Source organism: Cinclus cinclus, chromosome 3 (assembly GCF_963662255.1).
Source record: "Cinclus cinclus chromosome 3, bCinCin1.1, whole genome shotgun sequence".
Lineage (NCBI taxonomy): Eukaryota > Metazoa > Chordata > Aves > Passeriformes > Cinclidae > Cinclus > Cinclus cinclus.
In genome coordinates this window covers 103,702,854-103,774,942 of record NC_085048.1, presented here as the reverse complement: position 1 = coordinate 103,774,942, position 72,089 = coordinate 103,702,854, and positions in this window count along the sequence as shown.

Genomic DNA, 72,089 nt, shown 5'->3' with positions numbered 1-72,089 from the left:
AAGCAGGCAGCTGATGAGCTGGGCAGGTAAAGAGCACTGTGGGGTGTATGTACATGTATCTGTACATGTGCATATCTATAAATACATATATATGTATACGTTTAAGGCCAGGACATCACTTGAGTCCTTTTGGAACACCAGGTAGGACATCAGAGGGATGGGCACACCCCTGGCTCAGTGACAGACAGGCTGGTTGTAGGGGTTTGTTGTCCTCCCTGGCTGCACACAAGTAATGATGACCTGGGGTGTTGTAACTCACACAGTGCTGGCAGGCAGCAAACACTGTGGAAGCCAAGCCAAGGCAAGGAAAGATTGTCCCTTTTGCTCTGATATTTCCAAGTACAGTCTTGCATTTCCTTATTTATCCCTAGTCAGGCAAGGAAGGGACAGAAGAGGTGAATTTACCAGGTACACCTTTAGCTCCCTCCTTCCCTTTTCCTATAAACATCTACAAACCTCCTTTAAAAAGGGGTCAGTCCCCAGTCCCAGAGGGGTCAGGAGCCTGTTGGGGAAGTTCTGAGGTAACTCCCAGCTCTGCAAGGCACCATTTGAGCTCTGAGGAAGTCCCCCCCAACCCCCCCCCCAAAAAAAAAAAAGTGCCAAACTGTACATGGATTCAGTGGCTAGTCAATGGGTGGTGGCCCTCAGTGGGCCCAGGAAGCACAGCAAAGGTGGAAAATTCTGCGGAAGATCTGAAGAGCTAAGGAGACACCCCACAGGTATCTTGAGTAGGTCTGCGCTTCAATACCCTCAATGCTACCCTGGGTGGAGATAAACAGTATAATTCCCATCATTCAAACACGAGAATAAGTGGAATTATTTCATCATGTAAGTCATAACTACAAAGAGTTATCCACCATACTGATTCCCCGTAAAAATATTTGAAGACTTGTGCACATCTGAAGGAAGGACTCAGAATAAAAGAGGGATCCTCCTTTCTATTTTAACAATGACTCCTGAAGAGCACTTACCATGTTTTACTTCACAAGTACATTTCTGCATGTGTAGCAGTGTAAGAAGTTTCATCAAGTTTGGAGAGAGAAAAGGTAAAAGCTTTTAACATTAGTCAAGGACACAGAGTGATTTAAAGTGGTATTTCCTTCCCCCTATTTTAACCAATTACTCCTGCATTCCTGTACATGACTTCAGACTACTCTGTTTCAGGAAAACCCTGGGAAGAACCCTTTGCTCAGAACAAATATATATTTTCAGCATTTATGAATCTATTTCCTTGTAGTTTATTAAATAAACTGTGCTCCTCATCTGGAGCCTAGTAAATACAATGAAAAAGAAGTAATTTCTGCTTCCACGCTGACAATCAGAGCCTACGTGGTCAGTGGTGCTGCCTCTGGGATGGGCATCAGTAACTACAGGAAGTTTTGCTTCCTTTAGGACACCTCATCCAACATCCTCTCACCAGGGAAAACTTTTAGCATTTTCCAGCACCTGAGAGTGCTGCTTGAAGGTTTGCATAGAACAAGCAAATAACCCTGTGGCTTTCATGGTGCCCAGCACACACCAGCTCCCAGCTGCTGCTCTGGCCTTAAACAGACAAGTGCAACAATCCTCTTCCCTTCTCCCACCTAATTAACATGAGGTTTTGGATGAAGTTTGAGTCCCTATGCAATGAACTATAAAGCTCCTTCAGCTGCTCCTGTTCCACTCCAATCCACTCCATACACACGCAGAGTCTCCTAGAGCATCCCACAGGCCCACCTAGGACATTTTGCTTGATGGCTGCACTCTGGCTCCACAGCCCTTGGGGAGATTTTCTTCCACGATGTCAGGGCACGACAAAGTGCTCTCTTCTCCTGGACTGACTTCACAGTGGTTTCCTTAACTAGCACCAGTTTTACAGGGAATTTAATGAACAGCTAACCCAGATAACAGAATGGGGGCAGAGGGTCATGGAGGAGAAAAAAGATGGTCAGGAAACAACAAACATGGGGAGAGGAAAGACAGGCAAAGAGCGAAGGGAAATACTCAGAAGCCTTAAGAAACAGAATGGCGACAGGGATTGCAGTCAGAGCTGGAAGTGCTCATGTGTTACCTCACCTGGGTCAAACAAGCCAGTATATCTCCCTCAACTGTCATATTTTTTCAAGATTAAGGCAATGAAGGTTTTGGTGTTTCTTTTTCATTTTGTGGTGCCTTTTTTCTCTTTATGAGCTTCAGTGGTTTAATTTTTGGGTTTATTTTTTTTTTAAACTACCTTGATCTTGCTTTCCCCATTCCCCATTTGGTCACTGTTTGAACAGGAACCAATTCCCAGTCTCAAAAGCCCATATGTGATTTCTATGGAGTGATCCCAAATTACTTAATCTCAGCTCATATGCCAATGCACATTCACAGTTTAACATCTTTTTCCTTGGAATTGGGCACAGGAACTGCTAGTTGGCTCAGATGTAAAAATAATACTCAAAACACTGAGGCCAAGCCCTGCACAATAAGTCTACATATGTGGTTGGGCACTAACAAGCAAGCAAGAAAATTATCTATTTAAAGACTCATTTCTGATTTAGACATTGCTTTGAAGCAGCGAGAGTAGCCAGCAGAGTCTGGTCTCCACCACAATTTTTCAAATATAAAAATTAAAAAATTATTATAATTATGCATTCTGAAAGCTGGATGGGGCCATGCTACACTGCAGCATATTTTCCAATGTAATTAAGGCTTTCAGCTGATTCCTTCTGACTGCAATTGTTATTTCAAATGTGAATTAATAAATCATGTCCATCTAGTTAAGAATTAAAATCAGTCTCAAGTATTCCTGCTTAGACCAGCAAACTCAAAGAGAGGGAGGGGTGAATGCTCCCAAGAAATTCTCAGTGGAGAAAAGAAGGAAAGAAAAAATAGGGAAAGTAGAAGAAAGGGCCTCATCTTATTTAGGGTTTTCCAGGCATCTAAGAAACACACAGGATGAAGTTACATGACTCACACATATGGAAGCATTTTCCTAGCTTTATACCAACACAATATGCAAATAGTCTACCCCTACTTTCACTCATGACTGGCTGCAAACACAAAATTCAAGCTGAATAATGTTAAATGCCCACATGCTCTGCTCTAAAGGATCCTCAAGGGCTTCTGGTCTCCTGTGTTATCCACAGAGCACTTTAGCTATCACAGTGAATTAGTGTAAGGCCTGGTAATGCACCTTTAAGTATGTGAGCCCTTTTAAGGCACTTAGAGGTCAAGTCTGTGGCTATATAAAGTACAACCTTTGGAACATTTATTTTCACTTGCCCATCCAGAGGCTCAGATGGCACGCAAAGGCAGTGGTTAATTTCATAAGAGCCCTTGAGATTCCAAATTGTCAGAGTCATCAACTGGCTCTGATAGCCAACCAAAGTTTACAGTAATGTAATAAAGCAAGGCAAATATTGGCAATCAGGCAGCGGCTGCTGAGCGTGGCTGCATGGGGCAGGAGGAATGGCCATTGTGAGAGAAAGCTGTCATTTTGCAAAGGGACCTCAAAAGAGCAAGGCACAAGGCAGAGCAAGTCCAGATGGGCCCCTGCCCTGGAACATAAACACAGACACTCTGCTCAGCCTCTTCCACATTTCTCAGCCATCCCAGACCATGAACAGTAGCTCCCAAGGTGCCATTGATCAAAAATTCCCTGTGAGTAAAGAATTCCCATACAAACACTGAGTGTTTCCACAGACATTATGACACTGAGATGCCCAAGCAGAAGTTACTGAAAATAAAAAGGGCCCATAAGAAAGGAACTGTAGATATCAAAGCTAAACATATTTTACATCATTCCCTAAATGAGATGGTGCAGCACATAAACAAAGCATTGTTTGACCACAGATTCACTTATAAGAGACCACACTTTTGCTCTGAATATTGAAGCAGGGCTTTTCTCTGAGAGTAAAAATGAAGTGCGAAAGGCACAGGATGTCACTGCTGTGAGTTAACAGGAGCTGCCGTGTGTCTGCTGGAGACACCTGAGCTTCCGGAGCTGGACAGCTCTGACCGCAGCCAAGCCAGCCGCGCTCCTGGCACGGGAGCTGTCTTTCCCTGTTCTGCTGGGAGGGGCCAGGGTCCTTCGGAGAACACTCCTGATTTGCTCCAAACAGCACCCAGCCACTCCCCGTGCACAGCCTTCCCCTCTAACACCGGCTTCTTGTGCAGGTTATTCCGTATCTGATTTTGGTGAGTCCTGCAAGGCCAGTGATTAAAATAAATATATATATATAAAGTAAATAAAAGAAGAGGACTCTCTGTACTTGTGACTGAGTGGTACGTTAGTGGAAACTCTCGGGCCCCTGTTGAACAGAGGTCAGTGCCCTGGGTCAGCTGTTTTGTTACCTTTTGAGGAGCAATTCACTGGGCAGTGAGAGTTTACAGAGCAGATGTGTGGGCGTGTGCCAGAGGTACCAGAGCAAAGCTGCCTTCTGGTGTATTTTTCAGAGCGTCTCAGTCTCTTAATTTAGTTCATGCTATTTATTTATATGAAACAGGACTTTATCTATTGATACTCAAAAGGAAGATGAAGAGTTAGAAATTTAGTCTTACTGATCTGGGTATCTGTAATGCAAATGAACAAATAACACCCAGAGAAAGTGTTTGTTGGTTAATGTCATGTACTCAGTTATTGTGTGCTGATACTAATCAATGTACTACAGAGTTTGTATAGACTCCTTAGCCTGCTTCATCACACAGGAGGTGCCTGGCTGGGAGATTGTGCCATTTTGAAGTTTTGTTCATTACTGACTGCTTGTCCTTGCCCTGAAAGCTCCCTGTGTCAGGCAAGATTTCTGTGACTTGCTGATTTGCTGGATGAGGCTTGCTGTGAAAGCCACACACTGTTCTCTCAGCACTTCAGAAGAGAAGCTTGGAAGCTTTTCTACCTACTTGCAAACAAAACCATTCTCCCAAAGTTACTCCAAAGGCTGATGTGAGGATGCTCAGTACCCTTGCACAAACTGTTATTCAGTTTGCTGAGTGCTACTGCTGTCAAGGACAAGAAATACATTCATGACTCCATTCACTCGCTTTAACAGTATGAAATGACATGAAACAGTTTGTTTCATGTCAAGAAGCCCTAAAAAAAATAAAAAGGTTGAAAGGAAAGGAAGGACAGTGGAAGAAATGCATTTAAATCAAGAGGGGAGAAAAACTGCTGCACCCTCACCCTTCTTGTTCAAGATAATGCCCAGTGGAAATTGGAAATTGTCACACCACCACATGGAATAACAGTGGCCAAATCAGTCCCTGGTTAACACAGAGCCCAGGAACCACTGCAAGACAGTGCTGCAAACACACAAAAGCTCACACTACTACACATGTGCAAAATTCATGAAGGCAAATACCCCATCAGCTGTGGGCAGTGCCTGTGCCTGCCTTGCAGCAGTGAGCCAGGATATTCACTTCCCGCTGAGGCTCCCTCTCCCAGGCAGGGAAGCAGCCGTGCCAAGCCTCGAGCAACAGCGTAATGACATTAATTTTCCAGGCACGCTGATGACAGCTCTGTGAAGGCTGGAATCTGAGTAATGCAGGTCGCACTGCCATTGTCCTGTCTCAGTGCAGAGGGGTCAGACTCTGGAAGCTGCTTTATGTGCAAGGAGCACAGCTCAGCCCAAAGCACTCCCTGGAAAGGCCTGGTGGAAAAGGAACAAGACACTGCAGAAAACATGGCGATTTTGTGGAACTGATGAAAGGTGTCATAGCTGACTAGTAGTGACATGTCCCTAACAGAGAGACAGGACAGTCCTTGTCCCCACTGCAGCTCACAGTTGATAGTTGTGAGATTGCCTGGCTTACACAGGAATGAATGTTTCGGTTCAGCCCAGGCATGTTTTGCAGCATTGCTCACTGAGCTCCTGACCTTTTCAGGCACCCCCTGAAACAAACTGACCAATAGTTATCTGGCTGATGGACAAAAATAGTCACGTATTCTTGCCTATCTCCACTTTTCCCTTATCCCATTCCAAGCTCAATGCAAGATTTCTCCCTAATATAGCCTTCCGGTAACTCGCTGTAGTCTGTCATCGCTTACAAAAAGCACATGAGACACTTTGTTGATCTTTCCCACTCCGAGTTCAAACCCCTCTGGTAACAGCAACACTGTCCAGAGCAATTGCTAATCCTCCCTGTTAAACCTGCAATGCTCAAGGATGACCAGTTAAACTGCCTGCCCAACAGGAATGAGATATTCAGGTCAAAACTCACTCATGATGCAGAACCAGTGAGCCAGGACAACTCTAAAAAACTGCAACTTCATTCCTCTTTTTGCTTTAAGGACACACAACTGCACAATATTAGCAACACCTTCAGCTTCCTCCCACAGCCTTAAGTATCAGAGGGGTTAAACCCTACAGCATCTCCCCTAAACAACACTGAAGCAGCACAGGTTCAGCTGGCAGAGCAGAGCATGGATTCCCTCAGCTCAGGACTACTTGTAATGACCTGGAAATCCAGGTTGCAGCAGGACAGAGCTGCCTTGGCCATGACAACATGGAATTTGCTTGGTCATTACAGCTCCTATGGATTCTGGCAGCACAGAGCTACAGCCCAGGAGAGAGATGTGCAAGGGTTTGCTGACTGCCATCTGCCAGAGAGGGAGACACTGAAGACTGCTCAGCTACTGCTTCAAATCCTGAGCAGATGCTTGACAAGAGAAAATGTCTCCAGCTTGCAGAGAAGTGTGCCTGCCTCTCTCTCCAAACCTGGCCCACAGCAGTTACTGACCACATGGGACTGGAAGGTTTGAAGTTTAGCCAAATGAAGACACTCTTTGCTTTACTGTGAGCATTTAAGAGCTACCAGGTGAATCTCCCTGGGCAAGGTAAGGAGTGACTTCAGGAGCTGTACAGACAGCAGGCCAAAGCAAGTGCCACAGGAAGGATTTTCACCGTTCTCAGTGCGTGTTACAAATCATCCTGCATTGCTGGTAGCTTACATTTGTTACATTTGATCATTCAGCTGGTTCTTCCTTGCCTATCTCTTCCATTGCTGTATGAGCCACTACAAAGTGGTTCCCTGTTCTGTCATCTAGGTGAGACATACCACAGTGTCCCTTTCAAAGTGACAATTACCTCCAATTAACATAAAAGCTATGAAACAAGCTTCAAGAGAAGCAGTACACCAGTTGTCTCCATAGTTCTTCCACAGTGATCAGAATCAAAGATTAAACAGTTTCTTAGGGTCTGTCTGGTGATGTTTTAAGGAGGTGATAATGAATATGGGACTTCAGATCCATCCAGGAAGCAGCTGTGGAACACAAGCAATGTGAGGCTGGAGACTAACACGGAGATGAAAGACCATCTTTGTGAAAAAGAAATATATCTCATGAAACCCAGCATTTTTTGGATGAAGCCAAATCTATTTTCTCCTTTCCATGCTCCCATTCACCACACCCCCCCGTACATCTTCCTGCCTTATCTCGGGAAGGTTAACTCAGGGAAAATGCAAGTGAGCAAATACATATGAAGCTCCTATCCCCACATCACAGAAACCCCTTTAAACAAAACAATGAGGTTTGGGTGGTTTCCAGCCCCTGCAAATCAAGAAACATGGATTAGTTTGCAAACCTTGTCATAATGGAACGCTACAGGGCTCACACAGCTCTAATTTTAACCTACACCCCCATACTCTGCACAAACACACATACCCATGAAACAGAACATCATCCATATCCCACACTGCCTGTTTGTTCATTGCCAATGAGTAGAGTTAAATTCATTCTCATTAATGGATTGGCCTGATCTCTGAGCCAATCCTGATTTTTGCCCAACACCACTCAATCACTGTTGATCCTGACTTTTGTGTGGGCATAAAAACACTCTCCTCCTGTTCTCAGTGCTCTCTGGGATGGGAACACCCACAGCACTCAGCTGACGGGCATGGACATATCCTTTATGGCATGGACCCACAGGAAAAGAGATCCATCCAAAGGGGACTGGGAACACAGCAAGCACTCTTGTTATCTGGGGAGAAATGAACCTGCTGTGTGAAGGTGCTCCCTGCACCCACTGCCCAGCCCAGCAATCCCCACAGCTGATCTTGCTGGAGCAACTGGCTCTTCCTACCCTTCCTGCCTCCACACAGGCTCCAACACTCGCAGCACCCAAGAGTAACTCAAAGAAAATAAAGCTGTCATAGCCATACCCTGTCTGCTTCCACACCAAAACAAGACAGTCCTTCTCTGCCATCCATAGAAGAGGAAAGGATGTTAACCTGTGAGCTCCTTTCACTCACAGTGCCAACCAAAATGCCAGAGGTAATTTTAAAATATCTCCTCGGTGTGTGCAACAGGAGCAGGCTGTGCCTGAGCCACTGTGTTTTTCTCCTCTCTGCAGTGGCCACCTGGGATGCAATCCAGCATGCACTTCCTAAGCTCCAGGGGTGGCATTTGCAGCCTGCCACAAAGATGCCTGGGACAGCTTACATCTGAGGCAGCTCCCTCCTGCGTTTGTTCAATGGGACAGGCAGGACACATCCCCAGCCCTCTCCTGGTGCCCACACACACTGCGTGGGCAGGGAGTGGAGGTGAAACAAATTCAACAGGATGGGAGAAAATGGCAGCTCAGGATCGACAGAAAGGCCTTTTCTTGGAGCTGTGTGAAATCCTGAACCCCCAAGGAGAGCAGAAAATGGGAAACTCAGGCTCAGTTTCCAGAAATTCATATCCACAAAAATAAACCACAAAGTGACTCACTCAGAAGAGCACGTTTTCATACACAGAAATATTGTGCATTACCCTGCTGCCAGTAATGGCAGTGACAGAAGGGCACAAACACCAGGTCTGTATTCCATGGACAATTGTGCAATGTGGAATTGTGTAAACCTGCCTGCCACAGCCCTGGCCATGTCACTCCTGCCCTGAAGGAGCAGATGCCCCCTTGAAAGTGCATTAAACTCCATGTTTTTTGTCAGTAATCACCCTTATTCCATACTCCCATATTGCTATTTTATGCACTTGTTCTTTTGTCTTTGTTCATATAATTATATTTTGCTTTCCTTTTTGCCCACTAACTCTTAATCCCCCTCACATGTCCCCCCAAGGAAAAAGGTGTTAACATGATGTGGCCAAGCATGGTCTTAATCAGAGCAGCTGGATTTCAAAGGGGTGCTACATCTCCCTCTCTCTACAGATCCAGAAGCCAGCTGAGAACACCACAGCTTTTTCTTTGAACAGACCCACTGATACTTTTTGCCATGTATAAAAATCACTCAATGCGGGACAGATGTTTAAGTCTAGAGATGATACAGGCATGTACACCTGTGCACAGGCCACATATGGGAAAAAAACCCCAAAAAACGATTTCAGCATGGCAAGCACTGCATCCGATAGCCTCTATAGCAGCTTTCTAAAGCCATATCCTTCCTCAACTAATGTTTGTTCTAAGTCCAAGGAAGCAGGAAACAGCCTGTGAAGTTTGCCACAGATCCCTAACATTTATGTGCACTGTTGTTCTTTCTCCCTGCATATGCTGCTAGTTTTGGTGAGCAGAAATTGGGGGAGTGGTTGGTTAAATCTGTTTAGGGTTCCTTGTTGGACAGTATTAGCACAAAGAGTTTCTGGGAACGGTGGCAGAAGTAGGGAAGTTTCATCAAGGTGGGTAAAACAATCAGCCTGAAACAGTGCTACCCTCAAGCATTTTCAACAATGGGCTCGAAGGTCTGAGAGAGGGACGTTTCCAGAAGCTGTCATTTTGGCTTTTGTTCCTTTTCCCTGACCCTTTGAATCCTCTGCAATACCTGTTCTCACACAGCCACGTCCAGTGAGTGCTGCATTAGCACGTCTTTCTTGGAGAGGACAGAGAGGGTAGAGATGAAAAGGCTGTTTTGGACCCACTCGTTATAACTCTGTTTTCTAAGGCAGTACATGAAACCTGTCACTGTCTCTCCTGTCATTTCCCTCCCCCTTTGCTGGCCTTTTTTTTCCTTTTTTTTTTTTTTCTCTTTGTATATTATTACCAAGTGGCTGGATCCTGATGCACTAAGGAAATATTAATTCCTTTGCTGTTGCATCTAAAAGCTAAGATGACGAATTTTGGTGCCATGCTACATTATATGGGGATAAAGGAACAAAAGGGTGAAGGACGGTGGCTGCATGGTGTCTTAATCAGATGCAGATCAGCCTAAGAGCATCAGACCATCAAATCCCTGCTCTGCAGCAATCGTGCACCTTTAGTCAGGCTCTGAATGGGCTGAGATAGATTCGGGGCTTTATTGAAAGATCATACAGGATGACTGCAAAATCCCATTACTTGTTGATTAAGTATTGATTGCCTCGGTATTAACAAGCCAGCTAATATGAAGTGACCTCTGAGGCCACTGGTTGGAGGAAAAAAAAGACAATTTACTAAAACAGGCAGGCAGATGAATAAGAGGGCTAGATCTGCTCTTGGCTTTTAGCTTCGGTTAAAATGTCACACTCGATAGTGCAGATCAATGCCCACTTTATTTCCTTGCAGCCGTCTTATTACCATCATGAGGCTGACTCCTTTGATGCTTTTTAATGACCCTCTGAACCGCGTGCTCTGCTTACCCACTGCCTTTGACTAAAAGGAAAGGAAAAGCTTTTTTTTTTCCCCTTGCTGGTGATGGAGTGGCTGAGAACATGACATTGTGCCAGTATAAGTGGAGCAATGAGGTTTCTCGGGTCACCGGTGCTGCGACTCTGCTCTTTCACTCGGTTTCTAGCTTTTCTTTCTTTCTTTTCTAGATTTCAAAAAGTCTTGCTCCTTTTCATAACTTCAAAACTGGTGAGATATTAAGAGACCACCTACTGACAACTTCTGTCCGACACTCTTATTTGTGTTTTTAAGTGCAATAAGTTTAGCAGCTCTTGTTACATTAATTCTCCTGAAAAGCACCTCACCCAATTATTTTGAATCTAACTTTTTTTCTTGTTGCCACTTGCAAATCGAAGAATTACTTTTGATGGTGAATAAAAACCACCGAGGGGATACAGTTTGAGTCTCCTGAATCAAAATTGGACCACATTAAGAATTGTGGAAGATCCGAGACTTTCCTTTTCAGCACATGCGCAGTCTTTTAATCTAAGCTTATTAATTGAGTCAAATATAAACTACACATTAAAGAGAACACAACAATTGTATATTCAAGATGCTACAGCTCTGTAAAGCATTTACATAAGCATATTTAGTTCTCATTTAAGAGATTAACCTGCAAATAATTTGATGTTTTGAAGAAGCAGACAAATGCTATGGAGAACAGAGATGATTCAATACCTATTGAAAGGCATAAAGGCTGTCTGAAAATCCTGGATACTTTAAGGACATGAGGAAGAAAAGGCAAATTAGGAAAACGGCTATTCCAACAGCAAAGGTTTTCTTCTCCTTGTGGAAGCCTGTAAAGCTAATGAGCCAAAGTTGAATGGATGTTAATGGAGAAATCTCAAGCAGACATTTGTAAGCTGAAGACTTGGGGAAGGGGAGAACAGAAAAATGAAAAAAAAAAAGATGAAAATGATGACTGGGAATATCACCAGGGTGGGCCTCAGTTTTAAACCAACAGCAACAACAGGGGCAACTTCTGCTTTGGAAGTAGCCAGTGGGAAGCAACGTGGTCATGGCATTGCCTGATGACACCAGTCTGACCCAAAATCACTGAAGAGCTGCCCACCAGTTCCAGCAGAATGTGGTACTGAGAACATAAATAAAAACATCCCTTGTTTTTTTGCCGTAACAAAAGGACACAATTCACGTGCTTCATTGCTTTAATTTCTCTCTCTCCTCCCTGCTACTCTTCCTTTCCTGTGGTTTTGTGGTAGAAACATGTACAAGAAAAAAAAATAAGCACCATCAGGAGGCTCTTTGGGGAGCATGCAGAAGTTTTGGTACTCTGCAAGTTTTGGTACTCTATGCTCACCCTCAACTGCTGAATCAGCCACAAATACAGGATCTAGCTTCTTATTCCCTTCTTTTCCTCCTTTCCTCTTCAATGTGATGCTCTTAAAAATCAGAATAATGCAGGTAATCCTTGGAGTGTGAGACCTTGGTGGGATGACTTAGATTATTGCTGTATTACTATTATTTATATAGTGCCATAAACATGCACAATGCTTAGCAGAAGACAAGACATCCCTCCTGCACCAAACTGCGCAGAGCCCTGTGTAATGCAGATGGATCATTTCAAACACACACAGGCAGGCACAGCCCTCTCCTGGCTCCTGTGCAAAGGGCTCCGGAGCTTTGGGAGCTTGCTCTTTTTTATTTTTTTCAAATTACTCACAAAAAAGTTCCTCTTTAAACTGTAAGCCCAGCTTGAAGGCTGTTGGCCAAATGGAGCCGTGTAGGGGCTTAGATCTGGAGCAGAGCCTAACAGGCTTGTCCATAAACGTATGCATCTCCAGCATCCTGCCTGCTGCAGCTCTAATTATAAATTACCCCTGTAGACACACAGGGGTTCTAGTGAATTAAGCAAAAAATTTAGACTGGCTGATAGGAAAACAAGTTTTTGCACAGCATTCCCAATAAGAAATTATACACTTGTTATGCATTACAGTCTGTGCTCAAAATGCTATTTCAGCATTCTGGGTATTAAAAAAGGAAGCTTATGTGGTCTTGTGGTGAAAGACTGTGAAGGATTATTTAAAGTAAACTGTAGGGAAATATAAAACAAACCCAGTTAATTTATCACAACAGCAAAGATGCATAAATAAGATGTTTATGAACAACAAGGACAGTTTACCTATTATTCCAAAGAATTCATGTTTTCAGGAGCAAAATATTTTCTTTAAAGAAAAATGATGCCAGTTTTTCTCAGGTTCAACAATATAAAAGTCTGTATGGAAAGCAGCCTGAAAATCTTAGTCCAATATACTTTTCACTATTTACAATTATAATCAAGGTCTCTTGGGCCAAGTGAGAGGAGAGCTTTTGAAAACACCTGCGTTAGATCCAAAACAAAACTGGTGCCCAGAGAGCTTTGGGAAGATGCAGTGGAAACACATCAGAACAAGAACCTCAGCAACAAGAATCAGCAACTTCCACTGTCTCTAATAGAGTTTGTGCAGCTCAGGGCAGATGAAGTCCTGGCTAACTGCACATAATCTGTATGGATCTTTAAAACGATTTTAACAAGTGATGAATTCATACACCCTCTGCTCTAGGCTAAGTATCCTCAATGCCAAAATCACAAATGATGTCAAACCCAATAATCAAGGCCTCAATACCAGCTTGATAATACATCACTGTTCCTGGTTTCTGAATGGTGTCTGCAGCCTAATATTCTTCCTTCTATGTCAGCTGTCCCACAGGTCACCCTTCTGTCCAGCAGGTGTGGCCTTGGTCAAGGTGAGCATTTGCTGACCCCAGTATGAAGATGAGCTGCAATAAACTCCTAAGGGTCAGTGGGCAGGACCCTGGCCTTCTCCAGACAAAGGGCATGAGCAGCACATCATGGCTGTTCTTTTACCTGCCTGCCATTCATCCCCCTGCCTTTAACCAATCATTGCTCATTTAATAACACAGGATATGCTTCTGTCTTAAGAACTTTGACTTGTTCACAATCTGTGAGTTCTGCAGGGTCAGATTTTTATTTTGCATTTGTGATATTTAACAGCACAGCACCCTGAGCTGTTTAGATTTGCCCAGACATATTTGCCCCATCCCTGGAAGTGTCCAAGGCCAGGTTAGATAGGGCTTGGAGCAGTCTGGGATAGTGGAAGGTGTCGCTGCCCAAGCAGGAGGTGGGACTGGGTGAGCTTTAAGAACCCTTCCATCCAAGGCCATTCTATGGTGATATCACAAGTGAGAAAGCAGAAGACAGGAAGCAGAATATTTGTCTTTAAAGCTTTCTGGCTCCAAGTCAGCAGGCCATTGAAACGAATTGGGGCACCTGATTGCTCTCAAGTTGCCGTCTCAGGCCACATTCACAGTCACACAAATACCACTGTGTTGGCTTCCCATCTCTTTCCAGCTGAAAACCTGCTTTCTTAACCACCCAGCTGGAAACGTGACTGGATTTAATTGAAGGGGATATTCAGAAACAGGAAAGCCCAGTCAGGAGAAATGCCCTGCACACCAAACTGCTCCTGGGCCAGCCTGAATCCACCTTGGAATAGCTCTGCTCCTTCCTAATGGAAACGTGGGCTTGCACCCACGTCCTGTGCCGCCATCCACGGAGCGGGAACATCCTCTTTGTGTGGTGATACTGGTTTTGTAACTCAGGTAGCACCTCCTGACTGGGTGTGTGCAGACATTCCCACCCACAGCAGCTGGCCAGCAGAGGGAGAATAGAGAGATCACATTTCAGTACAATGGCCGATTCCTCAGGAATGCCAATTGCAATTTAAAAAATGGTGACAAGTGCTTCTTAGCCTGTGAACTTTCCTATTGCTGGGCTGAGTGAAATGGGGGCAGTTTTCCTTTAAATTTTGCCAGTAATGATATGGTACACAAAGTGACAGACTACAGGGTTTGGGTAGAATGCTAACATTGTTCTTTTTCCCTTTTAAAGGTCATGTGCAAGAAAACCTCTCTAGTTAAATCTATCCATTTAAAATCACCACTAGGTCACAGAAAGCAGCCTCAACATGCTAGGAGTCTTCAGTGGAAAACACATGCCAGGGTCCAGCTTGTACAGAGCTGCTCGAGGAGGTGATGCTTGGCAAGGTGTGCTCCAGTTCTGCTACAAAATCCTGGATTTGCTTCTCATACCTGTTTTTAGCCTTTCAGATATGACCAGATTTCAGTGCATATCCATTTTTAATAGGAAAGGAAACGAGCAGTTGTTGATGTGTGGAACAGAACTGAAACAATTCCAACTGCATTTGTCTAATGGGGATGACAAAAGGCTTCAGCAAGGTATGATGAAAATAGGACTGAAATCCTCTCATGAATTGGGATCCTTGGAAGTATAAATATAAGTTGCACTTTAATTTGTTACAGCATGCTGTTGAAAAGTAACAGCATTTAGAGATTACTGAGCAGACGCTAATGTGGTTCAAACAGATCATTTTAATTATCTTGATGTTACTTAATAACACGCGTTTTCCCTTCGAAGACTGACTGCAGAGCAAGGAGCACACAAAAACACTTGACAAGGAGTTCCCTTGCAATGCAGATGGCACATCCACCCTGAGCGCAGAGGGCAGGGAGCTCTCCCAAGGAGTATCTGCTCCCTGAGTCACACTGGATACACGACTGTTGTGTCTGAGTGAAACATAGAGCTCTGACACTGGTGATGATTAAGAAATAGTTTGGTTTTCACTACCCTGTGCAAAACATTTTAGCAACAGTAGCTGTTTCACAGAAGAAATGCAAGAAAAACTTCACCATAATTCCAAGGAAGTAAGTGTTCTATCACCAGTGGAAAACATATCACATTTGAGCAATCACTGTGTTCTCAGCCTCCAGCTTACTTCAGCCTTGGTACAGCATGCAAGAGCTCGTGAGAGAAGAGTTGGGCTACAAGCATATCATCTCGAGTTAAAAATCCCCAAAGCATTCATTGGATCCTTGGGAACAGAAATTCCATGCTGGAACAACTGCTTTGCATTTTCAAATGAAATAATATTAAATACTGTGGTGTAGCATTGCTGGGTTAGCTGGTACCGATTTCATTTATGCTAAGCAGTCATTTACTTTGGAAGTAGATGAATTTTTTCCAAGCACTCTGCTTGGAAAAATAAAAAACACATTTTCTAGTAAGGATCAAAATTCATAACACTTTATACTCAATAGTTTTTAATTAAGTGCCACATTAATGCTGCTTGCATTGCTTTTTCATCATGGACCAACTTCCAAATGAGCTCACAGACACATTTTCAAGTGCTCAGTATTCTCTAGGTTTTAGAAAATGCTTGTCTCCCATCTCAGCACCCAAGAAAAAACGTGTTTCAGAGATGAGCTCTGCTAATAAACCTGTCCTATACATCTGAAATAACAGCAAGCACACACATCACTCTATAGATTCCAAACATCTTTTAACACAGCCTCCTGTGAAGTGGTGTACTGGGATGACTGTGCTTTTCACCACTACAATATTTGAAAAGCTCAACTATTTCCTTGGACTTGTAGGCTTGCAAAAACAATCCTGTCAAATAAAGCTCTTTGGCTTCAATTGCTGATTATTAAAACTTTAAAAGAAACACATCCCACAGAAAACAATTAACAACATCTGAAGATTCCTCTGCCTGCCTAGATATCTTAATCTAGAAATTAATTATAAATTAAATTTATTACGTACATGCAAAAAATACACATGTAGCTGCCCAGCAATTTGAGATAATGTAAACAAGAAAGGAAAGACTTCTGTAAAGATGCCTGTATGAAAAGTAAAAGGATTAGCTTCATATGATTATCCCTGGAATCTGACAAACCGTACACACACCTTACTTTAGCTCAAATTTGCCCTGCCAATCAGGCTGTTAAATTACATAATTTGATACCTCTTAACAAAAGATGGCATCCTGGGCGTTAGCTTCCATTGTGGAAGTCACAAGAAATTGATGTCTATATCCTACCTACAGTATTTTTTTTTCCTTAATTTTGCATTTTTTTCTCAGAGATATATTACTTCTCTTTTTCTCTTTGTGAGACACTCCATATTCCCTAGGCAGTGGTACTTATTTTGTTGTGACCACACATGCAGAGAAAAAGAAATAAATAATTCTTTCCAGCTCGTTCTGGGATCCAGACAAACATAATCTGTGTTGTGTTCACTTTGTTATACTTTATGTAAGAGGTGACATAAAACCAGCAGAGCCAACACAGAATCTCAAGATACATATGCTGCCTTTCTGCCTTACACATACTCCCAAATACGTGACACTTGTTAAGTGGCAGCCACGTACCACAAGCAACTTCTACATTTTATCTTTGTGTGTTTACGCTGATTATTAAACACAAAATGTTCAAGAGTTTCCTAAGCAAGGCAGAGGGAAATGGCTTTCCTTGGATTTGCGTGGTGAAAACGCAGATGATCCAACACTCCATCAAGAGCAGCATTCCCATGGCAGGAACAAAGGGAGCTGCCAGGCTGGAGAAATGGACAGCAGCACATTGTTCTTCTGCCTGCCACGTCCTGTGGGGGCAGAGCACAGACCCCACTGCAGCACAGCTGTGCTGTCCTTCCTTGCATCACACAGAGACCACAATAATTTGAGGGGTTGTGGCTATCTAGTTTATATGTTAAAAATGGTGATGCTTCCACTTAGCTATTTTCCTTGATGACTTGCAGAAATTATGAATATTTCTTCTTTTATTCCTGCCTGCTCCAGGACACACTGAGTAGGTAGAGAATGCACTGCAGCGTGCCCGAGGCTGCTGGTCATTGATTTGAGTGGCCACATGTGAGGGGCAGGGTCAGCCTGAGTTCCAGACAGTGCACCCACAGGTAGGGAATGGGGTTAATGCACAATTCAGGATGCCAGAACCCCTTCATGGCAGGCTACTCAAAGGGAAAACAATCCTCACTGGGTTCTGCCTCTGCACGTGACTCACTTTGGGTTCTTAGTACCATTAAATATGTTGAAGAGAGGAAAAAGGCATTCCATCCTGCACCTTCACATGGTCAGAGCAGAGCAACCTCAACTTCCACCAAACTATCAACAAACCTTGGTTTGCACTTGCCTAGACTTCTTGTGTGTGTGGCCCTGATTCTCCCCCTTTCTTCATGTTAAGCAACTTCCAGTGAGAAAAGAACCTTCCACTTTGACCTCTGCCAGCCTGCCCTTCCCAAACCTGCTGCTGCCCTAGAACAGTCCCCACATGGCACATTTGTGTGGGGAAGGGCTGCCCCCTTGAGTATGTTCTCCAGTGCACCCAGTGTGGTAGCAGAATGTGCGTGGAGATCTGCAGACACCTGAAAGGATCACAGAATATCCTGAGCTGGGAGGGACCCAGAAGGATCATCAAGTCCAGCTCTCAAGCAAATAGCCCAGACTGGGACTGAATGTACAACCTTGGAATCATGAGAAACTGTTCCAACCAACCGAGCTAATCAGAAAAAACAAACATCAAAGCCAGAGATTCCCTCCCTCTGATTCCCAGTAGAAGGGAATAGATGTCATTACCTGGTCAAACCCTTGGAGCTCCAGTACTACCATGTGTATACAGGGAATATATCCCAGAGGAAATGTGGCCCACACTGCCTTTGGTGATTTTTCCCTCTGTTAAGGGTAGGAAATAAGAGCTGTTGGTTTTTTACTGATCCTCATTCTGCACCGAGCTTGTGTCTGACTCTGCCAGATCTCTCCGGTTTATATGCTTGGCAGTCAAAATTTTCAGGATTGAAGCCACTGAATGCATGTTCAACAGTAACATACCTAAACACACCTTAACTAAATCCACTTCACTTACAGTCTTCCAAACAAAGCGCATGCATGCCAGGAAAAACACTCTCATCATAAGGGACATTGCAAGATATGACACTGTTCAACCTAACTTTACTCCACAATTGTGCAGAAAACAATAGAAAGATCTTGTCTCATTATGCTTGAAGTTGGTGGGACTGTTCAATTCCTTCTGAGGGACACCTGTACAGCAGGAGCCTTACAGGATTTGGTCTGAGATTTTGCCATTAGCAAAATACTTGTGTAAGAGCAGGTAATGAGACCTTCACTATTTCTGAGTGATCCAAACTGTGTATTAAGACCAAGCAAAGCCACTAAATCATCACTATCAACATTGCCTTTCACAGACCTGGAGGCTCCAATGCCCAGGAGAATGATGATGTTGAAGTGTGAAATGTCCAAATATGAGCCACCTGCAGCCTCTGAGAGTTTCAGATTTATAAGGAGGGAGTTTTCTGTATGGGTGACTCCTCCATTTCTGCTGCTTTACAATAAGCAGGCCCATCTCCTTAGTTTAGTCATCAATCTAAATGCATAATCTGGGGAAAATGAAGGATCTCATCTTTCCCTGCCTGAGCTGTCTCTTCCAAAGTGAGGTTCAGCTGGACTTGACTCTGTCAGCCAGGGAACAACCTGGTTACTGTTCCAGTCCTCAGCCTCCCTCCAGGTACCCCGGCCATTTCTCTTTACTTGTCCAACTTCATATTGGCAGAAGACAGCAAGGGTTGGAGAAGACTGTTTTGGGAAGGAGAAGATAAATAGCCTAAAAAGAAGACGAGATTTTCCATTTGCCCTGAGGTAGAAGGAGGGCAGGGGAGGGGTGAAATAAAAGGAAAAAAACAGGTAGAGCTGGAGGAGAAAAATGAGATTCTGACTGGTGTTTCATTAAACAAAACAAAACAAACCAAAAAAAAAAAAAAAAAGCAATTGGTTTGGAAAAAAAAAGAACAATTTAATTTTGTAGGCAAAAGGCTCCTGGCTTCACTTCCTAGTGGAACAATTTGGTTTTATGAGAAGAGACTTTCCAAGCCAACCGTGACTGTACATATGGCACAGCTTGATACCTGCTCTCTGTATCCTGATGGTTCAGCTACTGAATTTGTCACGTTCTTTTGCTACTCTGACTTTTTCAGGAACTGCTGTAGTGCTTCCTGCTCTTATGAGTTATTTACAGCATATTTATGAGTCTGCAGAACTATCTGCCAGAAAGTAAAAAGGGAAAAAAAACCCAAAACAAGTATTCTATTAACTGCAAATTATTTGTCAAGCTCCTCTTGCCAGCTCTTCCAGACACAGACCAACTTTTTACCACACCAAAACATATTGTCCAGGAGTGCCCTTTCAATGTGCCCTGTGAATGCTACAAGAGCAATCTGAGGTGCAGGAGCATGGAAAAACACCATGGTAAAATGAGACAGTAGCAGCTGCACCCAGGACCAAAATTTACCAGCAACACCCCAATGAGTCAACCTCCTCAACACCTCTAGCTGCCACCAGTTTCCCATTGGGACACTGTGCTTTAGCACTAGAAAGTCGGAAGTGGAGAGTACCTCAGCACTCATCTCATCCCTCCACAGCTCTTTTCCTAGGGTGCTTCCTTCCACAGGCCCTGTCCTTGCACGTTGTGGCACACAGAGCTATGTTTATCTGCTGTTCTTCCCTGGTGAGCCAACATCCAGCCAGGGGCTCGCAGGGCATTTGACTGCACCAATATTTGTGCTTTTGTGCACTTACCCTACAAAAACACCTCAGACAATATATTTTTCTTGCCTTCCTGCAAGATGAACAGCCACACCAGAAAGGACTTCTGCTGGGATGAGCCAATGAAACAATTTTTTTATTATTATTTTACATTTCCAGTGTCCATGCGATTGGAATAAACTGTAAATTAGGTGTTACAGCACTATAGCTTGGGTAGATGGGATGTTTTAGAAATGCAGCTTTAGTTTGTTATAACATAATAGCAGCTTTGCTTTGTTGTGACAGTGGCAATAAATAAAGTTCCCACAATGTAAAATGCTGCAAACAACCAAAACTAGTCTACCAAACAACAAATCACGGGAAGCAATACCCACCCAGCACTTTACGTACAGAAATATTGATGACCTGTGCTAAACTTCCCAGGTTAGAAAGTATCCATTTTTCAAGAGATCCGATGATGGTGATCTGCTCCCTCTGCTCCCTGAAGTGAATTCCAAAACAGGGTTCTTGTCATTTGCATGCACTGATAATAATTGCAAACTAGAGATATTTTCTTTTTCTCTAAGTAAGTAAAAATTTCTGGCAGCTCCAACAGCCTCCTTGCTATTGCACGTTAGTCACAGTTTATTCACATCAGAAGACCAGTGGAAGGTTGAGACAGGCAGGGGACTAAAGATGGATCTCTTCTATAGTTATAAAAGGATTTCCATTTGTTAACAACTCTGCCTATGAAGTATGCAATGACATTTTCCTACTGTGCTATTTTCATGCCTCCTGAGATGCCAGGTTATAATGCAAAACATCTGAATCATTAAATTTATACAGTTATTTAATAACCCATGTAAAATACATGGCAATGTTGCTTCTTTTAAAACATATGCACCTCGTAAGAAAACAATTTCCTGCACTATGTGGTGTAGTCAGATTTCAGTAGTTTCTGTCAGGCAGAAAGGGTTCAAACTTCCATCTTCTGTGCACCCAGGAGCCATGACACCCAGTATCACCAAGCTGCTGCTGGCAGACCCTTTTGGAGGAAATATACTCCCCTTTAGAGATGATTAGCCCAAAGTAGAATGTATACTATATGTAAACATGTAGTGGTATAAATATATAGCCAAAATAATCATAGCTAGCAGGTAGTAAAGGTGAAACACAAGCCTCGTCTAACAAAACATCAAACACATCCTTCACCTTAACTGTGAGTGATTTCTTCATAGTCTTAGTAGAACAGGTTCCCATGAACTTCTTAAAACTCACTTGGGGTCTAAAATGGAATTTGGCTTTCTGGAAATTGGCTAAAATTCTGGTTTTGATAGTTCCTTCCTAGCTCCCATACTTGGAGATAAGTTCACTCAGTTTCAGGATAGATGTTTCTTTAATAGGAGTGATCAAAAGTATAACATACTTAACATAACAGACATAACCATAACAGACAACTGCTAATATGGAACATAATGAGAGGAAAATATTGTTGGCACAGCCAGGACTGAGCAGAGAGAGGGCCAATCCTGTTTATAGACTTACTGAAGTTCTTTGGTTGCTTAAAAAGCTGACAGGCTGCATTACATCTAACATTCCCATACTGATCATACCATTTCTGAGCCTGCCTCATTGTGACAGCAGCCACATAATTAGTTTTCTCCTTGTTAAATATTTGTAAATAATTTGTACTTTTATGGGTTATATAACCTGGCTGAGAGCTTCCAATAATCTTCCTGTAACTTGTTTAAATGTGGGAAAAAGCTGTAGGGTCTGGTTTGTGCCCACCCCTGAGGGTGGGGCAGCAGGAAGGAGGAACCTCTCCAGGTTCTGCGGGCAGCTGAGGGTGAGTGACAAAGTTTGTGAGAGCTGCCAGTGATGAGCCCCAGCGAGGGTGATGGATTTATGATGCAAATCAGGCACTTAATTCAGCAGGCACTTAAGCACATATTTGAGTCTCATTGACTTCGTGGATTCAAGTGAGTGTTTAAATGCTTTCCTGAACACTGGATAGCTGTACAAGGGAACAAAGAGGGGAAGAGGAAAAGAATAACATAATGAAATTATAGCTTTTATGGTGGAATGGTGGAAGCTGGTTTAGAGTTATTCTAGTGAAGATAAAGTGTAGGGAAGCTACATACAAAAAAAAATTTGAAAATTTCACAGTACAGCCAAAGAGACTGGGTTATATTAAAGTATTGTTTGAGAAACCTTTTCATCTCTTTTGTTGAGTAAACAAACCAAATTAGAATCACAGCAAATAAAGGCAGAAGAGTTATACGTGATATTTCCTTGCTTTTTAAAATTCCTGCTCCCTTTTCATTGTATTGAAACGACAATAAGAGATTAGGTTCCTCTATGCACCATTACTAGCATTAATCAGATTGAATTGACGATGCAAGTTGGATGAACCTTTAAAAGGCTGAATTCCTTTCAGGAGTGAGTTCTTCAGGATTTTCTTGCTGTGGCAGGTCAGAAATACCACATTACTTGAGTGGTTGTCTCCCTAAAGCAGGAGGTGCTGAAGTATGTGAAGATACAATGAGGGAAAAGCATCCCAGACCTCCCAAACTACAAAAAGGCTGAATTTAGCAGAGGCTTTCCTGATGGGAAATTCTCACTATCCCCAGAATAACTCCTCTCTCCCAAGTATCAATAGGGAAACAAATCTTCCAGTCCACAGAGAACACCAAGATGTTGTTATTGTACACTTTCTTCTCCCTTTGTTTTTCCTTTTACACACTTATATTTCTCATCCATCTTTTATTTTTTTTCAATTAAAGGCCATATAAAGAAACCTGTAACATCAAGAGCAGTTTCTCAATGGATCTGAAACAGATATAAGAACCTGTGGAATTCTACAGTGGCCAGGATCCAAAATTAATTCTGGATCAGTTTTACTTTGGCAATTATTTCTGTAATTGGCAACATCAGCATTTTAAATGAAAGCTTGAATTTGGGGTTCAAAATCCAATTTTAGCAAAATCCCAAATGCAAACAGGCAATGGCTCCTGCCTTGGGGAAAAAAAATAAAACCAAAGCAAAATCTCAAATTCAAACACCCTCAAAACTTAAGAATAACAGGCTAATGCCAAAAACCAGACCAGGCTGCTGCTCAAGTCTTTAATGGCTGCCATCCATGCCCAAATCCACCAGCTCAAGCACCCTTAAGCACCACTCACTCCAGCAATATCCAGAAATGGGCTTTCCAAACACCATCTCTGCCCTGCTCCACACAGGACAATACTCATTTCCATCAGAAAACAAAGGATACACATATAATTTTCACAACTGAAAAGATAATCACACCAATGATATAGATTTGTGCATGGTTTTTCCTGCAATATTGACGTGATGTTCAGTGCAGGAAGTGATGGATACAGTTTGGGAGAATCAAAATAATGTTTTCCTATTTCCACCATTTATTCTATAGGAGATACCGGAGCCTGTTCAATAAGTGTAATAAGCATAAACTGTGGCACTTACAATACTATTCACTAGATTAATATAGAACAATATTTATTTTAAATGCCACTTAGAAATAAATGTCTGAATGTCTTTCAAACTCAATGTATTTAGACTGAATCAATCCAAACCTTGAAATCAAATTCAGAGACTAAAATCGATATTCTCCCCGCTAATTTTATATGCACACACCTCCCTCGGAAAGCACTTCAGAAGAACTAGAAAGTTGAGCCACATCTCTGGATTGACCAATCCCTTCTTGAAGGGATTTTCTTTTCCTTTCTCTTTCCTTTTTAAACCATTTTTCCAGACTTGTGGCACAGACAATTCTTTCAGACAGTATTTTTCAGGTTTATTCTCTTTAGGTGATTTGACAACTGTACTATTTGGTACTAATTTCTAAGTCCTGGGAGACAATTATTTAGCAGTTTCAATTCATCAAAACCCTAATGAATTCTGAAGGAATTCTTGGGGACTAGTTTTCTGTCCTGTCTGTGGAGGGACTGCACAACACACCCTATGTATTTAAACCACATTAAGAGACTAAATGTATTTAATGAATATTGCTCAAAAGAAACTGAAGAGCAATGTGCTAAACCCCAAGAAAATCACCCTCAGTGCTGTCACCAAAGCAATGATCCTACAAGCACAGCTGAGGGAGGCTGACTCCACATGCCAAGGGATAACCAAAAGGGATGGAGAGCTGAGTGCGAACAAGGAGTCAGGAAAAAGTCCAAGAGAATGATGATCTACAGACACAGAAGGGCTCATTGTAGAATGAGATGTGAAGGATGGAGGCAGAGAAGGCTTTATTGAGTGTTCCAGGAAAAGTATTGGTTCAGGTACCTTGTCACGTTCAAAATAACTTGAATATCTTTAGATATTTTGGAAGGAAAATGGAAAAACTAGGCACTGTACCAGCTGCTTCTTGGTTCAAAAACAACGATCAGGTTTTATTTAGATTTTCAGTCTACTTAAGCTGGTTCTCGGGGGAGTTGCTGTGGGGACTTGAGCTCCGTGATTTGAGAAAACTTATACGGAAAGAAGGAATAAAAAGGTAGTTCATGGAAGCCAGATGGGGAGGCCAAGAATCTGGCAAATATCCCTTTCCCACATTTCTTCTAGAACTCAAAATAAATCTGAATCTCTCTGACATTTGAAAAGAAGTCTAGCTATTTCTTCCCACATTATGTTTTCTTTTTGCTCGCTTTTGCACAAGGTCTTACGGGAAGCAGAGCCTGGTGCCAAAGTAATGCAAGGAAGCAAGCTGTGCTGATAATCTCAGACTGGCCCCCTTTTCTCAGGAGACATCCAGCCCAATTCCATGTACACAGGCAATTCGGAGGGCAAGGCTCACTGGTGTGCTCTGGCAACGTGAGGCACCACAAACCTTGCTGAGCTGGTCAGCACAAGGGGATTTGCAGCTGCTTTGTATCATCAGAGCGAGGCAAAGCTGCCAGACCAAACCAGGGTATCTGGCTCCTGCAGTTTAGAGAGACTCGGCATCAGTTTGTGAACTTTTCAAATCAGGCCTCTAAATTTTCTGAGATTCACTTATCACTGTGAAACAACCCAAATCTCTGTGGAAGAGATTTGTCATAGGACACAGGTCTGTGCCCAGCTTCAGAAGCCAAAGGAACTTTGATCCCATGGTGGTTTCACTCTACCAAAGCACCTTGCTTTAAAAGAAGTTGTTGTTCAAAGTGCCAATGTATTTTGGACCATGCAAGTGTGACAAAATAAGCATAAGCAGTAACTTCTGGTACTTAACAGACAGATTTTTCCTGTGTCTGGGAGAACTAACAAAATTCAGGATATTTCACTACCAGTGAATCTCTAATGAGGGGGTAATAAAAATGCCTGCCTCACTGACTGTCAAGGGATATCAAATTTGCTCACTTATGACTCAGTAATTACCCACCAAAAATGTAGATCAAGTGGTCATCACCCAAATTAGTACCTGCCAAAGATTACTTTTGGAATGGCTGTCAGCTAAGAAATGGGAAATGAGTTGCAAAATATTATTAAAACTGGAAAATAACAGCTTTAAGGTATGAGCCACCACTCAAGTACACAATGGAGTGAGGATAGAAAGCAGTGCCCACACGGGGAAGGGAGCAGGGAGAGGGGCTGATGCCCAGGGACTTGGGAACAACAGCGGCAATGAAAACTGACACATGATCGCCTGGCATGATAATCTTGGGATTCCTGCTGAGAAAACCAAAACTAAAGAGCAGGTCCTCCCTAGGACTTGGGAGAGAGAGATTCCAGCCACTGCTCTGCCTGCCAAGAGCCTTTTCAGAGAGCAGCCATTGCTTCTCCCTGCTCCAATTCCCCATCCGTGTCTCTGTTCGGCAGAGGAGCTGTAAGAGAATTAATTTCAATAACTGGAACAATCTACAGCCCATTAAAGTTACGGTAAGTGCTGTATAATGGCAAAACCAAACCCAGGCCATTAATACCCTGTGAGAAGAACAAAGCAGGGCCTGACCATTTTGTTCCATGTTCCAGCAACATTCAGATCTGAGCCTGAGGTGGTGATGATGATGATGACAGTAATTACCATATGATGCACCTTGCAGCACCAAACACTTTGCAATTAGCTGAAGGCAGCACCATGGGTTTGTCATCTACCTCTTGTGAAAGGTGGCTACCAAGTGGCTGAAAGGGTGCTCAAATAACAGTTGCGGGAGAAGGAGTGGCTTTTCCTTTTGCTTCTGGAACCATCAGACTTACTGCAAGGAGCCTCATGCTCATTCACTTACCCTGGCTGGCTGGCAGCTCTGTTTTGAAAGCTTTCTACCAGGGAAGGCAAGGGGAAAAAAGTCTCTTTTCAGTGAGCTGCATAAATCCATCTCTCTCTCCTCTCTTTTCATTTAGGGAGCAGGGGAATATGAATAAAGTTGCCAAACCATCCAGTACCTGCACCTCTATTTCCTAATCCAGTCCACTCCTCTGCACCACAGCTGACATGTTTGCAGTCTTAACAGATCTGTGAGTGCTCTGTGAGAGCTCCAGTGCTGGATATCACTGGACATCTGAGGCCAGAGTAAGGCATTTGTTCCCACACCCTGTGGGAGGGCTCTCAGCAGAACACTTGGAAATAGCAAGGCTTTGAAAATAAATCTGTGTGTTAAACAAAGACAGCCAGAGACAGAAGCAAAAGGGTAGAAATAAATTGTTGATTGCTAGCTTGCTAAAAGGCTCACCATGAAGTGCTTCAGCAGTCAGTATTAGGACTGGGGATATTTAATATATTCATTAGCGTTCTGGAAAAGAGAGGGGAAGGTGACAAAATTTGCACAGGCCGCAAAAATATTTAGGTTACTTGTGATTACAAAAGATTAGAAAAGCTAGACAGATGCGCAGCATGAAGACAGATGAAATCCACTGTTCATAAATGCAAGGTAATGCATATTTGAATGAAAAATTTTCAAAACTTTTGGACAAGGTTAGGTTGTAAATTAATCAACCACTTGAGAAATAGAGAGGGAGGAGAAAACACATGCCACACTAGACAACTCAACGAGAAAACTGAAGAATTGGGAGCAACAGTAAAAAATAGTTAAGTATGTTGTTGGGCTGCATAAAGAACAGGATAGGAATTAATACTAAATTACCACATCACTGAGCAACTGGACAGCGTATCTGAAATGCTATACCAAGCTGCAATCAACTCACCCAGAAAAACCATAAAGCTGAAATAGGAAGGGGCAACAAAAAATGATTAGCGGCAGAAGAAAGGATTGTGAAGATTGGGGCTGCTTAGTTTATTGAAGACAAGTAAAAAGGGGACATGCGAGAGTTAACGAAAGTTACGGAGAAGATCAATTGCCTGGTCCTAGAGTCCTCTCCTCCTGCAACAACACTGAAAAACATCTTTAAAAACCAATAAGGGAAATATTATTTTACACAGTTCATAATTAACCTATGGAACTGATTGCCACAAGATATCCTTCTGGTCAAGGACTTAATATGATATAAAATAGTTTAATTTAGATTCTTATGTGAGTAATGAGGACATCCCAGCTAGGATCAAGATAAATATCTTAGAAAGGCTGAAACCCCTAATGCCTCCTGACATAAATGAACCATGGGCTGATGGAGGTTGGAGAGAAACATCCTCTTTGGGCAATAAAAAAATGTCTGTGTCTTCCCTTGAACAATTTGGTACTGAGTACCCCCAAAACTGCATTTGGGGCTGGATAGACTGACAGTCCAGTCTTACCAGGCACATCTAAATCAACACCCCTTTGTGCTAACCTGAAGTTGACACCTCCATTGTCCTCACTGAGGCCAGGATTTCAGACTTGGATTTTGGGAACAGTGCTGTTTGCCATGGTGGAAAGGGGAGGAGAAGTTTGGATACAACACTGAGGTAACAAAATTGTGCCAGATGTGGTGCACACTCGAGAGTGGGGACAATAGTGTTTTCTACTTTTTGCCACCAAACTTGTCCAGGTTTCCCAGTTTGTTTGCCATGCTCATTTTGTTTTGTACATGAGAGCATCCTGTCAACACCAAAGTACAAATAAAGCTCTATAACCAGCTATGGTGTCAGAATCCGGACAGATTTCAATTCATCTATCCCAACATCCGTGAGCAAAAGGCGGGGGGGGGGGGGGGGGGGGAAGGGGGGGAAGTTTAAAAGTTATGAAGGAGAAAAGCTATTGCCATCTAAATCCCTCTGAATGGAACCTGATCTCTTGGGTACATTTGCAAAATGAGACCTGGAGCTTTGTAGCAGTCTTTTGTAAAAATTACTTTGTTTAAAATATGGCCCACCCAAGTACAAACAGATCCCCCCCCCCCCCCCCCCCCCCTTATAGCTATCAGTTAAAGCAGTGTCTGTGGTACAGACCTAAATCTGATTCAATGATTAATATGTAAACAGAATTTGATTTGCTCTTCTTTTGTGCTTATCGCCAAGATACAATCTGGCACAACAGTTTTGTTTGATAGACAGCCCTGGCCTATGCTTGTCAACTAGCCAATATAAAATAACATTGTTACTGTATAATCTCGAATTAGGCTGTAAAATATTTCAATTGTGTGACACACATGATGAGAAGATTTTAGAGTTCTCACATGTTTACATAATTAGCAGTGCATATTTGTTAAATTAAGGTATCACTATCACCTTTATTACCATATCCTTCCTCCTCTACTGCAGTGTCTGAGTCTTGTGTAAACTCACGTCTTAACTTTTCAAAGGCAACAGAAAAAGAAGCCTGCATCTCTGTGAGGATTCTCCTGCTTCTGTGCAATTCTAATAAAAGGTATCAGAATACCCACCCTTTCTCACAGCGCTTCAAAAAAAAATAGCTGCTGAGGTGCAACTCAAGTAAGGAAAAGAAAGCACAAGAGGGAAATGGCCTCAAAGACCTGACTTCAGGTGTATTTAATCCTTCTACTACTGGTTTAAAAGTATTAAGTAGCCATAGGCTATCCCTGGGTAGAAAGACAGTTCAGTGACATCCCTTTTGTAAATATGTACCTGCTCAGCCTCCTCCTAAACTCCACATTGAAGTCTCCTGCTTTTTCAGATTAATTCAGTTTGAATACTGCTGACTGTCTGTCACTACAGTCATATGTCATTGGTAGCAGCTCAAAAAGCCTAACCCCCTTCTCTAATGTCATTGCACACAATTCATTTCTAAATGTGTTATAGTTTAGGAATACCAGTAAAACAGTGGGGGGAAAGGCATTTTCAATTTAAAGGGTGTATAAGGCGGTTTACAACACTGTATTAGATGAGCCAAGCATATTTCCTTGAGAGGGGCACATATGGTACAGGTGAGATTTGCAAAAGTATAGTTCCAATAATTACCAAGATCGTTAATAACAGTGTGGTAGTTTCAAACCATGTGGCACAGACTTACCAATAATGCTGTTTAATTGGGGGGAGGGTCTTTCTTAAAGAGCTGGGTAGTACCTAGAACAAAAACATCTAAATCCACCCCATAATAACCACAGCCACAAAACCAGGCTTGAGTTCTGTTTATTCCACCAGGTTTGGCTCAAGATACTCTGACTCTGGCCATGCGCTGCATAGGAAGTCACAAAGGTTGGGCTGTGGGGCTCTGACCAGGACTTGCTTCCACAGAGACACCCTTGGCTCTCAATTTACACCCTAAAAATATTGGAGACATGGACACCAACTGAAATCTGGATGTGTTCTGCCCCCAGCTGTGCTCAGCATCTCCCCCCTTCAGCTTCACTCCTGTCAAGGAGGTGGCAAAATAAGTAGCAGAATGAGGCCCTGCCAGACAGGCCCGCCACCCTCACAAAACAGGCTGGCTCTGTTCAAAACAAACCCACAGCACGAGCAGTAACCCACTAAAGAGCTTCTTCAATGTGGGCTGATCTTTCCCAAAACTTCAGCTTTCTGGCTTTCTGATTTAATTCCAAGTGCAATAATAAACACACTCCTCTGTTTACAGCTCCATAAATAGTGCCTTGTGTTTTCTGAAACAATGCAGCTCTGGGCTGTCTCTGTGATCGTTTATTTTATATCATCCTTAAGTTGCCATTTATTTACATTTCTGGGAACAGCTACCCCATGAAACAAATGGCCTGTTTTGTTAAGTCATGGTCAAGGATGTTTCCTTCAACTTATCACATCTAGAAATGCCACAGACAGAAATGCTTTCAGGCTATTTGCTAAGAAAACTAACATAAGCTCCTTATCAGAAAATATTACATTTCCCCGAAAGGTGAACTGTTCTGTCAGTTTTTCAGGCCATGTGAAATTCCTTCTCTACTCTGACAGGTCACTGAACAGAAGTTGATGGCACACAGTGGTCACCCAGGATGCCAGGCACAGCCTTCAGCCACACATGGCTGCAGGTAGTGGCACAGATGCAGGAAGCCTCTCCCTGACACATCCAGCCCGGGGGACACATTCCAGGCTAGGGGCTTGTGTGGCTTCCTTGAGGTTGTTTCATGACTTTCTCCCTCCCTTTCACTCTTCTTAGGATGCCTCCAGAAGCAAGGCAGATGCAGTGCTGTGTGTGCCAGCCACTGATGTTCACATCCCAGAAGTGGCAGCCAGAACTGGCTCCTCTGAGGCCTCACGAATCCCCATCTCTTCAAACCCACAACAAGAAACCAGAAGAGGCGCTACATCTCTGTTTCTGGGTTTTAGAGCATCCTCTGATTTTTCATCCTACTAAATCCAGAATATTGGCATCTGCAGACTGACAATTCTAAATTTAAGGGGTGACACAAGAGTTCAGGCAGTGTAGAAGCTTTCCTCAACCACAGCAGCTGACTTCCAGGTTGCTCATGTTCCTAAGAGCTGAGGAACCAAGATCAACACTGTACATGCTTTGATTTATGCATATTTACATTACAAACCTTCAGTGTCCATAATGAAGGTGAAAGCTCCAGCTGGCAAACTACTCTGATTTCGTGGTGTTTTAGAAACTGCAGCAGAGGAAGCTGCCCTACTAAATCCTGATGCACTGGCACACACGGCTGTCAGCTGTGTGACAACACACAACATGCAGGCACAATTGATTTAAGCATGTTTCCCTCATGTGCTGGCAGAGATCTGCCAGATGCAAGGTTCAAGATACAGACACACCACGGACATTAATAGACAAGGAGAAATCCAAAGGGACATCTGGGGAGACACACCTTTTTTTCCCCCAGAGAAACTCCTAGTTTTAATCGCTTCAATTTGATTTTCTTTCCCCTATTCAAGTTCAAAACTCATTAGTTCTCTTTTCAGGAGAGTATTTTCACTGTGTGATGATGAGGAACAGTAGTAGATAAAGTTTGAAATAAAACTTTACTAGCTGCCATCCTTTGGTTCGTTTGTGACCCTCCCCACCCTGGCCTTTGTGTCAGGCGTTATCCGCACGCTGTTTGGGATTTACTGCTGGAGAGAAGCAGCATGACTGGGCATCGTTATATTCCCTCCTCTCTGCGTTATCACCAGCTGATCTTATCTACTTATTACAATTTATAAAGACAGAGATGGCCTTGTGCTCCAGTCCCACTCCAGAAGGAGTGCCCATTAAAACACCCATCATTCTCCTAGCAGCCTCCTCCTCCTCCTTCTCCTCTGCAGACAGAGGAAAGGCAGCCCTGTGACAGGAACTGTCATGGAGCTGGTGGATTCCAGGCTGACAACTTCCAAAATCACAGACAACTCATATTTAAATAGGCCCCTCATTTTCCTTGCTGGGGCTCAGCAGTATCAGAGAGACCTTGTCTAGGTCACGGAAAACAGGAGAGAGACAATTCTGCAGTTTTGTTAAAATTTTCCTTCTTTTATCACTCATCCCTATTTCAGGAGAGCAGCAAACACTCTCTGTTACCAGTATAAGTGTCCACTGCAGAATGGGAATTAAAGAGGCTAGTGTTCACAGCAGCACTGCTATTTGATGCCAAAAAAAAGTCTGATGTTTCTATTCAGGAATAGGAAATAACACTCTGAACAGGCAAGTCACTCCCCAATGGACTTCCTTTGAATTTTCTCCAAAGGCTATTTCCTTTTCCTAAATGTGGGAAATACTTCCTGTCTGTGAAGCAGCACAACACAAACGCTGAGCAGAAAATTAATAAAACAAACAAAAAGAAAATAAACATAGGACCTTTGTTCTGGAAAGAAATGGCACCAGCTCTGCTCAGGAAGCATAAAGAAACCCAACGGATGAGAGAATAGACAAATCCTAAATAGGTTTCATGTAAGATGATTAAAAGTGCTTCCTTTGCTGTATATTTGGCAACACATGAAATCTGAGTCAGAGATATATCCCCTTCCTTCCAGTGCTGCTGCTTGCACTTCATGAATAAGTAAATGATTAAGAACACTTCAGATCTGGCATTATCAGACACATTACCTGGCTCGTGTTGTTTCCATCACAGCCCCAGCTCTGACCAGGGCAGGGGCTGTCTGTGTCTCTGAGCTTGGCTCAGCTCCAGTGAGGAGCAGGAGGCATTTCAGAGTCCCCCAAATTCCAGGCTGCACCTGATCTGTATGGATTTATAGCCCCCCACCCTTCAACCCAGACATTCCTCACTCAATTCCAACCTGGATCCATCTACACTCACCACCCAGGGCTTGTTTGTGCTTGTTGTCTGCATGTACAACACAGCACCAGTGATCCCAATTTTCCCATCTAAGAAACCTAGACGTCTCCAAAAAGGTTCACAAAAGTTACCATACATGTATATATATCATGGATGAAAAAATTCCTTTTTACAACATCTATAAAACTGTGATTATAATTAATGTCTGCTTAATTAATACATCAGGACATAAAGCCATTTATTCTCTTCTCATTTGGTATCATTCTCCCTCTTCAGATTTAATAATGCAAAAAGGTTGCTCAGATGCCAAATGGTAAAAATAATAAAAATACATTTATCATTGATCTGAAAAGCAGAAACGCCTGGCAGTACTCCTGGCACAAAGAACACAGCCAAATTTTCTTAACTGAAATCCAAATAACATTTCACCAAAAAAATCTTCAAAACATACCAGGAAATACATATGATGTGATAGATAAAGCACTCTGAGAAATGCACAGAGCACAGCGAAACAGGTGCCCAGAATAACCATTATTACAATATGCACAGTAAGGAGGGGGGGAAAGGGGCAGAGAGAAAAAAAGAGAGAGAGAGAGGAGAAAAAGCTTTCAAAATGGTTAAATTCATGAGGGCTACAGAGCCTCAAATTGAAATTATCTCACTCTGCACTGATAAATAAAGTGGCTCTGGTGCCTAAATCATGACACTAACTATACGTTTCGATTTTTTTAAGTAGTGATTAGGTGGATACTCAGGGGAACCTACTAGCCTTCACAGAGATAACAGACTCAACTTAATATCAGCCTAAAAAGAGACTTGAATTCTAACCAATCTCATGTAATGAATTGAAATTCTATAGCTTTCAGAGGAAAAAAAAAAAAAAAAGATAAAAAAGCGATGTGGCTCCATTCTCTAACTTGCTGTCAGGAAATATAATTTGTGCTCTCGGTGATTCACCTAGCTCATATGCAGCATGCAAATTTATTTCCCTAATAATCAGACCTGGAGATTGCCCAAGAGGATTAATAGCATCATTCCTTATGACCGCCAGGATATTATGCACCTCTGACATGGAAAAATTGTGTTAGTTCTACAGAGAAAACGCAAGGATATTTGTCCTGCTAGACAATATAATAGGCTGGTGCATCATCAGATTACAATGTCATTTCAAAAACCTTGAATACAAATAATGTACAGTGGGGGAAATGTTGGTACAACCTCCCTTAATTCAGTAGCCTTGAATTCAGATGTATTTTTTGCCTGTGCTTTTTTATTCCTTTCCCCATTATAGTCTGTAGAACACTGCTAGGAAAAGGCAAAGGTATTTTATATTAAATCCATCTCTTTTTGTTTGTTCTTATGTTATTCTTTGAGAATAGCCTATATGGACATTGCAGGATAAAATAACATAAAATCCACGGCTTCCCGTTTTTCAAAGAGCTGAATACACCCACAGCCCCAGTACACTGTATTCCGTATGTGAATACAGAGCAATTTATTTGCACAATTGCTTAATTTTGATTCGCAAGTCAAAGCAACACGTTCTGCAGGTTCCAGCATTCAACACAGGAAGAATTTTAATTTTTCAAATATTTTTTAAACTACTTGGTCAGGAAATTTTCCAAAAAAAAAAAAAAAAAAATGTTTCCCGCTGTACTTTAGACCAAAGAACACCACCTTAGAGACAAGACAAAATTTCATTATTATGCGCATGGGAGCAATAAGATTAGCTCCTATTGCTGCCCCTAAGGTGGAGCAGCAGGAGGAACCAATGGGACGATGCTAATGTGTATGTTAATAGTATTCTCCTCCAAGAAGTTGGGATAATTAAACACGTACCATGTCTTTAAGACAGAGCTGCACACATTTTCTTCGGATGGGTGTTTACAAGATTTCCAATTTCAGGTCACAGCCATTTCTGAGATTGCTTAAGAAAGAGATGGGAATAACTTATCTTATTCATGTATTCAAAGAACCTTATAAAATGTGCAAAACATAACAGTTTTAAGGGGCAAAACATGCATCTTGCCTTGACAGACCTGCTTTGTTATGTGTAGTGTTGTACACTGACCTAATATATTGAACATTTTAAACTAATATACCTTGTAGGAACCAGCCTTTAATGTGATGGATTTTATAGTATCTCATTAGGGTGTGTTTATATAACCTGATACTAAACACATTTTCAGATTCATGTTCCTTATTAATATTGTGAGCTGTATTGATTTTTAGTTGAACAGCAACAGAGACATTTTAATATTAGAAAAGGCTGCTCCAAAGTTATTTTCACAGATCACAACTACTGTGACACAAACAATGCACATATCTCTCATCTTTCTTTACAGCCTCAATTAGAAGAATCAGGATGTGTTACCCCACCTGCTTTTCTATTGGTTGAGCAATTCTCTGCCTCCATTTACAATGCCAAAAAGCATTTTTATTCATTGCTTGGTGGGGGGGTGGGTGTTATTTTTAAATATACATTCGTGACAAGCCCCCAAATAGTATTTATATTTTTCCTTCTAAAGAACCCTGTGTTTTTAAAAACAAAATACCTTAATGCAGCTGCTTTTCAAGTTTCCATAACAAACTGAGCAGCTACAGCAGTGTTTACTCTAATACAGCACAACCAGAAACTTACCATTCCAAGCAATGTACAAAAAATAATTACTTTCCCATCCTAATGTCTCCATTTTGTAAACCAGTCTTCAAAGGTAAATCAAATGTCAGCAATAAATAAGAGTGGCTCCAATATTTTTCTGAGGAGTCACAGGGAAATAATGATCTTTGAGGCACTGTAAATAGTTTAAATTATTGGAAGGTCCTTGTAAGAAATGAAATACGAGGATTAAAAAAAAAATAAACTCAATTTCTCTATTGTGAAGTTACGGTATTTGGAGGGAGCCCAAATTTTAAATACAAATATTTAGAGAGAGAAATTATCGCTTCTGAGACAAGCAAATCATACACTTATTCCTGACTCTTATTGATTTAATGAACCGGTTGTTCATAGAACACCACTTGGAGAAACAAGGATAGCCATGGAAGAGTAAGTGTTCCTTACATCCCTACAGTTTTAAAACCAACTTCTAAGTCTTTAGCAGGGAAAAGGCTGGAAATTAAATTGCAGCACATAGGAACCACCAGATTTAATACAGCCACTTGTGCCATTTAACCACACCTGTTACTTGTGCTGCAGCACTGCAGAAGCAGTCCAGGAATCTCCAGTAATTGCTATATTTGGCCTAAGAAGTTTTAGGTCTGAACTGGGTCTCAGAAAGCAGATTTCCCTTAATTTTGCCCCTGGCATGCTATTCATTATTAAACATTAAAGTTGTGTCAATTACTTTCAGAGTTGATTATTATCCTGGTTATTCTACCAGCTAATCAACTCTTCTCTAACACGTGTCTAGCAGTGACTTTGAATTGATGCACAGAATATAATTATTTGTGCAAATTTCTTTTGTTTCTTGTTAACCACTGAAACTGGCTAATCACTTTAATCCCCACAACCCCTCAATAAAAAAGGTATCTTGATTTACCAACTCATATTTAATCAATATTCGGTTGAGCTTTGGAAGTTGACAATTCAGCCAACGTAAAATGCTGCACTGAGAGGAAAAAAAAATTATATTTTCTACATGTCCTTTAAAGCAGAATGAAAACACCTTCATCTGAAAGACTTTGGTAGCTTTATCAGATCTAAGGCTCTTCTGTTTGAGGTGTAATTATTTTACCATTATTAGAAGCAAGGCTGTTAACAGAACAGTCATTCCCTCTATTTAAGCAGTAAGTTTTATAATTTATTACAGCTCTTTGGTCATCAACTCACTATACAAACAGTCGGTCACCAGTGACCAATTACATTAAGGTTAAGCAACATAACTTTAAATTAGAAATAAGCTAATGTATCTTCATCAAGGACCTGCTGTGTTTTCAGTGCTGTTTATGAGATGATACTAAATGTGGATATGGAGCACGCTCACTGGGACCAATTCCTATCGGCCTGAAAATGGAAAAGTCTTGAGCCTGCTCAGGTCCAGAGCTAATTAATGGGATAACATCTGCTTTACGCATTCTGCTGGAGTAATTTCTATCAACTTCACTGGGAAGATGCATGGGAAACTATCAGAGAAATAAGTATCTATGCTGAACCATATTAATCTGTAGTAAGTCTGGAAATGGGAATTTCAATTCTCCTATTATCCTAGGGATGGGCAGAGGGGGAGGATGAGGGCACAGGGCTTGTTTCTCAGCTGATCCAATTTCTGTGTTTGTAACAGATTGAGTTCTGTTTGCATGCACACACTTGCATGCACACACAGCAACTGCATGGGGCTGGCTTTGTCTCTGGGCTGGGGGGGGGTTTAAAGGATGGCAGAAGCAGCTGAAGATGACCATGCTCCTCATGCAACAACCAGTTTTATACAGGAAGGTGGTTAAGTGCTTTAATTGCTTTACTTAAAAACATCAGGAATGGCCAAAGAAAAAATATGGTACTGTAAAGCAGGCTGCAAGAGTGATAAGATGCTTATCAGCCTGTGGACAATGTGCAGGCATGTGAGGGGCCAGGCACCTACTCTGATCTGAGATTTAAATGAGTAAGACATGGAGGGAACACCGGCCACCACAAAAAGAAAAGAAAAAAAAAGAATGGAAAAAAGAAATCAGAACCTCCTACTGAAACCCTCTTGACTTCCAAATTCAGGCTCCCTTTCACCTGAACTTCATCACTTTGCCCAAAAATCACTGGGCAATTTTAACTACAGCAAGATGCTTAAAATTGCATTTTGTTTGTGAGTTTTTCCCTGGTGAAGTCCTGTAGGGCACAGAATCTGACTGCTGGGGAGAGACATTACATTTTTATGCATGTATGCTTTTGTCTGCCTCTGACAGACATGTAAAATGTATGAAATTAATGCCCTTTTAAAATTGTCTATGCTGGAAACACCTGTGTATGTTCCGACAAAACACATTTATACCTAAAAATGTCCACAAATATTCATGACTGTGTGTGTATGCTCAGAGAGAAAAAGCCAAAACAGAAACAGGTAAATGTCTGAGTTTGGAGAGGCAAAACCAGAAAGAATCATATTGTTTTCCTTATATTATTATTATTGTCTAAGCTATGATTTACAGGTTTAATCAGGTTTAATTCTTTCAAGCTAATGCATACAAATGAATTGCACAGAACAACAAAAAAGGAGGAAGGTCCTTACAATAAAAAATTCCATTAATAGTCATTCACCTTTACCTAAGAGGTTATGAGTTCATATGTCAACTCTATGGAATATTTCTGTAATGTGTTTGCCATTATGTACATTCTATGTATTTGTTTGCTACAAGATATCAAATCATTCAGGCTATCGGGAATTAAATGCTTATTTGACTAACAATGCTTACCTTTAAATTAATGGTATAAAACATGGTGTTTTCCAACAGGCTGTCACTCATTTTTATTTAAGGAGATACTACTGAGACAAAGCTAAAGGTCTTCCAAAGAACTCTGACTTCCTGGGCTTCAGTGGGAAATGCTATTTACCTGATGTTTTTTAACTCTCTTACATAATTGTGTAAATTACTGACATGAAGCAGCACTTGCTTTTGTCACATGCAAATGACAACTACACAGCTCTTCAGGAAGGAGCAGTGCAAAGCCAGAGTGGCTTTATTTTGAACTTGTGTGCGCAGGTGTGTGTGGGGAGGAGGGAGCTTTGTGAGCAAAGGAACTGGATTTAGAGACTCGCATATTGCAAAATTCCTCTGCGATCCATCACATTTGAGAGCAGGAACCACATTTGATTTTTAATTTGCTTAAGCATGCAAGATGGCCCACTTCAGCAGCATTGCAATTTTCTGTTTCGTGGGCAGGATTCACAGACAGCACACAGCTACTGTTCTTTTCCTTTCTCCTGGAACTGTGCCATAAGGCACCACGATTGTAACAGGGGTGAATCCTCAGTTCTGTTCCTCTCTCTCCCCTCTCAATGTTATTTGAACCCTTATTTTCCTGGAGGGGCTCATTCAGCTGTCCTAATATGTATACAGTGATAATATAGTCGTACGCATAATAAAAAAAGAGCTTCAAAATTATAGTCAGCTTAGTAATAATGCAGTGCTGTGCTGAAGTGATTGGCAACTGTTGATCCAATTATATAACTGGTTGCTTCTTAAAATTCAGGGATATGAGACTGATATATAATGTGCTGTAAAGTGTAAAAGAACCGGACAGGAAATAAGGCGGGTTGAATTTTTTCGTGCTTTGATCAAATTAGAACCAGGTTGATGAAAGGAAATGCCTTGGGTCCTCTGCTTGAAGTTTTGTGTTATACAAAAGGCTCTTGAAATGATCAATTTTGCACATGTCACTCAGTAAGTTTAGAGAGAACCAGTGCCTGTATCTGCCAGGGAGTCTCTGCCACAGCTCCCCCAGAGCCACCTCATGCTGGACACAAGGTTCAGCTGAGATGTTCTGAAATGGAACTGAAGAAGGGACGATCACAAATCACAGCAAATACCCCAAGTTTGCAGGTTTGTTTTTCAGGTTTCTGCTCAGCCCTTTGACTCAAGAAACACAGATCAGGAAAGACAGAAAAGGGTCATCTGGTGAATCCCTCAGAAATAAATGCAGGATTATCTTTGCTGCTGTTCTTTTAAGCATTTATCTGGCTAACTCACTAACTAGCTTTCATCCATTGTAACCCTCTGCCTGTCCCCTGCTTTTAAAACAGCCACTATTATTTATGAAGTGCTGTAGATGTGCAGTGAGAAGCACAGGGACTTTTTGCTCTTATTTTTCCTTGAGGACAGCTTAAAAGGAGAGAAAAAAGCACCTATGAAAAGGCACCTTGCAGGTAAGGCTGTGGTTCTTCTGTCGCTTGGTCTGTCTCTGAAGAATGACTCCATAGTGGTTAGGCCTGTATGAGACACAACCTCTCTGGTACTTTTCTGGGATCAATCCCTCTGTACTGTGTGCTGCTCAATGTAGCGATTTAAATCCCACCGTTTCAGTCTTAATGCATTAACATTTCAGCACTCCTCAAACACATCCTGGAAATCTGCCTCCTCCTCATAATTCTTACCCCCAAATCAGTAATCATGTAAGATCTGAAGTGAGGCACCTGAGTCCAGTACACATCTACACATCTGCCAAAAATACAGTATCACGATTTATTGATAAATACGCTTAGGGTGGGGGGGGAGAGTAAAGTAGGCAAAAAAATATTAAACTCCCAAGCCAGGGTGCAACAAAGTCCCTTGTGACAGGCACTGCAGCAGGAAAGAGAACTACTGAAGGAGCCACCAATATTAAAACCTGTTGAATTCCAGTTGCCCCCAGGATAATACCCACATGGAAACGCTTTTGTTTTGGCATAATTCCCTGTGCAAGGCACACCTCCAGAAAGCAGGGCTTCCAGAAATAATATCCCAGGACAGGCAGCACCAAGGAGCCAGGGCAGTAACCTTCACCTGGGCCTTTCAATTCGGTTTTGTGTGAATTACAGCAAATTGTGGTGTGTGTTTGTGCTGGGTGCAGAGCAGTTGAAAAGCTGTCATTTCCCCACCAAAGCATCTCTTTGGGAGTTGATCAGTGTTCCCCAGGAACTGAAACAAGGCGCAGCATTGGAAATAACAGGACGCACAGTGCAGTTTCGCTATGAAGGATGCACAGGATGTTATAGGAATAATATTTTTCTGATTTTCAAGACTGAAGTTAGAGAAGCTCTTTACAATTTGCATGTGAGATGCTGCTCCACTCCAGTAGCAGACAATCCTGAGAGCCGGGACTAATAAGGAATAATTGATAATGGAGAATACTGCTCCAGGCTCCCTGCCCAGGGCCCACTGACCCACTGCAGCACCGAGCTGCGTCTGCTCATCCCTGGAGCTGTGGATATACAGCACAGGACATTCCTGGGAATGGCACCAACCTGGGTTTGGAGTCTCACTCCTGGAAAACCCTCTACATCACAAAAACTTACACTATGAAAACATCCAAACAGGGGAAATGGACAAACTTTAAATAATAGGTGATTTCAATTATTTTCTGTAATGTTTTTCTTCCCCCCCCCCCCTTTTGTTTTTGTTATATCACACTTAATATGATTCCAGGACAACAATGCTGGGATGAAATTGAAAGCTATATTCTTCTAAATGTGTTCCCAACATTCCATTTTTTACAGAGCTGCCAGGGGCTATTCTGCATTCCCACAACGGCTACAAATGTAGCATATTGTTTTGCAATAAAAATTAGCTATAAAAGTGTGAAAAATGCCAGAGATCCAAATGTGAGAAACAAGAGAAGGGGGTATGCCTCTCGCACACTTTTAGTGGACATTTTATTTATTTTTCAAATAGAGTAGACAAATTTATAGCTACTGTATTTCAATTATCTCTAATTTCACACATTTCATGCAGATTCTAGGCATTTTAATTGCAAATGAGAAGGGAACTTATTTTTAAAAGTGGAGCAACACAACATTTCAGATCTCAATTTTAATTCCAAATTTATCCACATCACTGTTAAAAACTTTTAAAACCTCATTTACACTGCAGCTTAAAATTAGGTGAGATTTCAAACAGAAATAAAAGACCTCCATACCTATGAGCTGGAGTGCCAAAACCTCTCTCACATATTTTTACATCTTTCTGAATTAAAATTTTTAGGTAGGGAAGTTTGGGAAGCTGGAATGACATTATTAATCGGTGACACATTATTTCAACAAGAGCCAGTAATTCAGCGGTATTGTCTGTAACTGATGAAAATTAATACATTACCCGCCCTATTTTCTCTTTCTCTGTGCCTCCAATAACCCAGGGCACGGGTTATTAGCTCAATCCCTGCTCTGCCGTCACTCAATGGGAAATTCTTCCAAGGGAATAAAGCACAGCTCAGCCTTTGGCTGGATAAAAATTCCCACTGTACACTAAAAGCATTAGTGACAAATGCCGCTCTTTCCCAAGCTGTATTCCTGGTAGCTTACTCCTGTGGAACGCTAATAAGCTAAATAAAATGTCTGTGACAAATTCAAAGCCACTTGAGCCCGTGCTGGTGTGGAAGCAGGGATGGTTTTCCAAAGGATCCTGGAGCTCCAAATTCACCTAACAGGTTTAAAATCACACATGTGCCTATGGAGCCTTCTAAGCTGAGAATCCACTGTTTGGCTTCATACTGTCCAATGGAATAGATCTTTAAAATTTCCAACTAACTTACTGATAGGCATGAAATAATTTTATTATAAATGGAAATTTACTGTCTGGAGCATGTGGAGTTTTTCTCTGCTTTCTTTCTATTTGGTAATTTATTTAAATGCATTCAAAAATGCATTCAAAAAATGAGACATAGCACTTTCGTTAAGACATCTGTATTTCAAACCAACATCTTCAGAACTGTAAGCAGCTCTGTTAATAGCCTTTTTATTTGATTAGGGTAATCTGCTGCTGTGCTGTGTTAATCTTTATCCACTACCTTTTAACCAATCAATATTTTAGGGTTATAGATTTGGAAGGTAGGCGATAATTTTGTAGATAAACTCTCTAGGCATTGCTGACATGGTATGGTTGCATATTTAATATCTTTTCTGAGGATTCACAACTCCAGCAGTGTAAGAATCTGCCCAAGGGGGAAAAAAAAAAGTAAAAAAAATTAAGCCTTAAATTTTCAAAGCTGTACACAGGGATTTGGCCACCTGCCTCCTATTAATGTCAATGAAAATTTAGAGGTAAGAAAAGCAATGTCTTTTCCCTCAGATCATTTCTGCTTTAAAAGGAACCAGAGAACAAGAGAGAGGAAATTAAAAGCAACTTCGTACCACAGGCGGACACCAGCAAGGCCTGGTGGTGAGGCAGAAATGGTACAAAGGCAAAACATTTGCTCACTAAATGAGTGAGCATCTCCACAAATATCAAAAGAGCCAGGCATGAAAAGTTCAGAAAGAAAAAATTAGATTTTCTGGTTTTAAAATGTCATTAAAATATATCTTTTTTAATTTTGCTTAGCTGAAATTATCTGTTGCTTATGATATTAATTTTACTGCAGATAAAATTAGTTGTCAGACCTCTGTTTATGGCCTAATTACCTTTTCTAAGGGAGAAAAATTAAAGAAAGAACAATAAAATACAGTAATCTACTTTCCAGCAAGAGAGATTCCTAGTGATGTGTTACCTGCATGGACTTCACTAGAGCTGTGTACATGTTTCATTCACGTAAAAGTAGATTTACTTGGGCTGTTTTGCCCATCTGGGCAGTGCCAGCTCCTGTCTGCCCTCATTTCTGTGCCTGGGGACAGGCAGGACAGGTCAAACCACCCTCAATTATTTCTAGATAACTGGGAATCTTGCAATGATTTGAGATCCTCCTAATAAAAAAAACAAGTCAGGAAACCTGAGGGCAACGTCTTCAAAAAACAGGCACTGTAAATTACTAATTTCTTCTCGAAATGTTTCTCCACTTTCCTTTCAGCTTTGGAAAAGGTAAATGGATTTTTCATTGGTCAGAAGTAGGTGCCAGGAATGCCACTGCAAAGCACTGTAAAAAAGACTTTTAAAGTCTGAGCCTTGTTTTACAGATGTCAGAACCAGCACTTTTTGGTCGTGTCTCAGCCCAATTCTTCAGCAAGGAGCAGAGTGACAAATACTGAATATTTCTTAATGGCTCTTCACATTATATGTAGCTCAAAGCTGAAATTAATTTGTACAGCATTCCTGTTAATTGAGTTGAAGCCACAATGCCACCTAAATTGCCACTCTACCTGGTACAGCTTGGGCACAGCACAGATGGAAGGTGAGCAAGCCTGACCTCAGACAGAGGCTGCCCTTTGAAGTGTTCTGAGCAGCATTGCCGTGAGATCTGCCCAGCTGCATTTTGGAATATATTTGACAAATAAAAAAATTTGTATCTGTGTTCATTTCACAAGATATAAATGTCTCTTTCGTGGTAGGAGAAATCCTGCTCCTGGGAAGTGATCCTAATCTAATCTGACATGCAGTATTTGCAACCCTACTTCAGTGTCCCAGCCTATTTACAGTGTTTACATAAAACTCCCCGAAATCTCCACATTCCCTGAAAAGTTAATCCAGTACAAATATTGACTGGCTGTCAATTGAGCATTATTGACTTGCTCCAGGACTGTGCTTTATTGCCTTAACTGATGAAACTTGTTTTCTTTGCTAAACTTAATTTCTTTTGTGCCCCCTTTGGATGAAACACCATTTATGAGAGTGCTCCTCTTCCCACTGTCATGGGGCCACCTCTTCCACTCAGCTGGAGTGGTGGGACAGCCTCAAAGCTTTGCAGAAGGAAGGCAACAAACCTACTCTGTATTCTACAAAGAAGACCTGGCCCAACGCCTGTCCTATCTCCCATAAATATTTGGTCCACACCAGATCCAACACAATTTCCTCCTTTGCTTGTACAGAGAAGTGTCTCCAGCAAGGCTGGTAAGGGGCTGAGAACCCTTCAGCGAGGTCTGTGGAAAGCAAACTGATTACTGGGACCTGAAATTCTCACTCTGGCATTCTATAACCTTCACTGGGAGGTAGTGGCAGGTTTTTTGTTTTTTTTTTTTTAAGGAATTCTAAAATCCTAAAAACTAAAAACCTGGGATGTCTTGCATCACTTTATCAGGACTAGTACAAATCAACTTGTCCAGAAGCCAAAGTCTGTGAAACACACACACTCATCATGTTTTGAACACCCAGGAAAACATTATTTATAATTTATTTGGTTTTTTTTTAATCTATAGTTTCTAGATACAGCAGAACAGAAACCAAAAATAGCAACTTTCACAACATTCCCTGATTCTGCAACAAATTTCATCAACCATTCTAAGTTTTGATCCCCAGGTCAAGTGAGACTGACAATAAATCTTAGGAAGGATTTGATATCCTTAAGCTGCAAAAAACAAAAATCCATTACAAAAGATTTATCCAAACTTACAAAGAATGAACCCAGAATGTTTCAGTCAGTGCAGGGAAGGACAAAAAGGTGGAATGACAGACAGGAGAGGAAGGGTAGATCTCGAATGACCAAAGCCAGCTACAAAGCAGATATTTCTCCCTGATCTCAAAACAACATTTAGGAAGGAATTTGCCCAAAAATGCAGCTACCAGAGATATGGGGGTTTGTTTGTGAAGGAATGCACCAGAGCAGGCACTTACAGTTTGCAGAGCTCCATCTGCTTCTCCACATGGGGCTGCTCCTTGAGCCCTGCTCAGCTCCAGGGCAGGATTTGGTGCCATCATCTGCTCCTTCCTCTGTTCTCATCAGCTACCTGGAGAGAGGGGCAAGGAGAGGAAAAACAGGGATGTGTCACATTGCTACCATCACCTTCATTTGATATTTATAACTTTTTATGATTAGTTCAGGTGGAGAGACAGTCCAGTTCTTTAATCAAACAATCTCAAACCATCCTTCTAGCAACTGAACAAAGACATGACAGTTTTGTTCTCAGTTTGCCTAGAATAAACATGAGCAAGTTTATTCCTGCCTAGTTTATTTTATTTTAGCCCATACAAGTAATTTTTTCTACAAGACTTCCTTTTAAATGAAAGGTTTCTTCTGAATATTTGACAAATGGAAGAAAATACCCCATAACACCACCTATGCCAAGAATGCACTTACTCTCTGTGAAAATACTTTTGAATGAGGCTGGCTTGAATGAGATTAAATGTTAACATTTTCATTAGTCTATAAGTTTTGGGGGTGGGTTGGTATAAAAATAAAAAACAAACAAGAAATGTATTTTTCTTACATTAAATGTGGCTGATGTGTAAAAAGATTTCTGCAAAATTTTTTGCTTTATCTTTCAAATCCTGCAAATGAATTCAAGGTGTCTAAGCCAGTTTAGTTAAGTGCCTCCATGCACAGAATTATGTCAGAGTCAGAAGGGCCCCAGACTCAAGGCTACAGGGGACCCCAGATGTATTTGAACCAACCACAATCACACCATTAGCATGAAGTGCAAAAAGTGCCTAAACAAGGCAAAAACACTGACAGTCCATTATGTTTAAAAGCTTGGGTTTTGCTGTTGCTCAAAATCCTTCCGTCCCCACATACCTGTACATAATAATAATCATAATCACCATCATCATAAAAAAATAAGCCGTCAAGATCAAACAGTCAGTGATATCTTAAGAGAAAAGAAGATGGCAGGCTTAGGAAACCAAATCCTTGTAATAAATAATATATGATGAGTTAAGGAGAGGAACTGACAAAGTGGTGCACCTGTAATCTCTCCCCTGCAAGAGAAGGAAGAGCATTTTTCTTTGTGCATGGTCAGGGGTTGCTCCTCCACTCCAGTTTCTCAAAGAATATCATGGTCTACTCATTTACCAGCCTAAGGTACACATCAGCAGCAGAGTGAGTTTTCATCCACATTTTTACAGCATAAGAATAAAATTTTAGAACATTCTCTTATAAAGATATAATTATTTCAGGGCAGGATTGAATTGGAGATGAGAGAGTCAAGCCACTGAAGTCCTGCTGGACACCAAGGGCCACCCCACTCAGGATTCCCAGTTATCCTTTATTCCAAACTTGAAATGATACCTCCACCTAAACAACAATTTTAAATAACAACCTACACCAGGCAAAAAAAAAAAAAAAAAATCCTGCAGCGTGGTCAAGATGCCAGGCACATAAAGAAAATTAACTGGCCTACATTTCTGAGCAATAAAAATCAATGTCACCTTTTTATACCTTCAGCCCCCTTGTCTAATGACCCTCAGCAGACTGCTGCCAGTGCTGGGCAGTTATTCCAGGCAATGCAGGGGTAAAAACATGTGAGCAAGGACTTCCCACCTTCCACCAGTCCCATCCTTCTCTACTGAACACATCCTTTTATTTTTTCCTCTCTCTGCTTTGCCACCTGGGAAAAAAGCATCACTGAAACATTCAGGACGCAAAAGCACAGCAGTGCACCAGTTTCTCTAAAAAACATACACCTTCTAAGCAAGAGCTGTTGGAGGAGGGAATGATTTTTGGTATGGCACATCACACAAGAATCTGTTTTGTTAGTCAAAGAGAGAATTTCAATGTTAAAGACAAGTGGGGAAAAAGAAATAAAGGAAGACAAAAATGGTGTTTAATCAGTGATAAAGCAGTAGGTTTCAAATTCCAAATTAAGTATTTTTTACTTTATTCTGACTTTATTAGTTTTTACTTACTTTAGTATTGCATATATTTTTCAACTATGCAACAATCCCCAGAAACAACCGTGCCCAAAATTATGTCTAAAAGGAGCTGTTACTGGTCAGCAGCTCAGAGGACCACACTGACACAGCTGAGACTCATAATCCAAGTCAAACACACACAAGTAGGAGCACTGAGAAAGTGTAAGAAAAGTATTAAGGGATTAAGAAAATTCTAGGAAAAAAATGCCATGTTAGTGGCAAATACAAGTAATTGGTTTTCCAAGTTTGACTCTTCTCCAATGGTTTTAGGGACAGCCCCAAAGAGAATTGAGAAATGAGAATATATTTTGCAAAACATTTGCTCACAGCCCAGTACTTTTGCATTAAAATCAACTCACCTCCCAAATCCCTTTTCTCCTACACCACATCCTACACTCATGTTTACCTTTTCTCATTGCTGCTACATATTTTTTCCCTGCTTTTATTTTCTCACCACAACGAGAGTGGGTGCCAAAACTGTGGCTGGTTTGCCCTTTCCAGTGCAGAGCAGTGGGAAAAGGAATCATCAGTGCAGTGACTGACAGCTATTCCTGCTGGCAAAGGGAGGAACTGCAGTTGGATTTTCAAATGATTGAAAAAATAAAAAAGGGGGGGGAAAGCAGGAGAGGAAAAGGGGAAGACACCATTTTTTCAGCCCAGCTATTTGAGAGATAATTGCTGTAATTTTGTCTCTCCTCAATCTTCTCACTAGGCAAGCTTACGGAGGAAGGCAGATTTCTAGTTCTTAAAAGTGGTATAAGTCACACTTTTCTAGAAGAAGTTTGATTAGTTTGAAATTTACAATTGACCATTACAAAATTCTAGCACAAGAGCTAAAAAAAAAAAACCTGAAAAAAAAAGTCAAAGAAAGAGAAACAAAGATCAGAGAAACCCAAAAACCCCAAAGAAAAGAACTTGAACTCTATCCCCACTGCTGGAAAACTAAAAAAAAGTATTTTAACTTTGTCTGGCACAGTGTTTTCATGTTTTCTTAAATTGCTCTGTATTTTCACAGCTTCAGATATTTCTGAAATACGGAATTTGCATTTTTTAGGTGGGGAACACTGCCAAAGTTGCTAATCCCAGGCAGATGTAAAGCTGCACCGCTATATTGTGATGTGGCTCCTTAAAAACAACCTAAAAGCATAAAAAATACATAAAAGACCCACAACAAAACAACCACCCAACAACCACTACAAATATCCACTAACTCGTATGGTCAATAATTGCTGTTTAATAGTCTTCCTATTACAATCCTAAAAAGCAGCAGCCAGAATTACCAGTAGAGTATTAATAAACAGGAATGAGTTAATAGCGCATAAAGACCTTCTAGTGGAACAGTGGGGGAGTTGAATATTCTTTTCTTAAGTCAGCTGTAAGTAATTACTACATGGTGTGCTTCTGACTATTACCATAACAGAGCAATTGGACGTGAAGAATGGATAATAGTATGGACATGGAGGTATTTTTAGAATATCAGCAGTGAGGCAGGTAAGTGCCCCACCCGGGCACAAACCTTTAAATAAGTTGAAATAACTTTTCCTAATGACACCTAACCTGGGCAGACTTCTGAAAAGATCAGTCTAATAAATTATTAAAGTAACTTTAGAAAGACATGGCTGTGATATGTAAATAAGGGAAACAGCAAAAAAAAAAAAAAAAATCCAGCCATTCAGCAGGCAGGCAGCACTGCAGTAAGCACATAATCACAGGTTTCTGTGTTTCCTTTAAAGCAGTGCCTTCCTCTGTCTGAACAGGGACCGTGCCCTGCTCGCCTCCATTGGCTGCTCCGCTGAAAACTCCAACATTCCAACAGGAAGGGGGAACTGTGAGTGCAGGAGTTGTGGGGTTTGGACAGCTGAGGTCATCCTCAGTGACTTAACGATGCATCTCGTTTGTTTTAAGGTATCACTGTGGGAGCGTTCAGGGACACACAGCTCTGCGCTCCTGGGACTGTCCAGCAGCCACCAGCAAGTGCAGGAGGAGATTTTGTCCATCCACACAACAGATGCTGCCACATAAAAGCAGCCTGAGCCTTAATTCAGAGAATAGTAATTTTACAAATGCATTGAAACATAATTTAAGGAGTATTTTGAATTTTTCAGGCTGCAGGTCTTTCTCCTGCTATGTTGCTGCACAGGGCAGATGTTGATTTTTCAATTTGCAGGTTTGTTAAGCATCATGGAATGTTTTGGTTCTCAATCAAGAATATTCTTCCCAAGTGGTTGCAAAGTCCTATGCCTGAAAATAAATGCATGTCCTTTTTGTTTCTTAGCAGCACATGTTCTGCATTCAATAGAAGCAGAAAAATAAAACTGATAACGTGATGCTATTTATTGGACCAATATACGCATTTTTAGACTTCAGCTCTCAGAATGCAATGTATTTCCAGATTATTGTCTACAAACAGTCTATGCAAGGCAAGAGGCAGTTTCATTTACAGGGTGTCATCCCAACAGTTCTACTCAGAGAATTTTGCACTGTGATGTCCTCAGTGTTGTGTCTATCCACTGAGGTGCCCCTATCACGGTCAGCTCACAATCACCTTATCAAAGCAGCAGCCCCTGCACTGGTAACATTAGTGGTGAACAGTCTGTGCACACTCAAGGAATTTTAGGAAGAGGGAATGTTTCTTGTTTGCATGCATACCAACAGATGGGGTAAAATAATTTTGTCTCCCCTAAAAACAGCAGAGATAGAGCTGCAGAGTTCCCCCCGGTATTTTTTATGTTCAACAGCAGTTTCTGACTAATCTGCTGCAATGTCCTTGGTATCAGTCCTGGATTTCTGTGCAGCAATCAGACAGAGCCACAGAAATCACACTGTGCCACATCCACTTCTGCATAAAGTTGCTGACTTGAGGGCATTTCATCAAGACAGGTTTGGCCCTTTGCAGTCTTCTGCCCCATTAAATCTGAAGATTATGTGCTGTTCTTAGTCACTCCGCTCTTTTCATAATGGAAAGCTGATGTTATAATGTGGGTCAAACAAACAGCTAATTGTTCTTGGGCATGGCTTGAGCAAAAACAGAATGGAGAGGCTGGAGACATTAATAACAGTACTTGGTGCAATTATAATAGATAGCTTCTATCAGAGGATTTTAAATGGCTTTGCGAGCCTTGCAAGCACATTGCTAAGTGTTTTTGATACTCTCATTTGAAAGTGAGACCATCATCTTAAGATCAGGCTCATACATTTAGATACTGGAGCAGGGAGGATGTAAACAATCAAGAACATGCAGGACAGAAGGCAAGCATTGGAGAGTCAAGTCAGAATCAAAGTTCCTGAGTGTATTTTTAAAGAATCAATCTTAATAAAAAGAAAGCAGGCAACTCTTAAAGAATACAAAGACACCACATATAAAGTTTGGGGGTTTGGGTTTTGTTTTGTTGGGGTTTGGTGGGGTTTTTTTCCCCAAAATTAAAACAACAAACTTGCTACATTGGCACAGAGAAACTCATATGAGTGGTTGGAGTTCTCCAGTCAAGACTGACTCAGGACGTTTCAGGAGCAAACTTTCCAAGAATAAGGAGTTTCAAGCAAAGGACTGGCATCTCACAAGCCCAGAAAGATTTTTAGGTATTTCTGGTACTGCAGACACACTCATACTTACTCACACATTTATTAGAATATTAAACAACAATACCTCGGGCGATACCCTGTATGGAAAAAAATCTATGGAGAGGTAGAGACTTACAGCCTGAAACACACAAAGCAGTGAGAGGGTGAGAAGAGAAAAGACAGAAGTCACAAAAATACAGCCAGAGTCAAGGTCACCCAAACTGACTCAGAAACTGATTATGGGCAGAATAAATCTGCAGATCTGGAGCTGACACGGGAAGGGAAGGAACAGTAGAGGACAAGGCAAAATATGAAAAATAAGGTGACTTAACACTGCTAAAAGAGTTTCACCACACAAGAAAACAACACAAAAACTGATCTAAGAAACTGCCTGCCAGGAGTAAAGGCACAGAGTGCATGAGAGCAGGGTAGTTGCAGTTTTCTCTTTCGGTGCACAGCACTGCAAAAATATTATTGCCCAAGCTCCATGCACCTTTCCATTCCCCAGCCACATCATTCAGAGGTCTTTCTGTAAAGACCAGGAGGGATGTAGTCAGCAAAAAGAAGACAACAGAGGCATCAGCACTTGTCTAGGACATTTGAGGTATTTATGGAGAATAGAATTCAATTGTCTAAATTATCAGCCCTGGGGAAATTGTTTTGGAGTTCTCATTCAAGCTATTACTCAGGATGTATTTTGTCCTTCAGAACAACCTGAAGTCTGTTCTGCCATGTGAATTCTTTGAAAATAAGATAATGGATTATTTTAAAATTATTCTTCAGGAAGAACAGGTATATTTTAAAGTTTTCCAGTGAGACACTCTGAAAAACAAAGTAGAATCACTGAATCAGTAGCTATGTGCAAAAATATTTGGGTTAACAAAACAACGTCCCATTGTACGTTTCTATAACTTCCAGAAGAATCCACAAGTAATCTGACACCAACTTGGATATCTCTTGAGAAGTACTGAGCATATTCCAACCTCCCTCAGTGATGAGCTCAGTGGTAAGGTGTTTAAGGTCCATGATTATGCATCATTTGCTCAAAATGGCCTATTTTTGCTTTCATGGTCTTGAATGAGATACTAAAATGGAACACTTTTGCAGAAAATCAGAACTGAATCACTCATGCATGGCTGCAATCATTATTTGTATTTCACTGCCATCTCAAGATCTCAGGCAAAAGTGGGACACTCGTCTTGGAACACGGATTAAGAGACATCACCTTCCACAAAGACCTTTTACTTAGATAAGAGATGCATGCATGGGAGGAACTCCAGGGCATCCCTACCTGTTATCATTGAGTGAGATCAGTTTATTTGAGCCTTTTTAAAGTACTCCACAAAACCTTGCAAAGGGTGATGAGGGAAGAACGTCAGAGACTGAAACAGATTTTAACTGCTCACTGGATAACTGGAGGTTGGACAAACAGCAGGGGCCATCATACACTGCAACAGCTCCCAGCTGTCAACTGGGGACACCCAAACCAAAATAACTTTTAAAAGGCATTGCTCTCCCACTTCAAATAAGTTTCCCACATTTTCACTACTTCTCTTGGCCAGCCAGGAATTCACCACACATAAGCGCTGCTCGTCTCTCACACTGCACTGTACTGTGTGCTGGGACTCAAGTCCAGCTCTTGATTTCACACAGGAGCTGGTACCAATCACTCACTAACTGAGCAAAGCTGACACCAGCCAGCTTCATTGGAACAAAACAGAGAGGCCTCTTCTGCACTGACAGGATGATCTGGATTCCCACCTTTTCCTTTCCCTTCTTTTTGTGGTTTTCCTTCAGCTGCTGCAAGCACACACTGCATTTTCCTGTTCTGCCATGCTATCACTTCTTAATCCCCAAGGACACTTTTTTTCCTTCTCCCACCTAGTTCATCCTCCATAATTCCATATTCTCTTAAAATCCTTTCCTCTTTGCCAGGTTTCTCAGTTAACCCTAACAGGCTATCCACTTGCAGGTACCATCATTTGCCCACCTGATCACATTTCTCTGGGTATGGCAGAGTTGAATGAGCAATTTTCATTCTCTCCTAACTCTCCACCATTTTTGTTAGGCTGTCCCCAGGCTTCTTGAAATAAGGGGGAAAACAGTGCTCGCCTGCCCCATCCTCACATGGGCTGTTAAAGAAGTTCAAAATTCATGAGAACTAAGTGTGCAAAACCAACTCGAAAGGCCAGAACTGACCAAACTCTGAATGAGAAAACTTCCTAGAAGAAAATTAAGATTTAATTCACTTAAAGCACGCCAGTCAATTGACAGTCTGTGTGCCACTGCATTCACTTATCCAATGGCAACAAAAATAATGCAGCAATTACACCTGTAAATGAAATACTATATACAAAGGATTAGCTCAAGCTTTCTGAGTAGAATTGGATAATCTAATAACCACACAGCCTGTTTAAAAAAACTAAATAAAGTCTCCCCAACATGCACTATTTATTGACATTTATATAGTGCCAGTACATAAGTAGATATTTTAATATTTATCTGCATTTCAGTATTTGTCTTAGTTTCTAATAATCACTTTAAGCATTTCCTAAATTAAATGCTGCTATGCTATTCCTCAAAACAGCAAAACCAAAACAAAATATAAGAGTATTTTTTAACAGATGTAACAATCAGCAAAAGCAATGCATAAAGCCATTATTTTTCCACTGGGCTTTGTTGTGACAGTTACCATGGCCAATCCATTAACATATTTACTGTACAAGTATGGTCATTCCACGGCCTTAATTAACTTTCAAGTGGAGAGTGCTGAGGCTTTACCACTTATTAAATATCCACTACAATAAGTTACAGTTTTACCCTTCCAACCTCACTTAGCCAAGACACCCAGAAGAACCAGCTTTCCATCTAACTGTAATGTTGTAATTGCTTTTTACTGAAATTATGTTGAAACTGGACCCCCTATGTAAATGTATTTTGCCTGGTTCATCTAAAATTGGCCACCCCTAATCAGATGCAGTTGGTATTTGATTGAATAAGTGGAAAATTAAGTTTCTCTCTGATAATGCTGTGCTTTTGCCTCCCTTTCATTATGTATAAGGTAGGCATTTTGGAGCTGGCATCTGAAAGCATGCCCCCTAGAGAACAGCAGCCAGGCTCGGGAATGCTGCTGGGAAAGCCAAGCTGCTCTGAGTGCAGCACAGTTACACTGAGCACAGCTAATTCCAGCTTTATTCGGGAAGAAAGCACCGCAATTGGAGATTGAATCGAGGCAGAATTAGTGGTTGTGATTAGCTGGGCTGAGCTGCCGAGGTGTGCTCATAATGATATTATTTCCACGCGTGAGCATCACAACGCCCTATGTGTTTAAACTTATACACTGCCGGCTAAAAGCAACCGGATCCACCTCCACCAGGCACTCCACAGGGTGGGAAACACGACTCGAGTTTGGGGAAAAAATAATTCCACAAAGGGAACACGTGAAAAGGCCACAGGAGTGCACCACTGGAAAATACATAAAAATGCAAATTTCCCTAAACTTCATCTTTGGATGGACTGAAACATAAGTGAGAACTTCAACAAAGCTATAGAAAAAGATGACAGGTCTGAGTTTCAGAAATTTAAGACAGCAGTAGGATTAGACACTTTGGGTTGTCTTCGCATACATTTCTTATGGGAGTTAATTCCATTTGACATGCAAGACCAAAGCAAGATTACAGAGGCATAGCCCCATGGCGAGGTGTATGCTGTAGCTAAAAGCTAGGATTTGAATAATTGTGCAGGCTTACTCCAAGAATCAGGCGAGAACAGAATGAATGGATTATTACAAGGAACTTTGTACATTTTTAACTGCTGGACTTAATAAAATACCCTGTGTGTAAGACTGGTATTATGGTCCTTTGCACTCACTCTAGTTGAAGTTTGTGGTAGGATCTATCAAACAGGAGAAAACACAGAAGATGCTAAAAAGTAAATGTGCAGCTAAGAACTGGGCAGGGCCATGCCCCACGCCATCTTCTGAGGGAAGCAAATTTGGAGAGCTTTAGTTCAAAATATTCAGGCCCTTAGAAAGCTAAAGGGAATTCATTTCCCTCGAAGGTTGAAGGAACACAAGAGATTGGATCGAAAAAATGAGGGGAAAAAAAAAAGGAAGGAAAAGAAAGGAGGGGGGGCAAAAGGAAAAAAGGCAAGTTTTTATTTCAGTGTTTCAGCTTGTTAGCCAGATCATTTATTACAGAGAAAGATTACTAATCCACACATCATTTTTTTTTTAAATTGACCTCTTCCCTTTGTGTCTGTGGAAGCACTTGTCTGTAAAAGGAGGTAATAGCTGACTGCTCCTTAGAGTCAGTGATGCTTAATTAACTGTCCAGTGAGAATTATTGAAATACTTATATAATTCTTATTTAGCACTCATTAAAGTGAGGGATACAAATGCTGGACAATGAGAGGTTCAGGAAGGCTTTGAAAAGAGGGACTTAGTACTCTAATAGCAAAGAATTATGAAAGCCTACCCATTAACAGTAATAGAGCAGACCTTTCATTTTAAAAGTCACTGACTCAGATCTGGACTTATTTGATATTTTTTTAAAAGCTCCTTCATCCAACCCCCAGCAATAGATGCTCTCCTGCCATGGCTACCCAGACTGTGCAGCAGGTGAGCCAAGGAGGGAACTGGAGCTCCTCTCCCTCCCTGTGCCACTCCTGTGCCTGCTCAGCCCACGCTCCCTCAGCTGGTTTGGCACAGCTCCTGCCCCCCCAGCTGCCCACAGCCCCCCAGAATTCACCAGCTGCTAGAGGCCCCAACAGGTAAAACAGAACCAGTGCACTGATTCATATCACATCAGTATCAGCAAAATATGTGGACTGTCTTACAGCATAAGACACATAAGACACAACAATCCTTGCATAAAACACATCAGTGATTATCACTACACAGAAAAAGCATCTCAGGTGATTTCCATTTTGCCCTAAAAAATAATCTCCAATTTCATTTCAATGGGTACTTTGGAAGTATGTGATGAATATCCTGAATAATTTGGCAGGTTCTAAAATGGAGATGAAGAGGCTGCTGGGTACCGAGCAAGATTCAACCCCACCTGTAACTTACTCTGTTAACAGCCTAGGGTACAGAAAATGAGCTAAATTAATCTGTACCCACCGTGAGACAAAAAGAATATGCATATACATCTCATATGCCTGATCAAATCTCTTCAGAAATAGCTAGTAAGAGTTAATTGGTCCAACTTCAGAGAGCTTCTTGTTGCCTAGCTGGGTTTACAGAAGTCCCACAGATCAACAGTTTGTCCTCAGAAAATTCCCCAACAATAAAGAGCAAGTTCAGCATCTCTGTTGGGAGGCTTTGCAGGTTCATTGCCCCACAGAAGGTGTGCTGCATTCCTCTCTCCAATATGGATATTGTCAAAAGTTCTCAGATGACCAGGAATTCACTTAGAAATGAAGCTCAGATATCCTTTCTATTCAGATAATGATTGATGAAACATGAGGGAAAATAAATTGAATTATGTTAAATCTCCCAGGGAAACATAATTAAGCTGTAAAGCATTCCCTTGAAATCCTCATAGCACTCAGGCTGTGTCTCCTACTACATGATCAATAATAATATTAAAGGCAATTATTTTGAAGGACTGGCATGAACTTTCAGCTTTTACTGTGTTTTATACTATTAAAAGCTAAGGATTTGCTTGGCTCCTATATCTGTGAAATCCTTCTATAATTCCAGCACAAGGCTTCTAATGCATCATGGCTGGGACTTCTTCCTTGGTACCTAATGCAGCTCTTAATTTTAAAATTATGTCTGTGTATAGTTCAGTATCTGACATTACAGAAACCACACCAAACACAGCAAACATTACACCCTCACCCTAAACCTAAAAGCTGGCCAATTGCATGGATTATGCTGGTTTCAACTGGAATTCTAAGGATTAAATATCTGTACGTGTCAATTTGATTAAATGACCACCACCATGTGGCTCCATCATCAAATCAAAACATGGCAAACACTGCCAGTTTGCCAAGCAGAAGATGAAGCAAGAATCCTGGGATAAAAATCACGGCAGACATCTCAAAAAAACTGGGGATCAGGAAACAGTAAGAAGAAATAAAATTTGATATTAGAAGGAAATAGTACCAGCAATTTTCCAAAGGAATTTTGTCATAGATGGAATTTGTCAACAAAAAGACCTGGAAAAAAAAAATTTGGTTGGTGAACCATGACTCTTATTATTGCAACAAAATGAAGTAGATGATGATTGTTGCTATTAATACCTACAGATAAAAATAAAGAATTAGTGTGTCATATACATGTATTGTTAATATATGTATTTATGATGACATATGAAAGACTATAAATATATCCTGGTTTTAACACATCTTGACCAGAAACATTAATTCAAATGCAATTGTGAAAATGACATAAAAAGCAAGACAGTTCTAAGCAGCTCTAAAATTCAGTCCCAGGCCCCATCCCTAAAGAGTGACCAAGACTTTCATCAAATGTCATAAGCCCTGAGCTGTGGATTTTTTCAAAGAGAACTCTCGCTGGGCAAACAGCTTCCAGTTCCAGGAGTGCTCATCAAGCTCACAGGTATGGAAGGGAGATGGACTTCTCAAATGAATTTGAAAGTATACATTACAAAGAACACAAAAGGCTTCCTCAGAAAGCAGACATTGGATTTGGAACACTAAATACTTTTATGAAAGCATCAAATAGAGCAACAATAATTAGAATACCTTGGTGTTCTGGAAACTGCAACAATAGGTGTAAGTACCAGGATCCAAGATGTAAATAAGTCGGGTGTTTGCTTGTTCTTTTAATAACAGAGACATTGAGAAGGCAAATTTCAGACCCTGCAGAAGAAGGCATGTAATTTCTCCACAGAAAGATTCATAAATTAGTTTCATCCCAAAGAAGATCAGAGTAAAATATATGAAGCAAGATGACATAATGGGCTGTAGCTTAAATGCAGCCCCCAATGGCCCCCTGTTCTGCAAACCAGGCTGTGGGTAATTGAATGTAAGACGAAGCAAAAATACAGAAAAGGCCAAGCTGGAGAATAAAAATGCAGTGTATGTAACAGCACTGAGAGGAGTACAGCTCTGTAGAACTGATTAATAAGAAGAGCAGTGAACAGTACAGAGTGGATTTGCAGAGATTAGACTGTTGCAGGCTTTGTCCAAAAGATTGTATAAAGTTCTTATTGGTTTTGAATTTAAATAGGGTAAAATTTATCTAACACTAGTAATGCTTCCCTTTGACCTTTAAATATCTCTTGCCTCCGCCCCCCAAAAAGGACACTTTAAAGCACAGCATGTTTACTCTGCACTGTTTTATACCTCCTGAACACGTGTGTCCATGTGCACACGTGTGCATGGCCTCTTCCATTCCTCTGCACTGTGAGGATGGCGCTGTCACAGCCGTTATGGACAAACCGATTGACACTGGCAGCCAAAATCAAGAGGACCTTTTGAGTCATGCTCCTGCATTAACAAGGGCAGAAATTCCAAAATAGGAGACAGCAAAGCAGGAACTTGGGATTTTTTTGTTCCAAAGCTCTCACAAACATCCCAGTGGCTTGGGTGTTGTAGCACCTGGCAGCTCCGCCTCAAAAAAAGTTTAAGTCAGCAGTATGGCATTTTTATAAAGACAGGAAACATAAAAATGGATTGAGCAGTAAAATTGAGAATAACATTCAAAAAGCCAGAAAACTACAGGCAACAACAGGACACTGAGTGAAGATGGTGGCACCAGAAAAATACAACATTCATGACAAGTTAATGACAGAGACCATGATTACAGACAGAATTAAACATTTAATGGCTAGATTGCAGGAAAGGCACAAGAATGCAGATTTAATTCTCTGGTTATAATGCTGCTTTCAAGATGTCTCTGAGGCAGGACAACTCTATATCACCTGCTATGTTTTGGAGAACATATTGCTCTTCCTCACAGGAGGTAAAGGAGTTGTACTCAGTCTGGAAACACTCACAGGAACAACACACAGGGAAAACAGGTGGGGCTTATTTTCATCAAGGTGAAATATTTTCCATGGACTTAAAACCAGGAGAGGAAGCCACAAGGACAAAGAGCGTTCCTAAAGCCAAAGCACATCGGGACTAGCTAAGAGAAGACAGTAACATATTTTAAATGATCCAAGCTCCTCCACATATATAAATGCGTTGCCAACAACAGAAATGCTGTTTTTTCAGTCCCCAACCTCCTGCCATTGTGGAGGGGTCAGACAGGATTTTTAAGATACAGCCATAGCAAACTGGGTTTTTTCATCTAACTGTGCCTGTCTAAAAGATGGAAATGAGACACCCCTCTCCCTATGGAGCCTGTGGAGGGGGATAGGCAGAGAACAAAGGGAATCAGCCCGAGGAGTGACTGTTCAGAGCCATGAGGATTAGTCTAGAATATGGTATTCAAGAGGAGAATTTCACATTACACACACATGTAGAAAAGCTGGAGAGTTGGGTAAGGTGAGTCTCCCTTCAGCCAGCCTTAGCTGGTGCTCCTCTGGGCAATTTTAATACCTCTGCGAATTCCCCTCTGGAGTTTGAGTAATTTTCAGGCTCTGGAAAGAATATACATGATCTCTTTAACAGGTAAATGATTAAAGAAGACAATAGTCGTTATACATGTAGGTTTTCCTGCCTCCACACATGCTCACCAATGGCTTTTCCTATATACAAAGCTGACTAAGGGAGGGGTGGGATTGAATAACAAATTGGTGTGATACAATCACATCACTCACAATCACATAATGGACTATATCCCAATTTTCAAAAGGCATAAAGTATCCTCATTAATACGATAAGTGCAGCAGTCAAATCAGTACTATGATTTTATCAGGGTTTTTGACTGTACATGAATTAGAATATAAAATGCATACAGAATTTTTAATGGGAAGGCTTTAACATTCTATGAATGTATTTCTTACTGTCATTTACATCACATTAAAGTGAAATTCCACATAAAAGCAGAAAGAGAATACTCTACGTCCTAAATTACAGTTTTTCATAGTTGTCATGTCCACATACTGGGAATCTCATTCACAAGCTGTAATGATATCTTAAACCTGAAAAGGGTGCGGTGTTGCTCTGTTTGTTTGGTATGGCTGGCAAGTGGAGTTGTCACACAACAAGGTCACATGGTCAGGATGGAGCCTACAGAGATGTTTTGGGGGATGCAGTTGTAGTGCTTGCCCATGCTAGAACAGGTTGATAACCGTTCTACTTCTCAGCAAGGCACCAAAACTGCTACCATGTTGTTACCATCTTCCTTTAGCACTTTCCCACCTGCCTTTCAGAACATTAGTTTAAAATAAAGTTTGCCAACAATTATTTCTCTTTAAACCCAAAGTGATGCATTTAGTCTTCTCTAAGTGCACACTATTTCTGTATGCATTAAATTTTACCATGAAAACCAGCGATATCAGTTTTTACAATCTGTTTTCTGAGATCCAGTAATTTCATGCTGCCTCAGATTTGATTAATCTCAAAGAAAAAGAGGCTGTAAACTCAGATTTGTTTTATACTCAAACCACCTGGCACAGACCAAGCCATGTTTCTGGCCAATATATTCTAGCTGGTCTGAATTCTCCTCCCCTCCTTGGTTCCTTCTACAGAACAACAGCCACTGGGTTATGAACATATAGGAGCCCCAGAAACTCTCAGGGGAACATTGATATTTGAACCTGGACTTCTTTCCTTGATTAAAGCAGGAGTTTAGGTGTTTATTTACTTCTCTTTGCAATGTTCTGAGGTCGACAAAGGCATCATCAGTGCGGAATATGCTTCACAGTTCTAGGGTATACCTAAAAAAAACTAGCTGGGCTTTAAATTGTGGAAAACCATAATGTCTTATTTTCTGTTCTTTTCTCATTTTCCAAATAATGAATTTTAAATTTCTGTTTCTGCTGCCTCCCCTCTCCACCCCAAGATGCACTGGCATCAGCAAGCACTTTTTTCAGCATATTAGAATACAAATATTTGGGGGGGAGGAAAGATATACGACATCTAAGCACCTGGGGAAAAAAGCCCAGGAAATATTACTGGATTCATGATAGAAGCAGCCACAGCATCTCCTGCCTGTGAATTTACAGGTACTTTCAGGCCAGAGAACAGCAAATATCAGCACTGCTATATTCAAGTTCTAGGAACCATCTATCCACACCGGGGCAGGAATGTTGCTTCGTGAAAGAACCACACAGGCTGTTGCATATGATCAGTGTTGGTTTTAGTACTGCATAAATCACTACAAAACTGGGGCCTGTTGTTTAGTCAATGCAAAATAAAAAATCTGTAGGAAGCGATACCTCCTGCAAGTGCCTTTTTGCAGAACAAACACTCTGCAGAGGAGATGAGGAAGTGAATGTGGTGCCTCTGCCTAAATGTGCTAGGAGCAGGTGAGGAAGGAACTTGCTCCCTCCTTTTGTCTCTGCCCTCTGTAAACACAAGCACCTGCCCCCAAGTCACTACAAGGCTGTATTTTAAACAATCCTCATTTCAGCTGCCTTCTGTACTCTGTCATATTGCACAGTTTCACCAGGAAGAAGTCAAAGTACTCCTAGCAGGCATGTCCCACTATTGGGAAGGAGAGCTTGGAAAAATCTATAACTAGCTAAAGAGCTGCAGAGGAAAAGCAAATCTCACCCATCACAAGTTTCTTAATCTGCCTGAATTCCTGTGTGAAGGTCTGCAAGTCAAGGCGTTATTCTGCTGCTTCAAATCTTTCTCCTCCTTGCCAAAATCCATGTTGAAACCCCATTTCTATTACACTTGTGACTTTTTTTTTTGTTTTTGTTTGTGACCTCTACTTTCTATTCTTCCTAATTCCAGACACTATGGAGGGTAACTCAGGGCAAATATTTTCAAAATTAATTATTCTGGTGTTTTCTGTCAGTCCTGTAATTCCTTAATGTTAGCTCCAGGTTATCAGCCCTGATCAGGGCGTGGCTCTACTGAGCATCCCACAGATAACACTTTACCCAGTCAGCTTTCACCTTGCTACAGTCAGAAAATAAGAATATTCTGATTCCTGGGCTATGAGAAATCTATGCAAAACCCAGTGTATTTCCCTCGCTGATGTGACTATTTAATAACTGAATACTAATCCCACAGGTGTCCCCTTTTCCCAAGGCAGGCAGGAACCCTGTGTTGCTGCGGCGTTAAGTGGTGTGGTATCAGTCTGCAGTATTATCTCTGAGGTGAGATATGAAACACAGGGCTGATGTCTAATCCTATTCATCAATCACAGGTATATTCTAATAAGTGTTAAGGCTGGTAGGCTGCACGGGATTTACATTGACTACATCGGTTGCAACTCCAAAACCTACTTTGTTGTTTCTCTTGTATGTAGAAGTGATCATATACAGCTCTAAAAATGCTGGAATGTTGCAGTTTATGGAGGGACACTGCTGTGGTGGAAGTGCTGCGTTTTTCTTCAGGTGAGTTTAAGCCTCCACACAGAGCCAGGAGGGACAGGACCATTTTCAAACCTGACCTTGTAAGGTAAGCAGTGAGACAAAGCCACTCAAGCCTAGGTCTGAAAATTACGTTTGTGCTACTCAAAGGGTTATTTTGCAGCTTTTTAGTGTGGAAGATACATTAATATTGAACATTTCATGAGACAAAGGTACAGAAGTGGTATTTTGTAATTTTAAACACAATATTTTTTGTCTTTCAACATCTTTCACTTCTTCTTGTGAATGCCTTTGGCTCTAATGAGATATAACAAATGAAATAAACATGAAGAAAAAAGAAAATCACAAGCAAATGGGTAAAATTTGTTTTTACACATAAAAAATGTACAGCAAGTTGATGACTTAGTCGGTTGCTATCAGAAATTCAATGGGTGCACATGAAAAATCTGATCAGCTGTTTGCATGTAAGAGATATGTGAATCTTGCCTTTACTTGACATTTTCTGATTAGGATTTTAGGCATTATTTCTGATGTTTTCTCAGATTGACATCCGTGGTCTACTTTGATAATGAATACCCCAAGAGAGCACAGAGACAAGGCTGGGTCTCAGAAGCTTGGAGCATTTCAATCAAAGATGGTTTGTTAATAATAAAGTAAGAAAAAAAGCCATTTGCTTCTTTTGCAGTGACTGCAGCGCTGACCCTCTCTTGGTCCTGCTAGGCCTGTCTGAGCAACAGCAGAGTTCAGTGGTAATTAAAGCAACAGTGTTGTGAAAAAAGTGTGAATTACTTTTACAAGGAGACTTGGATGTTGCTACCGACTGACAAAGCACAGCAGGAGAACTCTGCTGGATATTAAAGAGCCATGGTAGTCACTATATTGTAAGGTGGCTTTTCAGCACAATGCAAAATTGTGACTTTTCACAAGTTTATACCACAGGAACCATTTGAGTTATCGGCTTAAAATTTAGTATGTTTTATAAGGAATATAGCAGACACCACAAAGGTGTCATGCTTGGTAAAATCTGGTCCTGTTTAAATTACGTAGACCCTATATTCAATTTTTACTTTTCAATTATGACTTCACTGGGTAATTATGGCAATATAACAGCCTGAAGTGTTGTGCAAAATTTCAGAAAGGGCTACGTTTTCCGACATCTCTCAGCAAACCAGTGCAGTGCCAAACAGCCTGAATTTCCATTCTGACGTTTTTAAAACTCAAAAGCACAGCACCCCACATTTTTGGCATCGCACAGAGAATTATACCAGGTATTACACAGCAGCTCTCTACTGTATAAATATCCTTTTAAGACAACATGGTTTTGTGAGGCAACACAAAGGACCAGTTCTGACAAATGCTTCACTATCTCGATGTTTCTTCTGTAGTCACCGGGGAAAAAAATGCCTGTACCAGCAGTTTATTTTCCTGTTAGAATGCAGTGAGAGCAGGGGACAGATGCTGAAGTTAGTTTTGTGCATATTCATACCCAGTAAAGACAGCATGTACAAATACAGCCATTGACACCACTCTGAGAAAATAAGGGTTAGAACTCAGCCTGCTAATCCACAGAATAAAGGGAGGGAATCTTCACCACAATGGGATGGTGCTGTCCCTCAGGGTGTGATAGGACTGGATACAACAGTCAGGACAAGGGGCTCTGAATTAGCTTCCAGTACAGTGTGAGGAAATTACATAACCAGCAGTAAAACTTTCTCATGGCAAGATTTACTTAAGGGCTTGAAATAGCAAATAAGCATTTTTCTAAATATTTATTGAGTACCTATTTTGAACACTCTTGGCCTTACCCTGAGCAGTCCAGCTAATTTGCAATTTACACAAAAATCACAAAGAGGGGATATTTATTTGCCTGAACTTTCCAAGTGAGGCTTGGCACTTTTTGTCCCAGAAGACAAAAGTCCAATGGAATTATGATAATCCATAGTCCCATAAAGAAATATGGTTCTGGCGTTATCCCAGGGGTAGAAGCCTTATTGCCCCACAAAAAACTTCTTCCTTCCCAAATTTTTGAAAGACAGTTTATGTGTGCTCTTCGTTATTCTAAGGAATAAGGCAGAGCCTGAGTGGTGCTTAGGGAAAATGCTGCACACACATTCAGCTCTGCAGTCCTGGGAATACCCCAAGAGAAACCATGAAAATGCAGGAAACAGAGCGGGAGTAAGAGGTACACACACACACACACACAAAAAAAAAACTCTCAAGAAATTTGAGGCTACTTCTCCAGTGTATGTTCAAATGACACCTAGACAAGGAAAAGCAAAAATCTGTCTTAATGTTATCTCCCTGATTTTTCTGGATTTCTAGGCAGGCAACATGTACCCTCTGTTCAACCCTGTCCATGTCTCTCAAATCTTAAGCAGCTCTTAAGGCCTGATGCAAGTCCTCCATTCTAGGAAAAACAGCATGAAGCTTGGTAGAATTCAGAAATACAGTCGAAGACAAACCTCCATCTAAAAACTCAAATGCCCTATTCAGAAAAAAACCCCAGATCTCCAGCATCTGTAAATACAAAAATACCAAACCAAATATTCATGAAACTAATCCCTTTAACCACCACTGACTAGTAGGCTGCCCTGTTCTTACCCCTAAATAATTCTGTCTTCAAAATGAAGACTTGGAGCAACACTTTTTGACTAATTCACCGTTAACAAACCCTTCATATCTGTAAAAATAATACTAAATATGAAAAACGCCTCACTCCCACTAGCATGTCATCTTTTCTCTTACTTTTCATTCAAGGCAAGCTTGATTTTTGCAATGACCCAGCAAGAGATTTGATGATGTGCTTAATAATAAGCATATAGGTGCTCATTTGCTTAAGTGCTTTCCTGGGTGAAGGTCAGAGTGCATTGAGCCTTAAAGGATGAAACCTTTCCCGCTCCCCCCCAACAGAATTAAACTTGTAGGGAAAATTGATTTAGTTGGAGCACAGCTTAATGCTCAGTTTAGGACACCAAGTCAGTCAAACCTCTTTCTTTACCTGTGAAAGCCACAGAACCTGCACTTGCAAATAACATCAAAAGACAACTACTGCCCTTCTACCCTGATGGGTGGGCAGTCTCCAAATTACACATTGGAGCCATTATTCCTCATCATTGCTCATGCTTTTGAGAAGGATGGGTTGTGTAACTAAGGTAGGGGTTGATGTGGTGGTTTATTCCCAACCACAGTCACATGGAGGGGTTAGGGCACCAGGGGCTTAAAATCTTTGTTCTGTCAAAGAAATCTGTGTGTTTACTGATCTTGAGGAAAGTTGCTTGTGCTCAATACCGACCAAAAACAGGCCATGAAGGAAAGGTTCCCTGGATACAGGAATGGCCCATGGAGCAAAGGTTCATTGCAAGACACTGTGAGCAAGAGCTGCCCACCAAAGTTACACCATCAGCCACTTGAAAGCCCAGGACACTGCAGAACCCAACCAGGGAGCAAAGGTAGTGACAGAGACTTGGCTGCTTTTGATCATGTTTTAGATCCTTCCCTCACAAAGTAAGGAAAAATGCAACATGACAAACACATGTGACTTGTCAGTCTTCAGCCCTCTTTGTCAAAGGGAAACAATGCCAAGACAATTAAGTGACAGCCCCGTGCTAAATACACTGAAATAAAAGCAGGCTGTTGCAGCCTCATTCCAGTCACATTCTCCAGCAGTGGGGTTTATCACTCCACAGTACTGTTCAGCTGAGATGTTATTCTTTGCCTGCTTTATGATCAATTTTACGGTTAACCTGAGCTTCTCTAGTCAATCAGATCTTTAGATATTCATAAGCCCAACCATAGGAGGAGTCAGAAACCTTAATTTAATTATTATCCAACAGGCCCATATGAGAGTGGGCATATAAAAGCCAGGATTCATAGTAGTCAACAGTTTTCTTCAGAGAACAGTATTGATACTGCACGACCTCTACAGAATAGAGAAGCAGCAGAAATACCTCTGGTTGCTGTTTATGTGTAGACACACATGGCTCCTGAGATGTTACCAGGCAGCTCATGTACCTCTTAAAGAACTTTCTCCACACTTAACAATTCCAATTTCTCCTCAAGTAGGGAACAAACATTCTTTTTTAATATTTTTTTCCTGTTTCAAAAAGAGTTTATGATAGTGTCCCCTTGTCTCTGAGCACCATAACACTCTGATGCTAAAAACATCAAGTCCCTATACACAAAGAGCTCTGGCAGGGTTCATCGTGGACTCACACAATGGCACACTTAGATTCAAAGCACAGCATTGAAACCTGTTTCTATGCAAGCACAAGATGACCCATACAAAAGCAATTTTTTTTCCTAAGAAGCATGCAGAAACAGGCACTCCTAACATTGAAATCAACTCAAAACATCAGGCAGAAAAGGCTTTCCAAGATAAAATTACTTTACCTTGTAATTCCTTCCAAGGGCAGAGGTGCATAGAACAAATCCCGAGGAGTTCTGAGTATCTCTCGAGCACTACTGTCTCATGTTACTTTTAAGTTCAGTGTTGCCTTTCCCAATCCCTCAGCATCAGCCCCAGAAGTAGGAGAAGGAGGAGAGGCAGGAAAGATGAAACAAGGAAAGTCAAACCAACGCCTTTTGGGTACAGTGCTCATGGACTGAGTAAAGAAGGCTGTGAGAGCCTGCAGCTGTTCCACGCTTGGATTCCCTTTGTCACAGGTAGCTCTGAAAGACACAGGGACAAACTGCCATGGAGAATATGAAACCCTTGCTCTTCTTCCTCAAAACAGTGAATATACCACAAGACTGAAGTATGATCACATGACTGAGAAAGCAATTTGCTAAAATAACACAGCAGATTAGGAATGCATGACCACTGAGGTCTTTCCCCCACCCAACAAGGTGTACAAAACTATGTTCCTAACACACAATTTTTAAATACACATGCTGAGAACACAGGGGCTCTGGGTGGCATTCCATCACTGCTGCTGCACCTTTTAATTAGTGTGTAATGAACACACTTATCAGCGACACCACATCTTTTATCATGTTAAACTGTTGAGACATTCTGCGTTAACCATCAAAGACATAAAATAGCAGCAAACTGATCCTTCGGCAAAGTCAGCCAAGTAAAACCTGTGGCCATTTTACCTGCAATATTCCCCTCTAGTGCAAATATTGATGACTCCTCAGCTTGGGGGACTAACACCAAAAAAAAAAAAAACAAAACAAAAAAACCAACAAAGATGAATACATAAAAAAAGCAAAAATAAATAAGCAGATGTCTCTTTCAGCATCAGATAATTCTGGTGGGTTTTTTTTTCTAAAATGAGCTTTATCTCAACACTAACTTCACAAGCTAACAGTAGGACTCTCAGAAAACCTCAATTTCCCCAAGAAGAGATCAAACCTTTCTATTACATTACAGATAAAACAGTTCAATTCTCCCCATATTCAACTCAAAATATTACTCTATAAAAAGTACATTTTAAAAAAGTACCTATGGATTTTTATAAAATAAAGGTACAAGCATTTAAGTAAATTATAGTCTTCTGGTGCTCACAAACTGCAAGATGTGCAAGCAGATACAGGTGAGTTTAAAAGAGCACACAACTTATTTTTATCATGTCATGTGTCACCTTAGCAGGATGATTTTAACAATTAGACCCGGATGTAAATTAACACATATAATAGTTGTGTTTCCAACCTGGTTTTGAAGTGGGATTAAGGGAGAACAGGCCTTGTGTCTGCAGAACCTCACCTTTCTGCCAGTAAATAAGAGAGAGAGTCTGTTCACCAACAAGGGGACACAGAGGCACAAAATGGGTGTTTCTGTCAGAGGCAAAGTGCTTGGGCCTGCAAGAGAGCAGCAGAATCCCAGTGATCCACAGTCTCAGGAGTTCCGTCATTTCCTGCAAAGACACTGCTGTTGGTCTCACCGCTTGGTTGCCTCAGCTTCTCACCTTATTTGCCTCCTTTGGCCATTTGGGGAGAGAAAGAATGAGCCACAAAGCAGCGGGAAAATGTGGGGTCACCAAGGGAATACAAATTAAATGAAGTTATGTGATGTTAAACTAACAGAATTAAATGCACAGCACTGTCTATGCTGCTATCCTGCTTTGTGTGCATGAGGAGGTGTAGCCTTAATGCACCTGGCTCTGACAGAATATCCCAGGGCACAAGTGCAGAGCTGTGCTTTCCCCCAGAGGAAACACAACCTCTGTGTCCTGCCACAGCTCAGAACAAGAGTCCTGAGCAATATCAGAGGGTGAAACCTCCGAGTGTGGATAGGCATGCAAGCTACACCCATGCAGACTGAGAACAGAGATCACACACACACAAATTAATATTATCTATTAGGACAGCCATCAAATTATAATGCAGAATGAAGACTACTCCTCTACCACTTCAGACAGACAGTTCATTTACTCAGAGAGGTTCTTAGCAACAGCAGCACCACTCCTGAGGGACACGAGCAAGGGATTCCATGGTAGACCAGGGGCTTTACACCCAGCTCCTGAAATCCTCTGTCTGAGCCAAGAGGGCTGCCTCCAGGAGGGGGCACATTACTGAGCACGGAGCACAAGTGTTCAGGGAGAGCTGTGCTTTTAAAGTGGTTCTTTTGTCCTGTCTGCAAGATGAATGCAGTTTGCAGAAACTAAGTTTCTTTAGCCCGGTTTGTACAGGTATGGAGGCTGGTAATATCTGCAGCCAGGCTGTGCAAGGTACAGCTCTTGAAAGTACCTCATACACTGGTGTAAGTGGTAAGTAAAAGCAGAAGAAAATGATGACATTCTTCAAGAAACAGCTTTAGGTCCTTGAAAATGATTATTTCGGTTTGCCTGCAACTGTAAAAATGAGTTTCAGATAATAGCTTTTCTTTTATATAGTAAATGATAAATGAGCATTTAAACATTGACTCATCCACCAACGAAGATATAAAGAACATAAAAAGTCACTGTGCTAACAGGGAGTTTGAGAACTAAAGTCACCTGATTTTTCAACCTGGTGACTACACCATAAGGATGTTCATTTGTCTTTGCTTCCACTCCAGTGTTCCAATAAGTACATATATTTCCACCAAAGACAATCAACCCTTTTAGCTTTGGCCATTTATATTTCTGAGCTAACCCCCACAAGAGCCTTCTGTTCCAAGTTCATGGGTCTTTTATGACCATGGAGACAATCACTACAATATTCTGACCTCAGGATATCTAGAGAGAGCAAAAACACTGAAAAAGCCCTCCACCAGTGCTCCCCCTCACTCAGTTCAGGACTAAGCACCCTGAGAAAAAAATGCAGTGAAAGTGTTATCCACTTTGATTACGAATAGCAGTTCACACAGTCGACTTGGCCTTTGGTCTACATGTGACAGGAATGAGAAGGAAAATCATTACACTGAACCCAGTATTTTCAAAAAGGAGGAGGGAAATCCAAGAAAAAAATATTTAGAGTATGAGAAGGGAGTTTTATGTTTACTAACATGTAAGTTTTCATTTTTCCTAGAAAATACCTCTCCAAAGCTTTGTAAAGGATACTAAGGTGAGGGAAGTCCAACCACAGAGAGTTCACATAATACCAACTATCATTTAACACATCAGTTGAATTTTAACATTTCAAGAGACAATCTGATCACAGTGAGTCACAGGTATAATTCCTTGTCAAGGTTTTATTTCCATTGTCTCCTGCATCATGAAAGGAATCCACAAGTATTAACATTTTACTGTGCTCCATGCACACACACCTTACAGAAGGTTTTTGGAGGCTTTGGGCTGGGCTTGTTTGGAATCCAAAGGAAAATTACTCAGTGCAATAGTACAGAGCCTGCATTTCACATCTCCTGTTCGCTACCTTTCCCACTAACCTACCAGAGCTATGCTTGCCCAAAGTACATGCAGCTCTTGGAAAACAAGTCAAGATCTCTGCTAATTTCAGCAAATACATATTTTCAAGTAAAAGCAGACTTTTAATGTACTTTTGTCAACTCTTTGTTCCCTCCAGTGGATTCCCCCTACTCAGATGCTTGGCAGACAGACAATATTGCTATAAGTTTTGGAAGTACCCTACACATAGCAAACACTATCTTAACAAAAATTATTAAATTAAACTATGCAGGCATTTAAATGTAAAAATTAGTTTATAAAAACGTTTATAAAAACACTGGCATATTTCAAAAGAATCTGTCAGTAAGGAAGTAACAAATTTATTTGGTTGAGGGGTGTGATTTTCCCCTCTCTGTTGACTGATGGATGAAGAATACTGAGCTCATAAATTTGGTGAGACTTGCTTTCTGGCATTAAAAACCTTTGGAAAACAGTTGGCTGCAGCTCTGTGTGAAAGCCACCATGTCCCATAAATGGCTTCCTGCGTTCTGAATGCTGAAATAAAAAACAACCAAAGATGCCAGAGAGCATAAAAATTAACTGGGGTTTCCATTCTCTGGCATCCCAGCAGTCAGAAAGCAATTACTTAATGGGAGTAAAACTATAAACGAGAGCTAGAGTAAGGGTGAGAGGGAACAAACCCACAGTTCAAAGTGGAATATGCTCTTTAACATCCACGCAGACTTTGTCCCTGCAGCTGAACAAGTGAGGTGTGCTTGACAGCAACGCCAAGTTCCAGCTCAGCTTGTCAAACACCTTCTGTTGCAGGACCCAACTTTAAAGGTGCTTATAACTTCAATTTGGATCAAAATGTCCTCAGAACTATGTTTGGTACAGTTTAAGCAAAACCAGTAGTCTTGTTTCTCAGGTGATGTTTAAGAGAAAACACTGATGTTACAAATAAAAGAACTTCCCAAACCCCATCTGCCTTCCACTTCCCAAAAGAGCTACAGCAAAGGGAGAGCTGGGATTGAGCACAGGCAAACACCCATGGAATTCCTGTCAGCTGCATCCCTACCTCACCAACCTTAATGGTGGCTTTTCTTGTCTTCAGAGCACTTAACTATGCACCCTTAGTATTCCTCCAACACAGGGTTTAAGTATAATATCCCATCTGCATGTGGGAATGAACAGCCACCATCCCACCAGGTTTCTGGCCCCAGCCACTCCCACTTTAAAAGACAGACCCTAAGGACTGACATACATAATTCAGATTTTGGATCACAGTAACCTCTCTGAAACCTCCTGTCTCGACTGTCAAAGAAATTGACCTTTCTCAGTTTAAAGGTGCTTTCTCATAGGAATCCTCTCAAAACTTAAAGGTTCTTAACATCCATCCAAGAAAAACAATATCTGAAAGTATTTTGGACTCCACTTGTGGATTTCAGAAAATATTCATTTATCCTTAGCAATGCTGGAGCTGCCCAAGGTCTTCAATCACTATGTCCAAAAAATAAATATGTAGCACATCGTCTCCACAGAAATTCAATAAAATACATACAGTTAATAAACAATTCAATAAATAATAGTCTTTAAGAATTCCCTGACACATAACCCTGCATTTCAAGCCCTTTAAGTGAGACAGCTTCCACATGCGGCCTCCTTTCACATCCTCCACACAACAATCTAAGCCACCAGACCATTTCACTGAGGTTCAGTGTGGGATGTAATTATACCTGAAACCTCCATTTCCAAAATGCTGATCTTTGGAAACTTCTGCTGACTTTGAAAATAAGGCCTAACTGTACAAATAAATGCACCCAAGTCTGACTGCTCCCTTTCCACAGCACAGCAGCTACATGGTTGTATTATACATCTTACCCCAGGCATTATGGAGGAACCACTATTAATAACAACAAGTCACTATGAAGAATTATAAAAAAATAAATTTCAGTAAGACTATGCATAAGACAACTAAACTGTACAAAATTTAACCTGTTTTTTTGTTTCGGGAAGCATAGGGAGAGGAAGCATCTCCATAGAAAGGAGGTTGGAGATACACTGCAGGCACAGCTATGCCTGAGTGACCTCAGCTTTCCTTCTCCAGACATACAGAGCTACTTCCAATTCATCCCATAAATTCCATTTTATATAACTAACAAGGCTGCATTTTAAAAATTTCCTCTTTATCTCAACAAAAGGCTTTCTACCAGTCACAAGTTCAGAGAGACTTTGACAGATCTTGCTTCATTTTCCACTTAGGAAGCTTAAAATAATCCAGCAAGAAAAAGCCCAACAGATAAACAGAGCATTATCAGACAATATAACAGAAATTGTTTAGATCTGGTGTTCTTGTTCCTCTGGTGAAGCAACAGAAGGTTTCCTGGCACTACCCTGAGTTCAGCAAAAATCTACAAGTGTATCTCATTTAGTAACATCGTGGTCTGGCTGTACCAAAACTGCTCCTCAGCAAACCCTTCCTTCTCATGTCACTTCTCCAATAAATATTTGTAACACTTATTTTGGATATTATCAGGTTCACTAAGCAAAACTAGGATTCTTTGTCCTTTATCACAGATCCTTTCTTAGTATGTAACTTCAAAAGAACTGCAGGATGAAGCAAGAAGATTCTGTGAGAGCTTTCAGCTGAAGCTCTCAAACACAAACTACCTTTTCAAAGCTTTTTTCCTGAATAAATTTGATACAGCCAAGCCA